The 72,089-nt window shown below is 38.6% G+C and overlaps 3 protein-coding genes across 3 annotated transcripts; 1 reads left to right on the forward strand and 2 right to left on the reverse strand.

The window, feature by feature from the left end:
* Positions 1-14,166: 14,166 nt before the first annotated feature.
* Positions 14,167-15,069, forward strand: LOC140233929 (uncharacterized). The gene has a single exon (XM_072314018.1). The coding sequence runs from the start codon at positions 14,167-14,169 to the stop codon at positions 15,067-15,069; it is 903 nt and encodes a 300-aa protein (XP_072170119.1).
* Positions 15,070-20,383: 5,314 nt separating this feature from the next.
* On the reverse strand, positions 20,384-23,593 carry LOC140233930 (uncharacterized). The gene is made up of 3 exons (XM_072314019.1): positions 22,270-23,593; positions 20,995-21,786; positions 20,384-20,523 (listed from the first exon to the last, which is right to left on the reverse strand). The coding sequence occupies exons 1-3, from the start codon at positions 23,591-23,593 to the stop codon at positions 20,384-20,386; spliced, it is 2,256 nt and encodes a 751-aa protein (XP_072170120.1).
* Positions 23,594-44,254: 20,661 nt separating this feature from the next.
* LOC140233931 (uncharacterized) lies at positions 44,255-51,250 on the reverse strand. Its single transcript, XM_072314020.1, has 3 exons — positions 50,119-51,250; positions 46,612-46,719; positions 44,255-44,283 (listed from the first exon to the last, which is right to left on the reverse strand). The coding sequence occupies exons 1-3, from the start codon at positions 51,248-51,250 to the stop codon at positions 44,255-44,257; spliced, it is 1,269 nt and encodes a 422-aa protein (XP_072170121.1).
* Between the last annotated feature and the right edge of the window lie 20,839 nt (positions 51,251-72,089).

The raw sequence follows: 72,089 nt of genomic DNA on the forward strand, positions 1-72,089 counted from the left end.
GGAGTAACCCCACCGACCAAATTGACTTCAGAGTTTCCGTACACACATTATTCCCGAGCAGGTGCACCTCCTCCAGACTTTAAGCAAACGAACATGATGCCCTGGATGCCCTTCCCATCAATGCTTGTGCCACCTGTGAACCAGTCTGCCCAGCAGCCTAACCAGTGGCCTTGGACCCAGATGACCAACCGAACGCATCAAACGAATTTGGCCCCTCCTGTGCTGTAACCCCATGAGGTAGCAGACGACGATGACGACGACGACCTACTCGGACTCCGAGGTCAACCACCGCAGGGAGATGGACAAGAACTGTGAGCAGCACCCGGAGAACGAATTGAGCATAAGTATTACTAATGACTAATGAGCTCGTACCGATACACCAGTCAGAGGATTTAGAAAGTTTATGTCTGGTACCGAACATTAGAATATTTTATTGAAAATACAAGGTTCCTGATACGAACGTCGCAGGGAGATGCGCGCCTCCCTGGGAACGTGACCCGCCCGACCTAGAGGATGGACGAAAAAGAGATAATCTAGGCAGTTATGAAGAAATTGTTGCGGTTAGGTATCAAAATAACCTTACAATGTTCTGTACTCCGAAAAGATGAAGTAATGATTGGTGGAAATATGATTGACATAACTAACAAATTTGGTGCTGCCAAAATAGGTGCTCAGAAGGTTAAGTCTTGCGCTTGTCGTTTGTCAAAAAAAAAAAAAATAAATAAAGAAGAAAACGTTGATTAAAATAATGAATTTCAGAAGCAGAATGCCAAATAACCAAGAGTGAAGCTGGAATTTTTGTACATGTCGAGGACGACATCTTTTTTGGTGGGGAAGGATGTGAGACCCACAAGAGTACAGAAAACAGGCCCCCCTAATTTTTTGGAAGTTTCTAGATATATGCATTGGTGAAATTTACCCTCACAAGCTTATTTCACCCACCCCTGAAATCAGATTGGAGTTTACCCAATCTCTTCAAATTCTAAGAAAAATGCCTTCATCACGATGGTTGTGGTTTTGAGCTCCACACTTTCATCCCTGCATCCATCGTGACTAGATGTGTCATTTTTCCCTTCCTTCAGGTAAGAAATCTTATTTCTACTTCCATTCAGTTATTCTAAATCATTCTTTCTGATGGGTAAATTTGGTGAATTCTATGACATTTCTTGTTTTGTAGTTAAACTACACGATTCCTCCTTCAATAAAAGAGGAATTAGGATTAAAGATGATATTCTCAGTGAAGTTATTGAATATATGTATTGTATTGACCTATTATCACTTACCGTTGGACATTACTGGTATGCTAGTGTTGGTGAATGATAGAAATTGTGTTACTGTTATATTTGTGTAGTGATTTAGTAGTTTTCATGATGTAAGAGTTGAAATTACAACTTAAGCTGATTTAATTTCAGATTAAGTGCTACTTGTGCAAATGTGAACGAGCCATAGGCTGTGCCATCCCATGTAGAAAGCAGAGTAGAACGGTCAGTGTAAACACTCTCCGAGACGGTGCGTCGCACCAGAGTCCACTGACCTTATTATTGATACGGCTCTCTTGGGATTGATAGCTAAGTAGCTGATAGTATAATGCTTTTCTGAATGGAAACCCAAACGCCTGAACAAGACATGCAGGTTGTGAAGATATGGATACTTTGTATAATGCTTACAGAGTTGCATTGTAGTATTGTACAAGATAGAAACAGTGAGAAGTAATTTAGTGTACATATTTAGAGTGTAGATGTAGAGATGGAGGTCCAATGTGAACACAGTTTGGATGACTCAGAGCAACCTCCACACCTTATCGGCCAGAGCGCTGACCACTAGCTCTCTGGACGGTGTGTTTATAGTTGTGGTCAGTACCTCTCTCACTTTCCCAGCTCCTCAGCTCCTCACTTTTGGCCAGTTCCTCACTTTTTGATAAAGAAACTAAAAAGGAATAATTCAGGGATCGTCTCCAAAGTTTGGTGTTCAGAGCGACTGTCGTGGAATTCTTGAAATACTTTCGCTTTTGCCTGACGGCAGGGATTATCTCAAAAGTTGTAAAAGTTTGTATTGTAAAAGATTTTACTGAAGCGTTTGTGTAATATATACGAGGAGCAAAAATACAGAAACGAGCAGGAAAGAGAGAGAAACCTGGCTTTTTGAGAAACAAAGGAAAACCAAAGAAGTTAGATTTGTTTTGCAGTGTATTAAGATGGCTAGTTTTCCCTTTTGCTTTTAAAACAATTCTTGCCTAAGAGGTGAATGTGAATGCATTCCAGTTTTAGATTTAAAAATATTTTATTAATTGCGTTTTGATTTATGAATATAAACAGAGATTAATCAAATGACATTTAAGTGCGTTTATTTGATTAAATCATTAATATTTTAAATGACTGATTAAGGTAAAGCTAGATTGCTTTATGAAAGGAGAAGGTTACAGATAATCATGCTTACTATAAAGGAATGCTAAGAATGACTGTTATGAGTAAGTTTTATAATTAACCTTTGATTTTAGAGATTCTTTGAGGTACAAATAAGGCATCATATTGAGCAAGGTAAATTATCAATTACACTGATGAAGAGTTAGATATTCGTATCAGCAATTTGTATGTGTCATTCACATTGTGCTAATGAGAAGAAGTGTTTGATAATTATTTTGATTGCGATTGATATGATCATCATTGAGACTCGGTATGATTTATACCGGAATAAAGATACACACTTTCATCCCTGCATCCATCGTGACTAGATGTGTCATTTTTCCCTTCCTTCAGTGCTATACGAGAGTGATCACAACCACCCCTCGATCCCCCTTGGGGTGGGGCTTTAACAAATATATACATATATATATATATATATATATATATATATACGTATATATATATATATACATATATATATATATGTGTGTGTGTGTATGTGTGTATGTGTAACATAATTATGTATGGTCTATCGTGAGCCCCCAATCCAAAACTGCTTCCGGCGCGCCTGGATGTGAATGAATATAATAAGGGATTAAGCCAGGGTATACTTGTGTAAGGTACCATAGTTGTACGTCTGACGTATCATATCACATACTCACATTATAATTTTCATGATACCAGTACATTGCAGTTCGGTTTTTAGCATGGGAGGATTATGAAAGATGAGAAGATTCAGTAGTAATGTTGGGACGTATTTCAATACTGTGCCTCCTTTATGGTAGGCCTAATGTATGGATATGTTTGATCAGTTTGTGTGAATCGTTGATATTGAGTTATGTAAAACAGTTGCTACAGTTGCTATAGTTGGTACACTTTGATAAAGTGACCTCTGTAAGAAAGTACAGCACAGGCAAATTCAGCGATGGTGTTCTGCATCAAGAACCCCACAATATCCACTCCGCAGGAAGTTGTGGCTCTATTGCTGCCTTCTTCAAAAAGGGCCAATCACCAAAAATGTCAGGCATCATTTGCAAGAACACAAAGTAGGCCTACTCCCAAAAAAGGTGGCGGCTACTCTCGGCCACTGTCTCTTGTATCTCTTTGAAACACTTCAGGAGAGAGATACTCAATATTCAGCTCTGTTATTAAAGATACATAGGCCTACTTCATTTTTGAGAAAAAAAAAGGTGGGAACACATTTACACCATAGTAACACCAGCAATATCAAGTCAACACCATGCGATGTCATTGTTGAATTAACACCAGCGCAGCGTCAAAAATATCACCAGCTACAGTGTCAAATTAACACCACGAAGTGCCAGGTGAACACTTTTCAACACCATCACAACATACGTTCTACACCTGTGGGTGTGGTCCTCTATCGACAATTGATCGACCGATGTTCTTGCAGTGCATTAGTCTTAGTACATCTCACCAAGGGTCAAGTGATTATTATCCCATAACCAGCTTTTATTCTGAAGTAAAATCCACACATCATCACACGTAAGATCTACCCAGAATTCCTCTTCCGGATGACACTTCATAGTGACGTTATGAGAGGACGGGTGGAGAATTTTTGAGGGGATATTGTGTTACACTTTGATATTATACATCTCACTCCCCTATGGTCATGTACATACTAATCGCCTACTGATAACAACAGGGTTTAAACAGTCCATATATCTTCAAAAGAGGTGTGGATTACTACCATTCAGGCAGTATGTTCTGCTGTGAATCCATTCAAAGGAGGAAGAAACGTACCCCCTCCACTTATATCCAAGAACGTGAGTGTGGGACATTAAAACGTAAGGAGCATATGGGTCTATTTTGTATGTTGTTGTTGTATATTAAAAGTGTATGTTTTTATTTGTGTGTGTGTTCCAACGAAGTATTGTTCATTGCATCGACTCTCTTTTCTTTTTCTTGTGTGGTGGCGAAACAAATACGGACACTCATCATCTATCTATCTATCTATCTATCCACCTATCCATCTGTATTCTCTGTCTACAGGTTTTGGAGAAAGCAGTGATCATCATTTTTCTTTTGACATTATTACCGCTGTCGTTGTTGTTGTTGTTTTTTGACTGGTACCGTCAATTAGTGAAAGTGGGAAAGAAACTTCTGTCTATCTTTTCTCACCTATAACCCGGTGAATCAGAGAAAGCGTGTTGGGAAGTGTCTTGATACAAGTACTATATATGTTTGTATTTGTGAGTGTGTGTTGCGTGTTCTAGAGTGTTTGTTCAAACTTATACGTTCATACCTGTTCACGGTTGTCTTTCTCTTTCTTTGAACATAGCCATCTAGTTTGCTTTATTTTTCTGTCTATCTGTATGCCCACTTATCTATCTTTGTAATATTGTATCCCCTTATCAATCCACCTTTCGACCTGCTTTTATTATCTTATATTTATGTATTGCTGCATTTTCTAAAAATTAACGTTCCTGATTTGCCCTCATCACATGACACCAAAAGTAACCCCAAGATTTATTTGTCCATCAGAAAGATTTTAATGTAGTTTAATCGCAATGTTCAAAGGTTTACGAGCTGATAACTTTTTCATGGGTTGATCCTGTCAAGATTTGACATCGTACCCTATTTGATGGCATCACAATCATATTTTATTTATTGTATAAACCCTTTCCTATTAGCTTTATACAGAATTGATATACCGTTTCCCCTCCCCCATCCCCACCCCCAAACAATTATATATATACAATCGGACTTTCTACTTTGAGAATGGCGAATCAATAAAAATGCAATTGCCACTTATGAAACTATGACTTATTATGTATATCTTACAGAAAACCCAATTCGATTTGCTTCGGCAGTCACGGAGAAATTGGAATCTTGTAGAGCATTTCAATCATCCTTTCCTCCAAGTTTTCTCCATTGTGCTCACACCTTACAAAATGCTGAGAGTATCCAAGTGCTAAATTTTGAAGAATGGAACCACGACATGCTTTACAGCAATCCGCATTTTCTTTGTGACTTCTTAATCAAATTGAATGTGTTTTTTTTTTCCAAGATGTAGGTAACAAGTTATAGTTTCATACCCTGAAATGAGTAACATTGTTTTATAATTTTGAAAGATTTCCATGCGGAAGTCTGATTGTATTTTTTTTTTTTTTCAAATTTGGATATACTGTAAAACAAAAACAAAAACACTCCAATGGAATTAAAATAATATGTAGTAAGATAGTCATCAAAGTCAAGACGACGTCATAAAACATAATATATATTGTTTGAAGCCTAATCTCTTCAAATATGTATGTGTATGTCTGTGTATTTGTGTGTGCGTGTTTGCATGTGTGTTTGTTATGTGTGTGCATGCGTTTTGATGCCTCCTTTAAAGGGTAAAGGCTGCTGGAAAGTTGCTTGACTCACCCGCAACTTGGACCAGAAAAAAGTCCTAGCTACTAAAATAATTAAAATAATGTACGCCTATATAACAAACTGACTGATGCATCATTGTCAGACATAAACTAAAATTGGTTGATATCAGATGGGAATGTCACATAGAAATCGAAAGTATTGATTTCGGTCTGGCTTTTAAATACGGAAATGATCGCAAACATAAATATCCAAAGTGTGGCACATTCAATATTTGGTTTTCGATTTCATTATTATTCATAATAACATTGTGGCGGAACTACACGGATATCATACTGAACTCAAGCATCCTTGCTTTTCTACTTCGGCAAATTCAGACCAGCAGGGCAGAGGGGAGGATGACTTAAAGGAGACCTCCAGATGATTTTCAGATTTTTACATTTGAACAACAATAAATTAGTTATACTTACTACAGAGTTGCAGAATCTTTAGTGATTAGGATAAGGAATAGTAGGGTATTCAAAATTTATAATAAATTGCAATAAACAAGGATGATGACATGGCAGCCCCACCATAAGAATGCATGACTTGGAGCTCAAGGAAGCAGAACAAAAGAAGAAGGCATGCATACAGATTCTACCGTGGTGAACTTAGCAAGCGGTAGTGTAATGGAATTACACTGCTGCATTTCTGAAACATGTAAGGCTTCTATGTCATCAACACTGTTCAGTGTAATTTGTTTTAGATCTTTTAGAGTATTGGTTTCTCTGCTCAATGACGACAATGAATTCCACAAATCTATACATGGAGCTGTCGATTTATCAAAGATTGACTCTTTTAAATTGATCCGTCACCATGATTACAATGTCGAACATTTTTTTTTTTTTTTTTTTTTTTTTTACTAGTACAGCATATGAAACGCATGTTCTGAAATCATTGTGTATGGTTATTCCATATGTATATCCAAACATCTCGGTATAATCTTATTCGTAGTGATATAACGAATTAAGTTTGTACATATTATATAAAACTTTACACGCTATGCCATGATAATGGCTCCCTTTGCCTGGTCCACGCTGTTGCGACACGGATTGTCGCCCCTACACGGATTGTCGCCTCCTGCTCGGGGCGACAATCCGTGACGGGCGCTGGCGGCACGGATTGTCGCCCCCTACACGGATTGTCGCCTGGCGACAATCCGTGACGCTTGTGCAGTTCCCAGTTTTTGACCTCGAAGGCGACAATCCGTGTTGGCAAAAAAATTGTTGCGACACGGATTGTCGCCCCGTCACAGATTGTCGCCCCGGGCTCGGGGTGGTTCCTCCGGTGTTAAGCTTTGGTGGGATGGGTATGACTGGTAAGTTATGCGTATGTGTGTGTGTGTGTGTGTGTGGGTGTGTGTGTGTGTGTGTGTGTGTGTGTGTATTGTGAGCTGCATGATATGTGATGTGTATGATTTGTTGTGTGTGTGTGTGTCTGTGTGTCTGTGTCTGTGTGAGTGTGTGTGTGTGTGTGCCTGTATGCTTACGTGTGTATGTGGAATATAGCGGCGCTACTGTGGCAATACAAACGCCTTCAGAGTGTATGAGCACGTGTTTAAAAAATTCACACCAGCGTTGATCTAAAAATAGTATGGCTGTATGAACCAATATCAGCGGTGAGGCAGGCTAGGCGAGAGAGAGACCGAGAGAAAATACATACGAGGGAGGTACCCTCCCCAAATGTTATTTGTCTTTGTTCATTTTTCACTGCAGTCATTTTCTTCCATCAGTCTTATAAACTAGAACGTCCATACCACTATTCTTTGTCCCAGAATAGGTTTGACATGCTTTATGCATGAGCGAATAATTTCCACACGCCGTAAAAAATTTGTCAATCGTTAGTTGATTTTAGCACAAACGAACTGCCATTGCACACCGCTAATACATACGTAATACAAACAAACACCAACAAACACTCAAACAAATCCTCATAATGCAAATAAACCAACTCAACACTTTTTTCCTTGATATTCATTGATTTCATTCAAATCATTCATAAATCGACTCATTCTGGGTGTAACATGAATAAAAAAGTTACAAATGGCAATTTGAAACAGAAACAAATCCATTTGTCAATTTATACCACAAATAATCTCACTTCAACATAGATACAGCTGTACATAATAATGTCTCTCTTTTTGTTTTTGCATTTTTTGTTGTTTTTTGCTTCATATAGCTCTTTGGATACCTTCTTTAACCAATTAAGAAAAGGCTCCATGGCAGATTACAAGATTACACAGTATAATAAAGAAGAAGAAGAAGAAGAGGAAGAAGAAGAAGAAGAAGAAGAAGGAGAATAGGAAACGAGATCTGCTGTCAATGATGCAGAGCCAATACCAATCAGTTCCATGGCAGATCTTAGTCGGCACTGCAAAGGTTTGGATGTCTCTCTCTGTTGACAAAGGATATTCTGAAGCTCTAAGTAAGTCCATGGGGTGGTTTACATTGTCTGGGCATAGAGGGTTGGGTTGGGTATATGAGGATATGATGCTTTGTTATAACAATTAGGTCTGAGATATCTGTTTTTTATGTTTGTTTTGACCATCCCGCATGAATCTCCAACGAAAAGGAATGATAATGTGTTAGACCCAGCCGCCACCGTGTTTTTTCAATAGATTTTGATATTACAGTGTAGTTGAGAAAAAAATAACCGCTCATTGTCCTAGATGGAAGTCAAATTGAACTGTGTGTGGAATACTCTGCATACAATTTTGGACACACACACACACACAAAAAAAAAAAATGCATTTTTTTTTATATAATTATTATTTCATAAGCAGCTGGCCATTACAAACCAATGAGACCAGACATCAATATTCTTACATTTTGATGCATATCTTTCAATATCCTCCAGAGGTCAGAGGATCATCGCTAATGTTCATGTGAAATGAGTACACGCCTTTTGAATTGCTCACATTTATTTCTATAGAAATACACAATTATGTGCATCATGTCAATCATTAAATATTGTATCAGTTTCATTTTCAGTCTTGGATTATTTTTTCTATGTACAAATAAAATCGTGGCAAAGTAAACAACTTTCACATCAAAAGGGCTTTTTACACTTGTGTTTCTTAACCCCGGACTTTCTCTGACCCAGGACTATCGTTAGTCCCGTACCAATTTTTTCAGCTTTTTACACTCGCCAATTAGTCCCGTACTATCTCTTGTCCGGGGCTAAGGAGAAAACTGACCTTTTTACACTCGTCTTTCTTAGCCCCGGACTTTCCAAACCACATGAATATTCATAATTACGCTGTGTACTGTACACGTACACTCACGCACCGGCAGCACTTGATTACCTCGTTTCTGATTGGTCAGTGAGGGTCGCACTTCGTCTCCGTCGCTTAGCCCAGGATTATTTTTTCGTTCTGTTTACACTCACTTGCTTGGCACCGCAATTGCGGTGCTAGCACCGCAATTGCGGTGCTAACCCCTGCTATTTTGCAGGGCCAGATAGTACCGTACTATCGGTGGGGCTAGCCCACTTTGGCAAAAACGAGTGTAAACAGAAAGTGGGCTAAGGATAGTCCCGTACTATCGGTGGGGCTAAGGCCCCCCCTTAGCCCCACCGATAGTCCGGGGCTAAGCAAAAATTTACAAGTGTAAAAAGCCCTTTTAAAATATAAACTAGAATACTAAAAAAGAAATAGATGTAATAACGTGCAAGGCAAATACCAGGCCTACATCATTCATCTTAAGGTATACAGGTGAAGGAAATCACCTTATTGATAAACAATTTACTTGACTGGGATAGCGACCACTGAACAATATTGTTTCTTAAAACTCTCTCTTCTTTTCAACAAGTGGAATAAAACACATGCACATACCGGGGCATCAGTTTGGAGGAGGGGTGGGGTGGTGGCAGGGATAGTTGACCCCCACCCGATTAAATTCTGAGATGTGGACTATGTTTTGTTGTTGTTAGTTTTGTTGTTTTTTGCTTTTTGCTTTTAAGACAGAAAACTGCCCAAGTTTTTCACTTTAAGTGTGCATCGGATTGTTAAAATTTAATTCTGAAATGCAAAATCTCCCTTCTGTGAGAGGGGATATCTCCTTTCAATAGACTCCTCCCCCCTGCTTGGTTCCTTCCACAGATATAACATACTTTGGGGAATGATAATTTCCCTTATTCTATGAAAAATGTTTTTAAGAGATATTTTTATTTGAATTCCAAAGATGAAAAGGCTTTCCTAATTATGCACGATTGTTCATTTTGGAGGGCAAGAGGCATTTGCTCCGCCTCCCGAGAAAATATGGGAGGGGGAATGGTGGGGACATAGAACTTTGCCTCCAAGTATTCCTGAGATGGAGTTTTTTTTTTCTTCACTTTTTTGACAGAAAATGAATTGTCACTGAACATTTCAGCTATAGTATGCACCAGATTAAAAGGCAGAATCTCCTTTGCATACCCCCTCCCCCACAATATCTTTCGTTATGTCCCCTTCCATATATCCGCTCAGTGCTTTTGTCCCATTTTTGTTCTATATCATCACAAAGTATGTACTAGATCTTTAATTTCAGTTCCGATATATTAAAGAAAATCCCTCTTGTTGGAGGGGGTAGTGTATCTTTCAATTAACAATCACTCCTCGATTTCTACCCTTAGATTTGGTACACTCCTTTTATTATTATTATTATCATTAGAATGGTTTATTAGGTAAAAATTTGCAAAATCGTAGCCCGAAGGCTAAAATACATTGCAATGACAACCAAATACATCAAACTGTCGTACATTACATCCATATTACAAAATCACAATTAAACATAAGATATATTGCACAAGACAATTACCACACCTTACTACACAAAAAAACGAACATATTTGTATATATAGACATAAAAATCTATTCATATATCACAAATGTGTCAAATTATATAAATCTATTTCAGTCAATAATTCATTACCATGAATATTTATAGCTACATACTACTAAAAAACAAACATAATTTCTTTAATCCAACAAACCATTTCAAATTTACGCAGGCATAATCACGCATCAACACTTGCATTCACACACTTGCTCTAACTCATGTCAAGACACTTGCACGCATACACACAAACATACTCACATACACCCACGGGTGCGCGCAACTGCAGGCAAGATCCAGCACATGGAGAGATCCAGAGACACATACCCGCATATACTCTCACACACTCACAAGTACATACCTACTTATACCTATAATACTAAAATTATTCTTATACATGTACATAACTTTCATACAGATTACAAACTCATAATGATTTTTAATTAACCCATTAATACTATACAGTAATCACCGTATTCAATCAATATTATGTTTCTGAATAGGATAAAATACTGTTTCTTCATATTTCGGTGCTGCATCTCAATATATATAAAAAATACAAAATTATTCATTCATATATCACATTAAAGAAAGAAAAAAAATATATATATAATATTCCAAATTGCAATTATACATTTCTGATCTCAAGAGGGCATAAAACTGTCCGTGGTCAACCGGGTAATAACAGCATATTATACAAACAGATTTTAGAGGTATCTCATCACCATAATGTCTCCTTTGATAACAGTAGAAAGAGAGAGAGAGAGAGAAAAAAGTAATCATACAACCATTATACAGATACATCACAAAAAGAAAGATATGAATGGGGAGAAGGTTCAGGTGCGAGCCTACCCACTCTGCGCCCCTCCACAAACCAAACCTGCCATGATCGCCACCGCCGACCCGCAAACCAACAGATATGTCGGAAAAAAGGAACCAGTGGTTCCTCTCTCCGACACGCCGGCCAATCCACATATCAGCAGCCGCGACCCCAACAAATCCAATTCATAGAGGGAGACAAACCGCAGACACCCGCACCTGAAAGATCCTTTTGTATGTCACGACTTAAAAATATGTTCTAAATTATAGTTATATAATCGTGTGTGCAATTACAACGTGATTGATATTGCGAAAAAAAAAGTTAACGCTGACCATGGTCAAACGGTATGGCAGCGTACTATGCAGATTGGTTTCGGGGGGTCTCAACACAATATCACATCTAGGACATAATATAAAACAAAAAAAATCATGTTTCCATTGATCATCTACAGAAAAAAAGGAAAACAGCATGGCAACGTGCTATGCAAATTGATTTGGGGGGGGGGGTCTCGACACAATATCACATCTAGGACATAATATAAAACACAGAATCATGTTCCCATTGATCATCTATTGAAAAAAAAAAAGGGGGGGGGGGAGTCATATAACTGTTTATATAAATACAACAGAGCTTCCCGACCGTTAATTCATTGTTTATTGTTCAATAATCTTGTCATGAACGGGATTGGGCTATTCCTACGACGTTCTGTTCGGCATCTCAGCTCTGTGAATTCATGGTTGTTTCGCAAATTGCGTCTGTAGCAGCGCTGTACTGCGTTACCATGGTGACCACAGTGCACTGCTCTGTCCTGAAAGTGAAAAAAAAATGTGCAAAACCCTCTTGCATCTTGTATTTACATTGATTTAGGGGAAGAGAAGGAATGGCTGTTTAAAACTAGGACGGGTGCCTGATATTGTATTTGTACAGTTTTTTATTATGATATAGGCAGTAGAAGTGGGCACTGCAAAATGTCACACTGCAGCACAGCACCACAGCTGACAGTTGACCGCTCTGCCTGACCTTTTGATAAAGTACCCCTTGGCCCAAAGCCTCATTATCACTGACCATAACAAATCACCACCTCTTAGGGAAGAACACCGCCACTGACCCCTCACTCTTTAGTGTTTCCGGGGTCGTTTTTCTTCCAAGTTCAGGGCAAATAGATCTCATTGTGTGCATAAATAAGATGACAGGGAAATATACCAGTTGCTGTCTGATTGACGCGTCCTAATGCCAGGCAGCTAAAAACAAAATCTGACCTCAGACTGGACGGAGACTTGTGTGCATCTTTGACCCCTGAGTGCCTGATGAGGAAGTGAGTTTGACCACGACCTCCACTTCGCTGTCATGATCGAGCCATATAAAAACCATGAAAACTCGGAATTAGCAGGGACTTTGAAATTGCCATTGACTGCTGATTATGCTGCCCGAGATCAGTTCGTCTAGCTGATTTTTCTCCTCAACTTCATGACTTTTGGCTGAAATCTGTGAGAGGACTTTGTTTCGTCAGGCAGTCCTTGTTTCTCCACAATATTTGGCTGAAAATTTTGAGAGGACTTTGCTTCGCCTGGCAGCCCTGGCTTTTTCTGCCTATGCCTCGACAGCCTGGAAATAAGCATCCTTCCCCGGGAGGAGAACAGCATCACAGCCCACAATCAGTCTATTACAACCGGCAATTAGAAACTGTTGACTCTGTATACACGTGTATAAGAGGATAATGTCCGCTCAATCTCTGCCGATGACTGTCACAATGCGGCATCTACATCATTTCAGGCAAATCTGACTCGTTGCTCCTTGCCACATTCATGCCGAGCATCCAGTCGACCGTCATCCCGTTCCCGTTTCATCTCGTTTTGGACCCGTCGTGTTCGAGCTTTTCGCCCCGATCTCGTCCGTCGCGCTCATCTTCGACGACGCCCTCCTCGCGAAGTGACGCACGCCATTCAAGGGATTTTCGCGGAACATTCCTGGATTTAACATAAACTGGAGATTTCGCGCCCTGATACACCGTGTTAGATTATTGGTGGTGAATGTTTATATCAATATTTGGAATTTCCTAATTCGGATAATATCTGTGGATCCACATTATTGAGCTTGATGTTGAACAAGGCAAGAGGGGTAATGTACGTTTGTTCAATTTATACTTAGTTGTAAGCATTATTCTGAACGCCAGAATAATATAAGATTTTTGTCTGTCACTACAACGCTATAAATGACAGCGTGTCGATACAGGTATGATCCTGATCGATTTTAAATAAAGTCCGTTCAATTAAGAAGGCCATTGCAAATGTAAACTGAACTGTCTCACATGTGTTTGCTTTAACCTCGTTGTCTCGTAAACAATAACAAAAAAAAAAATAGGGGAATTGGTTATTGACCCTTGCGCGTGCAATTTAAGCAAAACAATAACAAGCACTCACACTATTACAACAATACAAGTTCTTCCTAAAGTGGTGACCCCGACGTGATCGAAATCGACGTGATTTGAAGTGATCCGAGACAGCGATGTTCGAGTATACACATCTTGCTTAAGTTGATAACTGTTGACGCCAAATTGTGGCAAATGTTGATATGTTTCTCAAAGTGTAATGTCTTCTGATGAGTTGTAAATCGATCAGTTTTTCAGTTATCTTATGGTTAACTTGTCGGATGAGTGGAGTGTATGCATAGACGCATTAATTAGACAACTGAGTCAAGGTTTTAGTGTTCACTTTTGTGAGTCTTATATCCTAGTTCTGTAACTTCTCAGATTATTATGGCTGAGCCTAACGTTGAGACTCAGCCTAATGTTGAGACTACTCGTGGTTCACCTAGTTCAGATTCAGGTGCTAGCTCTAGCCCGGCAGTCAATGCCGCGGGATCCATTAAATTACCTCCCTTTTGGAGGGCTGACCCACAGGTTTGGTTTGCGCAGGCGGAGGCGCAGTTCACGACCAAGGGTATCACGAGGGAGGAAACCAAGTACTCCCACGTGATAGCCACAATAACGCCGGACGTTGCTATGGAGGTGCGCGACATTATCATTAACACTCCAAAAGACACCCCATATACCGTCTTTAAGCGGCAATTGACAGAGCGCATGTCAGAGTCTGAACAACGAAGAGTACAGAAATTATTGACGGAGGAGGAGCTCGGCGACCGCAAGCCCTCCCAGCTGCTTCGTCGAATGAATCAGCTGGTCGGCGAGCAGCAGCTAGAGAAAGGCATAATGCGACAGTTGTTTTTACAACGACTGCCGAATAGCGTGCGTCAAATCTTGGCATCCACTAAAGAAACCCTGCCACTGACCGAGATCGCCGAACTCGCAGACAGAATCCTCGACGCGCATATTCCGACCGTGAACATGGTAGACCCTCCCGTCATCGCGAGCGCAGCGGCGGCACCCTCTACCGCACAGCTTGACGAGCTCGTAAGTCTGCTCCAAGGCATCGAAACCCGACTCAAGCGGCTAGAAATAGGCGCGAAGGCAGCCGAAAATCGAAGTCGTAGTCGCAGCCGTAGCCGTGGTCGCGCCCGAAAGAAAGAGGAGGCCAACGCAGGCAATGCACCAGCTGAAACGGAGCAACAGCCAGCCGACTTGTGTTGGTACCATCACAAATATGGTGACAAAGCAGAGCGATGCAAGGCGGGATGCAAGCATTTCCCAGCGGGAAACTAGCGAGCCGGAGGGTAGCCGCGACACACCACTCTGGCAATCAAACCAACCCCAGTCGCTTATTTTACGTCACGGATCGAAACTCTAATAGACAGTTTCTCATCGACACTGGCGCCGCTGTGTCAGTTTTTCCTAGGACGAAACAAGATTGCTGTAAGCCAAGTGCAATGTTTTTGCGTGCAGCGAATGAAACTAGGATTAAAACATTTGGCCAGCGCTCGCTCACCCTTGATTTCGGTTTACGCCGTGTATGCCGTTGGGTCTTCGTCATTGCCGATGTGTCAATGCCTATTATAGGTGCCAATTTTTTGTATCATTTCAATTTGTTGGTTGACGTAAATAAGCACCGCCTCATCGACCCGCTAACCAGCATTACCATTACCGGCCAACCTGCTAGTTGTCAGGCTATCAGCCCAGTGATTGACAATATCGCAGCTGACAATCGGTATACTAGGATGCTTTGCGAAGAATTTGTCGAAATAACCAAACCGGTGTATCGGCCGCAAGATATCAAGCACGATGTTTTGCACCACATCGAGACCCGTGGTCAACCGGTGCATGCAAGACCAGACCACGTCGACTAGCTCCTGACCGGCTTAAGATCGCCCGCGCCGAATTTGAGCACATGATGGATCTCGGCATTATCCAGCCCTCCAACAGTCAATGGTCGTCACCATTACACATGGTGCCAAAGAAGACTGAGGGGGACTGGCGTCCGTGCGGAGACTATCGTGGGCTCAACAGATCCACCATACCAGATAGGTACCCAATACCTCACATTCAGGATTTTGCATCGAATTTGCATGGTAAGCAGGTCTTTTCTAAGATAGACCTGGTACGTGCTTACCATCAAATTCCGGTGGCACCTGAAGACGTGTGTAAGACGGCGATATGCACGCCCTTTGGTTTGTTTGAATTTTTGCGTATGCCCTTCGGCTTGCGTAACGCCGCGCAAACTTTTCAGCGTTTTATCGATCGCGTGCTTCGTGGGTAGCCATTTGTGTACGCTTACATTGACGACTTGCTTGTAGCCAGTGACAACGAAGAAGAGCACGAACACCATCTTCGATTGTTGTTCACTAGGCTACAAGAATTCGGCGTTGTCGTCAATCCTAACAAGTGCGAATTTGGACGAGACACGATCGACTTCTTGGGTCATCGCATTAACTGCGAAGGCGTGTGCCCCTTGCCCGACAAAGTTGATGCGATACGCCAGTGCGCCACGCCCACCTCAGCCAAACAACTTCGCGCTTTCCTCGGCCTTGTCAACTTCTACCGGCGATTTCTGCCGAATTGTGCCGAGACTCTGCTACCTCTGACAGACCTACTCCGCAATCGTCCACCTCGCTCACGCAAACCACTGCCGTGGTCACCAGCGTGCGAAGCGGCATTCAGCGAGATTAAAGAGAAAATCTCCCAAGTCACGCTGCTGTCTTACCCTAATACCCAGTTCCCCCTTAGCGTCGCCGTTGATGCATCCGACAGGGCGGTAGGAGGCGTAGTGCAGCAACTTACTGACGGACAGTGGCAGCCTATTGCTTTCTTTTCGCGTAAGCTCAACCAAGCAGAGACACGCTATAGCACATTTGGGCGGGAGCTCCTAGCTATATATCTCGCGATCAAACACTTCAGATACATGCTAGATGGTCGAGACTTTTGCGTTTTCACCGATCACAAGCCCATCATCCATGCTTTCAATGCAAAGCCAGATCGCCACAGCCCGCGCGAGATTAGACATTTGGATTACATCTCCCAATTCACAACAGACATACGACACATTCGAGGGACGGACAACGTCGTGGCTGACCTACTTTCGCGTCCCCAGGTCAGCCTGATTCAGGCAGGCGAGACTGTCAATTATGAGGTCATGGCGCAAGCCCAGGCACTAGATGCCGAGCTACAAGCAGAATTGCGTAACCCCCAAACTAGCCTGCAGTTAGAGCGCGTGTCCCTTATCGACACCAACAGTGCTCTAGTCTGTGACATGTCCACCGGCAAACCACGCCCATTTGTCCCCCAGTTGCACAGAAAAGCGATATTTGATGCTATACATGGCCTATCACATCCAGGCATTAAAGCCAGTCAGATAGCGGTCTCATCTAGATTTGTGTGGCCCTCAGTAAATAAAGATGTTCGAACATGGGCACGCCAATGCATCGCATGTCAAAAAGCCAAAGTGCATCGGCATGTCAAATCACCCCTTGGGACATTCGCAATCCCAGATGCGCGATTCGCACATGTTCACATAGATATAGTAGGTCCTCTCCCTCCATCCCGAGGATATACATATTTGTTGACATGCATTGATCGTTACACTCGCTGGCCAGAGGCTATTCCTCGGCCTGATATAACAGCGGAAACGGTTGCTAGAGCATTCATTGAACGTTGGGTTGCTGTTTACGGAGCGCCCGAAACAGTAACTACTGACCGAGGAACTCAGTTCGAGTCCCAGCTGTTTACCAACTTAATACGCATGCTCGGCACCACGCGAATTCGCACTACAGCCTACCATCCGGCGGCAAATGGCATGATAGAGCGTTTTCATCGCCAGATGAAAGCGGCGATGAAAACTAAACCAGACCCTACACGCTGGTGTGAACACCTCCCCGTCATCTTGTTGGGCATTCGCTCAACTGTCAAAGATGACCTTTCATGTTCCCCAGCGGAGTTAGTCTTCGGGACTACGCTGCGATTACCGGCACAGTTCGTTGACCCCAAGCGTGCTGATGTTGACCCTAGCGACTATGTCTCCCGATTGCGCGACCACATGAGTCAAATCCATCCCACATCTCCCCGTGCTCAGAGCACAACCACCCACCTGCCGAAGGATTTATGTACATGTTCACATGTGTTCGTGCGCGTAGATAGGGTACGTAAACCGCTAGAACAGCCTTACTCCGGCCCTTACAAAGTGCTAAAACGCACTGACAAATATTACACTCTCGACATCAACGGCAAACGAGAACAAGTTAGTATCGATCGACTTAAAGTTGCTTATATCGAACCGAGCAGTGTGCAGGACGACCTGCAGCACGGTCATGACGACGAATCACAACTTTCCCCACCTAATGCAGCCAAGGCGAACGAAGTTAACTCTCCCACCACTCCGACGCAACTCGCAACTAGGCAAACCAAATCTGGGCGTCACGTCAAATGGCCAAAACATTTGCTGGATTATGAAGTTTAAGCTCTTCTTCAAAGATTCCAATACCCTTTACCATTTATCATTTACTGTGAAGACATTGTAATTATGTTTCAAAATGATTTTTCTGACAGCAGAAATCCAGTCGTTTGAATTTGTGCTGTCCGAGCGTGCGTTTACACGTCGCTTCACTATATGGATAAGATGAACCACGAAAGTCGAGGTTATGTAAGAGTGAATGCTCCCGCATGGGAGCCTTTTTATACATTGTAACTAATGTTGTGTACAGTTTACGTTTAAGATTCTGACTGTTGAGCATTTGTGCATGCTTTTATGTTATGTATCTCTCTCTTTCTCTCTCTTCTCTGTATCTTTCTATATCTTTCTTGGCAAGGTTTATTCCATGAACTGGATTTAATGTCGATAGTGGAGTGAATACTCTGTCGAACACGTTGATAAAGTCTGCAGTGGCTTTATTCTTATTGGTAGAATCAAAAGTCAATTGACTCATGGTTGTTGTAATTCACCTCTAATCCTATACAGTCATTTGAGTTTTTTTGGGGGGGATTTTTACCACACGTCTCAGTAGAGCGTATTGTTGTGTCTGTTCCACCAATTCGACTATAGTACTTACTATAGGATAGGACAAAATGTCTGTTGGCCAAATCAAATTTTGTTAGAATAAGACAAGATTTTCCGGGACGTCTAACTAATAATATGAACATTGTATTTTTTTTTTGTTCAATTGTGGAAATTTGCCACATTCCATACAGCTCTCCTGATTGGAATACATGCTCCATTGTCTTGAGCGTATTATTGAGGCTGAAAATATGTAAATATAATATTTTGCACTTTCAGTGTTGTGGCCTTAGTCCTGGAAAGCTTAGTTTTATTCCAGTCGCTCTGATAGAGCATTTCATGTAAATAGTGCATGTATCATAACTCTCGGCAAACGATATTGTATTCAACTTTATATTGGCAAACCATCTATGTTTAACCTACATTTCTGTACTTGCATTGTTTGCTAGAGATCTGTACATAGTATACGGTGCGTTTCTTGTTTGTCGTAAGCAAGTGCTTTGGCAAGGACTTCCTTACTAGGGGGGGGGGGATTGAATGTAGCAGCGCTGTACTGCGTTACCATGGTGACCACAGTGCACTGCTCTGTCCTGAAAGTGAAAAAGGTGCAAAACCCTCTTGCATCTTGTATTTACATTGATTTAGGGAAAGAGAAGGAAAGGCTGTTTAAAACTAGGACGGGTGCCTGATATTGTATTTGTACAGTTTTTTATTATGATATAGGCAGTAGAAGTGGGCACTGCAAAATGTCACACTGCAGCACAGCACCACAGCTGACAGTTGACCGCTCTGCCTGACCTTTTGATAAAGTACCCCTTGGCCCAAAGCCTCATTATCACTGACCATAACAAATCACCACCTCTTAGGGAAGAACACCGCCACTGACCCCTCACTCTTTAGTGTTTCCGGGGTCGTTTTTCTTCCAAGTTCAGGGCAAATAGATCTCATTGTGTGCATAAATAAGATGACAGGGAAATATACCAGTTGCTGTCTGATTGACGCGTCCTAATGCCAGGCAGCTAAAAACAAAATCTGACCTCAGACTGGACGGAGACTTGTGTGCATCTTTGACCCCTGATGAGGAAGTGAGTTTGACCACGACCTCCACTTCGCTGTCATGATCGAGCCATATAAAAACCATGAAAACTCGGAATTAGCAGGGACTTTGAAATTGCCATTGACTGCTGATTATGCTGCCCGAGATCAGTTCGTCTAGCTGATTTTTCTCCTCAACTTCATGACTTTTGGCTGAAAACTGTGAGAGGACTTTGTGTCGTCAGGCAGTCCTTGTTTCTCCACAATATTTGGCTGAAAATTTTGAGAGGACTTTGCTTCGCCTGGCAGCCCTTGCTTTTCAGCCTATGCCTCGACAGCCTGGAAATAAGCATCTTTCCCCGGGAGGAGAACAGCATCACAGCCCACAATCAGTCTATTACAACCGGCAATTAGAAACTGTTGACTCTGTATACACGTGTATAAGAGGATAATGTCCGCTCAATCTCTGCCGGTGACTGTCACAATGCGGCATCTACATCATTTCAGGCAAATCTGACTCGTTGCTCCTTGCCACATTCATGCCGAGCATCCAGTCGACCGTCATCCCGTTCCCGTTTCATCTCGTTTTGGACCCGTCGTGTTCGAGCTTTTCGCCCCGATCTCGTCCGTCGCGCTCATCTTCGACGACGCCCTCCTCGCGAAGTGACGCACGCCATTCAAGGGATTTTCGCGGAACATTCCTGGATTTAACATAAAATGGAGATTTCGCGCCCTGATACACCGTGTTAGATTATTGGTGGTGAATGTTTATATCAATATTTGGAATTTCCTAATTCGGATAATATCTGTGGATCCACATTATTGAGCTTGATGTTGAACAAGTCAAGAGGGGTAATGTACGTTTGTTCAATTTATACTTAGTTGTAAGCATTATTCTGAACGCCAGAATAATATAAGATTTTTGTCCGTCACTACAACGCTATAAATGACAGCGTGTTGATACAGGTATGATCCTGATCGATTGTAAATAAAGTCCGTTCAATTAAGAAGGCCATTGCAAATGTAAACTGAACTGTCTCACATGTGTTTGCTTTAACCTCGTTGTCTCGTAAACAATAACAAAAAAAAAAAAATAGAGGAATTGGTTATTGACCCTTGCGCGTGCAATTTAAGCAAAACAATAACAAGCACTCACACTATTACAACAATACCAGTTCTTTCTAAACGTCCATGATAACTCATTCTCCTGGCTGGGATTAAGTCATGAAGGCGAGAGTCTGTCTTTGCGATGCTCTGAGCAAATTTCACACATAGGGAGATGCGACGGTCACTTAACTTCGCCAGGTTACATCTCACCAGGGCGTCATCATGACACTCATACTGTGACCCAAGCATAATGCGGCACGCGCGTTTCTGCACTCTCTCGATGTCATTTACTTGGGAAACTGATAGGCCTGAGCACCACACCACCTCGCAATACTCCACGACAGGGCGAACGAAGGTACAGTAGATGACAATCATGTCAGCAAGGCACATACGCAAACCCTTCAGGACTCGCAGAAAGTGGAGTCTCGTATTGGCTTTCTTCAGCATATCATTCACGTGACTATAACATCTCAGATCCTGTTGCACTGTTACACCAAGAAGTTTGATCTCATTCACTTGGGCTACAACTGTATCTCCGATCACGATATCTGATGGTTGCGGCACTTGGCGAGCAAAGTAAATTTGCATTGACGAGCATTTTTTCGGGTTAAGTTTCATGAAGTTTTGCTCTGACCAGATGTGCAAACGTGTCACGGCTTCCTGTATGGTGGACACTGCACCGAGGTTTCTGCACTCCAGAAGGGTGAGGTCGTCCACGTATTTCAAGCAAGGGATCACTTCATTGCTGCATGCTTCATTAATCATCGCCAGAAAGATGATGGGGCCAAGACGGGTGCCCTGCGGGGCTCCTGAGCGGAGCTTCTGCCAATCTGAATATGTATTCTGATATTCACACACTGAGTACGATTCGACAAGAAATCACGAATCCAGTCAACCACACACTCACGAACATTCATAAGCAGTACATGTAGCTTTTGTAATGCGAGATTGTGATTTATGCGATCGAAGGCCTTGCTATAATCGGTAGAGATTACATTGGAGATTGACCTCTGTTTGTCAGCATTCATGTGAATCGCGTGAAGCAGGCTGACCAAGTAGTGGGATGTGGAGACTTTTTTTTTGGTTTCCAAATTGCGATTTATCTATTAGTGGTTGCATATCGCGAAGCGTTAATCCTGCAATGAACTTCTCCGCTACTTTCGCAAAGTGATCAGTGAGAGACACTGGTCTGAGATTGTCGATAAATGGCGGTGTGGTCTTGGGGATGGGCACTACACATGCGCGCTTCCATCGTTCTGGGACTTTCGCTTGTTGAAAGGAGGTGCTGAATATGTGTGCGAGAGGCGAACTTAGCTCCAGTGCGAATTCCCTAACCAAACGGGCGGGAATGCCATCAGGTCCTGGGGCTGTACGGGGTTTGATGCGCTTGAGCTCTCGGTAGACTTCCCATGGTTGTACAAGGGGGCAGGGCTCTCGAGAGGGAAGAAATGCCGGGAGGTGAAGTGCATCAAGCGGCGGGATGTCGGAAGTGACATTGACGAACTGTGTGTTAATCATGTTTGCAGTTGACTTATAATCTGTTGGTTCAATGTTGTCAATTCGGATCAAGGGGGACTTCCTTGGCCCAGACGTAAGTTTTCCGATATGTTGAAACCAGGCTGATGGATTAGAGTGTTTGAGCTGTTGCACCCTTTTCGAGTAATAATTGGCTTTGGCAGATATGATTTCTCGCTGGATTTTGTTCCGAAGGCCGCGCCATTTTTTGTCCTCTTTTCTCTCAAATGCTTTTTGTCTCTTCATTATCATTGATTTAATGGCTGGTGTCATCCATGGTCTATCATTTATGTGCAACTTCACAACTAGCGTTGGAAAGTACGTGTCGATCATCGGAACCAGTTCTGCGTAAAAAAGTTCACACTTTTCGTTGGCATCACTTATGGAGAAAAGTTCAGACCAGTCATGATTCGCCAGTCTGGCTCCAAACTCCCGGATGTCACTGTCTCTCATTGGGCGGGAGATCTTCGTTCGCGTGACATTTGGAGTGGGGCGTGGTCGATGATTTGGTGACCATGTTATCACGCTATGGTCACTGGCTCCTAGGGGCGAACACGAGATGGGGGCCTCATAATGCTCTTGAAAGTTAGTGACGATTTGGTCCAAGGTACGGCTGCCTCTGGTTGGTACATGTACAATCTGTTTGAAGTCATTGTCCAACAGAAGTGATGATATATCTAGGTCATTTAGATCACCCAGAATCGCAAATCCGACATTTTGGTGCTTGGTTCTTATTGAATCCATTGTGGAGTGAAGGTGCTCAATGAGTATATCCGGCTTGTCGCTCCTTGGTGGGTGATATATCGCGGCCACCACCATGAACGAAATCGATCGTGGCGCTCTTGTCGGGCGGAGTTTAACCCATACGATCTCTAGCTCAGGCGGAACGGTGACATCCAGAGGTTGAGAGCGTAGTAGATCTCTAGCATACACGGCAACCCCACCTCCTCTTGATTTCTGACGTGATTTGTAGAAAACATCATAGTCAGCGATAGACATCGTCTGGATCGGTTGATCGTGACTAAACCATGTTTCAGTCACAACGGCGACTTCAACGTTTTGATCGAGAACGACGGCATGGAACTCGTCAAATTTGTTGTTCAAAGATCTGGCGTTGGTAAGAAGAAAAGATGGCAGTGCGTACGCCATTCTGTTGATTTGAGTAGGAACTTGAATTAGGTTGCACACGTTGACTTTCCCTTGACCCGATTTTTGGCGTTTGTCGTGAGGATTGCTTTATATCGTGACATGACTAGGGATCTTTCGGATTTTGTGTGAACCTGCTCGACATCCACGAGTTCTCCAGACACCGCATCCCTTGGCAACGCGTATTGTGTCCAGGGGTAACTGCGAGGCTCCGGTGTTACGTAATCGGTGGAGTTCTTTGACAGAATATGTGATGCGAGACGCACTCATTGTTAGGGTAATTGAAGGTCTGGGGCACTGAACTAGACATCTGGGAGGGGTAGACGGCCTTTTGACGGTGAACTCACCGGCGATATGCAGAGGACCTTCTACGGGCTTCCTCTTGGTGGCGATTTCACCAAACAGAGGGGGACCTCGCCTGCCTAGTTCCTTCCTGGTGGGACTACACGATAGCGCGTAATGTACACAAAACGCAGACGTGAAAACCGATAGCAATAACAGTTTCATTTTTGGTACATGCTGAGCTGGAACACAAACAGTTTCTCAACTAAAAGCTGGTAGAAACACAATATCAACAAACTTACATACGACGTATCACTGATGATCCCAAAATAGGAAGAAATCAAGGCGAACTTTACTGATAATTTCCCAAATATTCCATCATAATGTGTATACTAGATTTTTTTTTTACATTTCTATTCTTACTGCAAAGGTTCCCTCGCATGGGAAGGATTGGGGGACAGCCCCTTTCATACCCTCCTCTCGCTGTATCAACCTCTCCTCCATGCATTGATTATGGCTACACATTTGGGTATGGACTTTTTTTTTCTCAAAATGGTAGTTCAACCAAGAGCTCCATAATGTTGGAGGGGGATACCTCCACCCACATCCTTCTGTCGATTGGTCTCCGTCCATAGATGGCTGACTTACTACACCTTTTTTATACAAATTTCGAGGTATTCCTTCAAAAGTGCCTGTGTGCCAGGTCGTTGAATCTCATTTCTCAAAATACAAGAGCTCTCTCGAATGGGAGTGGAATACCCTACCCTCGCCAACGCTGCGCTTGCTGGGTTCTCATCCATATAGACTTGGTACACCTTGGTGATCCATAATTTTCCAAATATTCCCCAAAACGTATGCATCAGATTCTTAAAAAAAAAAAAAAAAAAAACAACCTTCGGAACGTCTTTGGGAGGAGGGTAGGTGAGATGCGCCCACACCCCATCAACTTCCGTATAAGTGACGACGCACACATTAAACAAGAGCTACACTGAATCAGTGATTTCAGGTCTAAACCTGCAAAAATCCAATCCCCCACCCACATCCTCCCCCTCCCCCTCCGCTTCATTCCTTTGCACCATGAACTTATGCTTTTACATATTTTCCAAGTCCCCCCCCCACGTGAAAACAGATCGACACCCCTTGCTCTGTGCACATACCCGACTTAGATAATTACCTGAAAAGTTCTGCGGAATGAGTAGCCACTTTTTTGGTAACAGAAATGCATGGTTTGTAATCCCTACATTATAAACAATTATTAAGTATTAACTATCGCAATATCAATATTAACATCCTCACATTTCATTCGAGGTATCTGACCTTGTGTGATTTTCATAGGTGAACGGTAATGGCTCGTTAATAGGCAGGGCCTACGAGTGCTCTTAAGAACATCATCATGTTTACCATTGATGATGCCAAACTATTTTGATACTTTGAGGTCATTGACCTCTCGAGATCATCAGAGGTCAAAGGCAGAAACTCGTCTGTGTGCCTTGGATTATGAAGACGATGTCATTGTACACAGATATGCCTGTTTTGTACATCTTTACCATGTTTGACCTTTCACCAATGATGTCATACTTCAATATTCTGATATTCTGAGGTCATTGACCTCTCAAGGTCATCAGAGGTCAAAGGTAGAAGCCTGTCTACTCTTTAGAATATGAAGACAATTTCATTGTAAGACAGATATGCTTGTTTTGTACATCTTAACAATGGTTACCATTAACCAATGACATCACAGATCAATATAATATTTTGAGGTCATTGACCTCCAAAGGTCATCAGAGGTCAAAGGTTAAAACCTGTCAATGCTCTGTGGAATCAGAAAATGCTTTCCCTGAAGTATAGATGCATGTTTAGTGAATCATAACCACATATATCATTCACAAATGTGTAAAAACATCGATATTTTGATATTTAAAGTTCATTGACCTCTGGAGGTCATCAGAGGTCAAAGGTAAAAACCTGTCAGTGCTCTGTTGAATCTGGAAATGATTTCTCTGTGGTACAAATGCATGTTTAGTGCAACATAACCACATATATCATTCGCAAATGTTTAAAAACATCGATTTTCTGATATCTAAAGTACATTGACCTCTGGAGGTCATCAGAGGTCAAATCAGATTTACCTCCCGATCTTAAAATAAATCTTATGGTATGTACTAACACTGGTGAAAGTTTCATGCTTTAGGCAAATTTTGCACAATTCACGTGATTTTGAGGGCTTAACTGCTCTACTATATGGGGCTGCACGCTGCTGGTCGCAGTTATCATGCAATAATGGTTTCGTACAATACGTGTACCTCGCCGCCGTACGGCGGCGGCTCTGGTACGAAACCATTATTGCATGATTACTAAGACATGAGAGCACTTTGGGGCGAGTAAGTCTCACAGTGTTAGTTATATGAAAGGTACTTTAACCTGAAACACAAACTAAGACAAGGAAATTCAGGGAAACTTTTGAGGTAATACCAAAACTTTATATTATCTTTAAAACAACAATATATGTTTGCCCGTCGGGCAGTTCGTAGCTTTGGTCGTCGACAAGATTAAGGTCATTTAAATAACATGCTTCACCTGATGAAAGGATAGTTGATGCGGTGAAATAACCGGCATGTACTTTTGGCCCATGGTGACTAATTATTCCGACTTGTCGGAACTTTTCCTGACCAACTTCAACAATTTGTGACACCGTGACATTGTGCATTATTTTCTCATTACCTTTCGTAACCCGCTCGATTTTGCAGATCAGCACTCTCGGTAATGACAGAAACTTTTCAAATTTTTTTCGCACTCTCCCATGGCAGTTTGGTTGGCAACAAATTTCTTCAGACATAATGTGTTCTCTTCTTTCAAATTCCTTTATTAACGAGCTTAATTCACATGCTTCATCTCCCTGGTGGCTTGGTAAATTCAAAAACAGATGACTTTTTTCTTCCACATGTGTTCTCGACAGGAGACATTTTTCACAAATTTTGACGTAATTGATTGGTATATTTGTGTCAATTCCACATTTTTTTGTAACAATATCCATCCACTCCCACGCATCTCCGACTTGACCTGGTGCTATCCTTATAGCCGTCTCTGCTTTTTGGAGAGTTTGTACTAAATGTTTTTTATCTACATTACTCAGTTTCTTTCCAGTTTGAACGATTGTGAGGGAATTGTAAATGCACTCTTCGAGTGATGTCTCATCATTAAGCATTAACACACCCCCATCTCTGTTAATTCTTTTACATATAACTTGCACCTTGGGTATTTGTAGTATAAGATTTATCACTGCTTCAAACCAGCAACAGTTTTTACACCTTATCCTGTAAAGTATTTCTAAAGTTGCTTGTCGAATTTGTTCGTCAGATAAGGTGTCTGTGTGCTCTAAATATATTTCGTTTGGTTTCTTTGGCGTATTGTAATTGATTTTAACGAATGGTTTTAAATGCTCTGCCAAGTCCGAAAGCGGAGATGTTTTTAGGAGCGCTTGGATTTCCTGCGAAAATTGAAGTCTATAAATATTGTTTTTAAAATTGGCATCATACAGCCGCATGTTTTCCAGCACATGTTTAGTAATGTGATAAATAAATGTTGCGAAGCCAGTTTCCATTTTTGGTACACATAATTTGTCTTTACTCAAATTTTTCTTGAAAATGTATTCTCTATTCTTCCTTGGTAGAGCATATATTTCTTTTGCTTGCTCAATTTTCTGTAGAAGGATAGAATATGCGTTGTCAGGAAGGAGTGTCCATTTAGTGGACATTGTCAATATAATAATATGTCTCAGTAATTCTGTGAACTCTAAAAGAGTGCCTGGGTGAACAAGAAGGTTACTAAAAGAAATCCATTCTTGTTCCTCCCCTGAATAATATTCTTTACATAATATATTTGTGATAGTTTCATAAAAATGTGTATGTCCTCCTTCGTCCACGCCCTCCTTTTGGAGAACCTGAAGAAGTCGAGAACCCGGATCTTGTCTCTCGGCCAAAGTGGGGACGAGGCTGACGTCCTGTCTCGTCTTGCGTGTCTTGTCGTTCACCGTCTTACGCTTCCTAACGGTGACCCTGAGTGATAACGAGAAAACGGTTTAAGATTAAAACAGGAAAGCAAATGAGGCAATGAAGGTTACAACTGCAAGAAAACCCGATCTCTTCCCACCTCCCTGACTTGACTTGAAAATAATTATATGGCACGAAAATTAATATGTATGACCTTATTCTACAGACACCTTCAGCATTGGTGCGTTCAATCCCCATGGTCAAAGACATATCCCGAGCGCATTCCAGAAATGAATGCGGCTTGTGGCTCTGGTCGAGTCTGGCGTATCTCAATGTCACCACCAGGGGCAGATCCAGGAATTCCGTAAAGGGAAGACGCCTTTACAAAATTAAAGGGGGCGCAAACACCCCCGTTTTTTCCTTTTTTTAAACAACAAAATAAAGAGGGGCGCTGTTATAAAGAATCTATCTAAATTAATAAAACAAAATGCGTAATCTCTTGTGATATATAGCATACTGAGTATGTATGGTTGTATGCACAAATCATAAACCTCAGTATATTGATTCCATCAGCATGAACATGGTTTGACTTTGCTAACGAAATCGTGGGAATGATATTCCGTTTTTGCCTCGTGTGAAAAAGAATTACGGCAGTACTGTGAATATGCAGCATGCGGGTAAAGTGTTTGTTTTGGGGTCATGTAACATTCACTATCCATTGATATAGAAACGACAATAGCATAAAGAGAGGATCATGACAGAATTGGGTAATTCATCCATAATATTATTTTACACGTATTTACACAAAGATTGTACATAGTTTTGTTTGAGATGAGGCTTCAGATTTTCTACGTGTTCGATGATTATTTTTTTTTTAAGATAATGAGAATCTTCTCATGAAATATGAAAGAACATGTTATTCTAAAAGGTATAGAGTTTATTCGATGATAATTGGTTTTGAAAGGGCCGACATATCCAAAACCAAACGATCTAAATAGAAGGTGAGACCTACCTTTTATTTGGATTGCTGTGTTTTACTTTGCTTTTGGATATAATTATGGCTTTTTTTTTCCAATTCAAATAACAAACGCTGGGGAAGGGTGATTATGAGAAGTGTGATTGTTTGGGGCTTAATTTTAAAGGTCCTGTTGACCTTTGGGAGCAGTGATTTCAAAAATGTTCAAGATATCACATTTGATGCATATGTGTAGGTCTGTTGTGTCACAAAACATCCTACTATACAATTTTTTGTTTTGTTTCAGTTAGTAAAGCCTAAAATATAAGGAGATATCAGTGTTTTTCTCAATAAACCGTAACTGTAGACGGTTTAGTCTGGAAACATTCTTATTATAACTATTCTTCACATTTTGAGTATTTAACAACTGATTATACAGATTCAAATTTTTACAGTGGTTGTTTCAATCCCTGGCTCACATTTTAGAACTATTTTAAAGCACTAATGCTGGGTTTTTGTTTCATCTGCAAATGGTAAATCATGCCTTTAACAAGGGGTAATTGTCAAGGGAGGTAATGCTCTGTGGTAACTATACTGAAAATGCCCAGGGAAATTTTGAAATAAGTGTTGACGGTATAAACAATTAAATACGTCGAAGAAAAGCCTATGGGCCTATAAACACGACTGGTGGCAGTGATGGGAATTGTCGAACTAGACACAGTATTCAGTCAATGATTTATCCAAAATATATATATATATATATTTAGGTAGACATAATTATTGGCGATATTACGGTTACTCCTAATTGACTTTTATTTTAATAGCAGAACTTAACCTGAATAGTGGAAGGGGGGGGGGGGGGGTGGGGGTAGGGGATTGCCCTTGTATGTGGGGAATTGTCCAAAGGGGAATTGGCGTTGATGATAGCCCTAAGGCCCCAGTCACATAATGCTCTGCGTCCGGAGTTACGTCCTGCGGACTCTCGCGGATCCCTTGCCGTCACAATTTTTTTTTTTTACAAAAAAATACGGAAAAAATGCAGGCGATACGGACAAATACGATCAGACGCAGACACCTGCATCCACTTGCGGATAATCTTACGAATTGGCATCTTATTTGTTTTTTCGACTTGCGTAAACTTTCGAATACTTCTGAATACTTGCGGAGAGTTACGCTTAGTCACAGAGTGTTGTGAATAATCATGGACAATGTGGTTTTCTCTGACGATCTCTGCTCAGTTACGATATTATGACAAGAAGGTTATCACATATCGGACTGTCTTATATTGTACATTAGGGAAAAGCTGAAGTTATGTCATGTACGACTTGTGAAGACTTTTCGCATTCCTTTAATTTGTTTCACAGCAATAGGGAAAAAATGAAATTTTTAACTGTAAGTTTGAATTGATTTTGTGCAACTCAAAACTTGAATATATACATCATCAATGTCCAGTGTATACATAGCATAATTATTCCATAAATAGAATGTAATATAGATCGATAAGTTAAACAATAGAGTTTAAACAATAAGTTAAACAAATACATTACAGTCATGGAATAGACAATCTTGCAGCACCCCTGACCTTTTGGAGCAGGGGGGCGTAGCATCCCTATGAAAAATAAAAGTTGGGGGTGCTTCTGCACCCCAAACTTTTATCTTTTTTACAGGGAAAATTGTTTGTTTCTTTTTTACAGAAAATTGTCCAAATATCCCACCCAAAGTGTGCATCAAATCACTGAATTTCATTTCTGAAAATGCAAAATCTCCATAGCGTGGGAGGCGTGTCCCCCTCCCACACAGAACAAGCTTATATAAGCACAGACAGCACTATTTAAGCATTCCCATTGTCCCTGGATATTTACTTTTCTTACTTTTTTGTTGAAATTTTTTTTTTCAAATATGCTACCTGAAGGGCTCACTAGATTGCTGAATTTCAATTCTAAAAATGCAGAAGTTTCTTTATTTAGGGGGAGGGTACCCCCTTCAGGGGAGCGTCGATGGAGGGGGCGGGGAGCAAACATTTCCAAGATGTGGATTTTTTTTTTTTTTTGGAAACTGTCCCAATCTTTTACCCAAAGTGAGCACCAGTCAATTCTGAAAATGCGAATACCCCTTCCCACGATATTTTCCTGTCTATTCTAGAGTATTCAAAGGCTCCCTCGTATGCAGGGGTGCGGGGCAGTTGCCATAATATTGCCCCCCCCCCCCCCATAATTTTCAGGATGTCAGAGATTTTCTTGCTTTTTTGATGGAAAACTGTCCAAATATTTTACCGAAACTATGCAAGGAATTGTTGCAGTTCAATTCTGAAAATACAATATCTCTCTCGCGTGAGATGGGGATAGCCCTCCCCCTTTTAATCCTTTCCCATGGATTTAGTATATATCTTCCGAATGATTATTTCATCAAAGTCATAAAAAGATCTGTCATTTCAGTTCAAAAAATGCAAAAGTTCCCTCGTGTGGAAATAATATCCTCCTTTCATTTAGGCCTTAACCATTTCCCCGCTTAGTTCTCCTCCATAGACTTTGTAGCAGTACACTTCGGGTATTGATAATTTCCCAAATTCCATCAAAAATTTGTTTACGAGATAATGACACATGAATTCCAAAAATACCACAGTTTCCTCGTATTAAATGGCATCAATCCTGGAATAAAGATATTGGGTGGGGGCTGTGCAAAAAAATCACTTTACCCCCACCTTAATTTCGGAAGGAGGATGTCCTCTTTCAGTTTACTTTTATTCCCCCACTACATTTAGTAGCTTTATTCTTCTTTATTTGACGTTTTTTCAAACATTCCATCATAAATTACTATAATTGAGTATAAACAATATATTTTTATTTCAATCCTCAAAATACGAAGGCTCTCTCGAATGGGAGGGTAAGGGACACCCCCTTCCAAAACCCTCCCCCATATGCTACTGTATTAGCCTCCACCCCATGCATTGATTATGGCTATGTAGATATTTACATATTCCACCAGAAGTGTGCGCCAGAAATTCCAGATCTTTGAATTGCAATCATAAAGATGCAAAAGCTCTCTCATGTAGAAGGGGGATACATCCTGCCATCACATCCTTCCATCGCTTGGTCTCCCTCCATAGATGACTTACTATCGTCTGATACGAATTTCAGGATATTCCACCAAGAGTGTGCATCAGATCGTTGTACATTGTATTTCAATTGTAAAAATGCAAAAGCTCCGTTTTGTGGGAGGGGGCTACCCCTCCCATCCCTGCCTCATCAACTGCCATATTATATATTACACAGTGATGACGCACACGCGGAACAATAGCTGATTATATACCCCGATTTAATGGTCATTCACATTTCTGTGATTATTCATTTTTCATACTTCTTTAAAAATTTCACCAAAAGGGTGCACCAGGACGCTGAATTTCAGGTCTGAAAATTTAAAATCTCCCTCGAGTGGGAGGGGGATACTCTCCCCTCCCCCTTTAGGTCCCCTTCTATGCACTTATACAAAGTGAAAAGACCCACACACGCTTCTCTGATAAAAATTTTGGGATATTTCTCCAAGAGTTTGCATCAGATCTTTGTACATTGTATTTCAATTCTAAAAATGCAAAAGCTCCATCGTGTTGGAGGGGGCTACCCATCCCATCCCCGCCTCATCAAGTTTTATTATCAAACAGTGATGACCCTCACGCGGAACAATAGCTGATTATATACCCTGATTTAATGGTCATTCACATTTCTGTGATTATTTATTTTTCATACTTCTTAAAAAATTTCACCAAAAGTGTGCACCAGAACACCAGGGGGATACCCCCTCCCACTCCCACACCCTCCCCCTTTAGGTCCCCTTCTATGGACTTATGCAAAGTGAAGACTCACACACGGATCAAGAGATAACAGATACCATGTTCAAGAACATTTCATCCATGAATAGAATTTCAAAATTTACCACATGAAGTGTTTACAAGATTGTTGAATTCCACTAAAAATGCAAAAGTTTCCTTGTGTGGCAGAGGGCTTTCTCACCCTCACTTCAATGTCTCTATCCCTCCCTTCACCTCCCACTGTCCCCCCCCCCCCAAAAAAAAAAAAAAAAATGTCGACAGTGCTTGTATGGCCTATGCATCCCCCACCACCACCCCCCCCCCCCCCCCCTCATACTGAAATGCTGCTAATATGGTCCAGCAACCGAACGGGTGGGCCAGGGGTGCAGCATCCCTGTGAAAATGTTGCTCCCAGGGCCTGATCGATAGTCATGACCTACTGCGTTATGTTAAGGAGACTGATATAATAACGTTACCGTAATGCTTGATAAGTTTGCAGATATGAAAAATAAATATCTGGACTTTAGAACACCCCTCCATTTCCACAATATAAAATAAAAAATGTAACACACACTCCATGGAGTGTAAAGTGGTTAAAGGGGATGGCTAGTACCTGATCAGTGGGAGTCAGTGGGAATGTTGGGGGATGATTGTTCCAATCCTTGTGGGATTCATTTTATGCCCCAGTCACACAGTGCTTTACGATGGGTTACGTCGGCCGCGGATAGATACGAATGAGTGAACGCAGGGGTCGCAGCGTGGACGCAGGCATCCGCAGGGACGTATGTAGACGTAACTGTCCGTAACTCATCCGTAAAGAAACGCAAAATGACGGCGCCAAGCCTGCGAAATTTTGAAATGTTCAAAATTTTGCAGAGGGACTCCACGGATGCAAACTTACGCAAGTAACCGTCCAAACGAAACTATCCGTAACTGAACGTAACTACCCGTAGCTTGGACGCAGACCATCCGCAAAAAAGTTTTACCTCCCGTCCGTTTGCGTTCGTTAACGTCCACCGTAAGTATTCGAAAATAACCGCAAGTTAAAACGTATCACGACACTTTCGTCCGATATTTGCGGACAGTTACGGATGCTGCGGACGATTACGTCATTCGACGTTTTCCGTTTTCCACTCGCATGGGAACACAGAGACTCGTGGGAAGCCACACAACTCATGTTGCCAAGCTGCAGCGGATTTACCTGAAAGAATGCTACAACACAGTCGGAGCGGTGGAGAGGCAGAACCGCATGGTCAAATTATGAAATGGTCATTTCAGGTGGCACCCAAATAGGTCTACTAATGACATTGGTTGTCCCTGCTGAACTTTTTTTCTTGCACTCTTTGAATATACATATTTTTTTTTTTCGAAAAAGGCAATATTTTGGGTAGGGGACGGGGTGACAGCATTTTATTCACTTTTCTGGCCGGGGAAGGTGTGGGACAACGATAACTATATAAAATGAGAACGAATCTAATATTTAGTCTTACCCACTTTAAGCTCCATACACACACACACACACACACACATATATATATATGTCTATATATATATATATATATATGTATTTATATATATATATATATATATATATATATACACACACTCTTCATAGAAGGTGTATATGTATATATATGTATATATTATATATATATATATATTATATATATATATACATATATATATATACACACACACTTGGTGATTCTATCCTTCTATGAAGAGTGCTCGATATCCTCAAAGGAAGAGCTTTAGACAGAAGCTTCGGAACAAGTTCACGCAGTTGACTGCAGGTTCATCCGTATTTTTTGCAACTCGGAGTTTCATGCAACCTCCATGAGGCGCAATCATCAGGCAATTCCCTCATGGAGGTTGCATGAAAATCCGAGTTGCAAAAAATACGAATGAACCTGCAGTCAACCGCGTGAACTTGTTCCAATACTTCTGTATATATATATATATATATATATATATATATATATATAAATAGATAAATATATATATATATATATATATATATATATATACATATATATATTGTACTTGTGTGTCGGAGGGGTGTTTGAAAGATTCAGTAGTAATGTTGGGACGTATTTCAATACTGTGCCTCCTTTATGGTAGGCCTACTGTATGGATATGTTTGATCAATTTGTGTGAATCGTTGATATTGAGTTATGTAAAACAGTTGCTACAGTTGCTATAGTTGGTACACTTTGATAAAGTGACCTCTGCTTGCTTTTGACGGTACGGTGTTGATCAGTGTTATTATGTAGCGCTGTGTAACAGTAGGCCTATAGGGCGTTTAGCGTGATCTGTGTACTCTGGTATTACATGGTGCTGTGTAGTATGGGGCGCCTATAGTGTGATAGGATGCTGAGTTGATGGTTTTTAATGGAAGCAATTTACCTATATATGCTACATTGGTAATGCCTTTATGGTGATAGAGTTGAGAAGGATTGAAGTTTAACCAGAGAGATGTGTAGCGTAGGCACATTATAGGCACGATGTTGTAACGTTTGTAATGCATTTATGGTGAAAGAGATGACAAGGATCAAAGTTGATCAAAAGAAATGTGCAATGTAGTAAATTAAGGCACAATGTTGCACAATAAGGGTTGTACAGTAATTCAGCCGAGGTTCTAATTAATAGAGAGAACCCTTGTATTGCATTACTTGATGACTCGTAATGTTTGTGTATAGGTTATGGTTATAGTGGTACAGCATAACTTACGTTGTATAAGGGTCTCGGTGTAAGAAGTGACGTGAGTTATTTCGGTTAACTGTAGGCTATATAGAACGAGTGGGTTAGAGGTGTGTGTATCTAGTGTCGATGGTGACATTTGTGTTTAGAGGCCATGGTAAAGAAGAAGTTTGATACAGGAGCCTATGGAAGTGTATCAGTTGAGGCATTCTTTCCTTTAAAGAATTTCAATTGTAGATGTGAACATAGGCGCCGGAAGTGTGTGGGGGGGGGGGGGGCAAAACGCATTTTTGCCCCCCCCCCCCAAAAAAAAAAAAAAAATAAATAAATAAATAAATAAATTAAAAAATAAATAAATAAAAAAAAATAAATAAAAATAAATAGTCACAAATAAAAAAAAAATAAAATAAAAAAACAAAATACAAATAGGGAAATTTATTAGCTAAGACTAGTAATTCTAACTCTCATAAATGTTTAGACATTCATTTTTCATTACGTGTGAGCAGATTATCTCAACCACATTCAACGGTAACCGTTGCAGTTTTTAGAGGCCTTTGGCTATGGAAAATCGTGTAAATATCAAAATGTTAGCTTTAAGCACTGGCGGATTTAGAGGCGGGCACAACTGGCCCATGCCAACCCTCCTTGTGAAGCAACTTTTTAATAATTCTTCTTTGTTTTGTAATGTTTATACGTGTCCCCCCCCCTCCCTTTGAGAGACAGAAAAAAAAAAATCTTCCATACGTCCCTCTTCCACCGCTAGTTGTTACTAACGTGACACCTGACGTAGGTAGCGCTCCCGGAAAATAGTTTTAACCCCCTCCCGCACCGCCCCCCCCCTCTTAATTTCCAAAGCGAAAAAATATAGCTACAAACGGCAGTTTTTGGACTGTAAAATGTCAAAATTTTCAAGCTCGCTCGGTCCGCTCGCTCGCATTCAATCGCTATGCTATTCTCCTGATGTTGCTGCCAGTAATTGCCAGCAGTTGCGCCCGGTGCATTCCCCCCCCCCTTAATTTCCAAAGCGAAAAAAGAAGTATAGCTACAAACGGCAGTTTTTATACTGTAAAATGTCAAAATTTTCAAGCTCACTCGCCTTTAATCGTTATGCCATTGTAAAAGAGAATTTACTGCCAGTAATTGCCAGCAGTTGCGCCTGGGCCGCCCCTCTCCCCTTAATTTCCAAAGCGAAAAAAAAAAAAAAAAATAGCTACAAACGGCAGTTTGGGGACTGTAAAATGTCAAAATTTTGTAGCTCGCTCGCTTTGCTCGCTCGCATTTAATCATTATGCCATCCTCCTAACGTTGCTGCCAGTAATTGCCAGCAGTTGAGCCCGGTGCGCCTCCCCCTTAATTTCCAAAGCGAAAACATAGCCATAAACGGCAGTTTTTGGACTGTAGAATGTCAAATTTTTTAAGCTCGCTCGGTTCGCTCGCTCGCATTGAATCGTTACGCCGTTCTCCTAATGTTGCTGCCAGTAATTGCCAGCAGTTGCGCCCGGTGCGCCCCCTTAATTTCCAAAGCGAAAGATATACAGCTACAAACGGCAGTTTGGGGACTGTAAAATGTCAAAATTTTCAAGCTCGCTCGCTTCGCTCGCTCGCTCGCATTGAATCGTTATGCCATTCTCCTAATGTTGCTGCCAGTAATTGCCAGCAGTTGCGCCCGGTGCGCCCCCTTAATTTCCCAAGCGAAAGATATACAGCTACAAACGGCAGTTTGGGGATTGTAAAATGTCAAAATTTTCAAGCTCGCTCGCTCCGCTCGCTCGCATTTTATTGTTATGGAATTCTCCTGATGTAGTCCAAGAGCATTAGGTGAAAATAGGCCTTAACCTGGACATTTTTAGTAACAAGCTGATTTTTTCAGGATAGGTCCAGGAATATGTCTAGAATAACATACTAAAAGTCCTCATAAATCCTCCTTGAGCGTTTTCTGCAATCCAAGATGGCGTCCAAAATGGCCGCCTCTTCTGTTTTTCTCATAACTTTGCAAGTAGGTTTCCCCAAAACACACTTTAGATGTCTAAATATATGTTTTGAAGTACAAGGAACTCAATAGAATACATTATAAGAGATGTAGAAGCACGCAAGTACCAATAAGATCGCTTGAGTTCTTCCAAAAGTCAAAAATGGCGTCCAAAATGGCCGTCATATCATGTTTTTCTCATAACTTTGTAAGTAGGTTTCCTAAAAACACACTTTGAATGTCTACACATATGTTTTGAAGTATGAGGAACTCATTAGAATACATCTTAAGAGATGCTGAAGCACGCAAGTACCAATAAGACCGCTTGAGTTCTTCCAAAAGACCAAAATGGCGTCCAAAATGGCCGCCATTTCATGTTTTTCTCATATATTTGCAAGTAGGTTTCCCCAAAACACGCTTTAAATGTCTACACATATGTTTTGAAGTATGAGGAACTCATAAGAATACATCTTAAGAGATGTTAAAGCATGCAAGTACCAATAAGACCGCTTGAGCTCTTCCAGAAATCCAAAATGGCGTCCAAAATGGCCGCCATTTCCTGTTTTTTTTTCTTATAACTTTGCAAGTAGGTTTCCCCAAAACACACATTAAATGTCTAAATATATATATGTTTTGAAGTATAAGAAACTCGATAGAATACATTTTAAGAGATGTTGAAGCACGCAAGTACCAATAAAACTGCTTGAGCTCTTCCAAAAAGCCAAAATGGTGTCCAAAATGGCCGTCATTAACAATTTTATCTCAAAATTGTTTAAATATATATCATTCATTAATAAACCGTGATATTTCATCCTGAAAATATTCAACAAACATTTCAATTAAAAATGTGGTTGCTGTCCATACAGTACTCAAATCAATTTGAATGTTAAAGGGATCGTACAGTTTTGGTTGAGACCTAATTTCAGGTTTCTAACATTTTTGGTGAGATAATGAGAAACCTCATGAAATATGAAAGAGCATGTAATTCTATGAGGAATTCAACGTTTATTTGATGAAAATTGGTTTTGAAATGGCTGAAATATCCAAAAAGGAGCGATTCTAATAAAGTGTGGGACCCACACTTTATCAGGATCGCTTTGTTTTACTTTGCTTTTGGATGTTTCAATCATTCCAAACCCGATTTTCATCAAATAAACTTTGAATTCCTGTTAAAATGGTACGCCCTGAACTATATCATAAGTGTTTTCTTGGTATCTCGCAAAAAGTTAAAAGCCCAATTCTCATCTCCACCAATACTGTACTATCCCTTTAAAGTCTAAAAGTGTGTCCTTAATCGCTTATGACATTACGAGGGAAACATTTTACCATCAGTTTGATGCGAAACAGACAGGGCGACATATTTTGCCATATGGTCCATTTTCGTCACCTAAAGCTCGGAAATTGAAAAATTTGTGCTAGCCTTTTTTACCAACAGGATGCAGTTGATGTCTACCATGAGGTGAGTTCTATTTGAAACATTCAGTTATTTAAGGAAGTAAAACTATTATTTTTGGTACACATACTAAATACATGATCAAAATTTGTGTCTTCCTGCATGTACTACACAGTACTGTGTAATATCACTTGACAAGGAATTATTGTGGAGTAGTCTATCTTTACACCTAAAACATTGTATTGCATTATTTTATTTGTTTCATGTAGATGAAATGAATTATAGTATAATAGAAATCAGAGAGTGTATGACACTCGTACCTATTGGTACATGTATGCTGTATTTGTATAAAAGATGCATTTATTGTGTATCATGTCATTCCTATGTTGTCATATGCTAGTATACATTCATTATTAATAATGGTGGACATTTCATAGTGCTTTTTCCATTGGATACAAAGTGCTATGAGATGTCGTCCCTGGTTGTCATAGGAGATAAAATATATTACCAGGCTGCGACAGTACAAGTGCAGTGCACTTCTAGGGATAACAAAATAAGTAAGTCTTCAAGTCACATATTACATGACAGTGAATTTCTGTGGAGTAGCCGCTATCATCATCATTTTCCTCTCGGGTTTCCTTGCGAGATTTTCTCTGCCCAATACAATTCCTACCAGACATTCTGGCACCCCACAATGAGTTGATTCATCCGTAATTTAACTTCACAGGTATCAATATGTAAACATGCTACAGTACTGTGATTGTGATGTGTTATTGAAATTGCTGAATCATGTGATGGCATATCCTTCCCTCAAAGCATCTTTAATGTCAACACATTACTTTTTAAATCTCTTTTGATTAAAACGTAGCAACCTGATTTATTATTTCCAAGCAGCTTTGTGAAGTACGTTTCACATTCAAAAAGAAAACAATGTCCATGACATATTTCTGTTATTACAGATAATGGATATGGTTTGCATCTTTTGCAAAGAAACATCACCTGCTACAGTTGAAATTGGGGAGAAGGGGCGGAGGACACTTGTGATGTCAAGTTTAGAACGTGGTGATGGCTTCCATGAGATGTTTCAGAATGCAACACCACTACGAATCCACGCTGTTTGTCGCAAGAATTACACAAGGAAATGTTCCATAGTGTCTTTCTCAAGACATAATATATTTAGAGATTTAAAGTGCATATTGAGGTAACTTAGTCGCAGGGTCATGAGAAAAACAGGAAATTGCAACCATCTTTGGCGCCATTTGGGATTTTGGGACGAGTTCAAGTGGTTCTATTGGTATAGATATGCATGTCTCAAATTTGCGAATAAGAATCTATCTAGATTCCTTGACTCCCATAACATAAAGACATTTTAGTGTGCATAATCGGGTTACTTAGTTGCAGGGTTATGAGAAAACAACAATAGGGAAAGGGGCATTTCGGGCGCCATTTTGAATCTCAGGATTACCTCAAGTGGTTTTATTGGTAAATGCGTGTTTTAGAAAAATTCCCAATAAGTATATGATTCATTTCATTGAGTCGCAAAACATATATTAAGACATTTAAAGTGCGTGTTGAAGTACCTTGGTGTAAAAACAGAAACGGCAGCAATTTCAGACGCCATTTTAAAGAGCTTAAGCAGTTTTATTTGTTTTTGTGTGTTTCAAAATCTTCCGATATATACTGTATTGTATTTAGTTCCTTATGCTTCAAAACATATGTTTAGACATTTAAAATGTGTTATAGGTAAACCTACTTGCAAAGTTATGAGAAAAAGAGGAAATGTCGGCCATTTTGGACGCCATTTTGGATTTTTGGGAGAGCTCAAGCGGTCTTATTGGTACTTGCGTGCTTCAACGTCTCTGAACATGTATTCTAATGAGTTCCTCATACTTCAAAACATATGTTTAGACATTTAAAGTGTGTTTTTAGGAAACCTACTTACAAAGTTATGAGAAAAACATGATATGACGGCCATTTTGGACGCCATCTTGGACTTTTGGAAGAACTCAAGCGATCTTATTGGTACTTGCGTGCTTCTACATCTCTTATAATGTATTCTATTGAGTTCCTTGTACTTCAAAACATATATTTAGACATCTAAAGTGTGTTTTGGGGAAACCTACTTGCAAAGTTATGAGAAAAACAGAAGAGGCGGCCATTTTGGACGCCATCTTGGACTGCGGAAAACGCTCAAGGAGGATTTATGAGGACTTTTAGTATGTTATGTTACACACATTCCTGGACCTTTCCTGAAAAAAATCAGCTTGTTACCAAAAATGTCCAGGTTAAACCCTAATGCTCTTGGACTAATGTTGCTGACAGTGCTTGTCGTTTCACACCGTCTTTCCATAATCCATGTAAGGAAAACTTACAATGTTGCTCAATGACTGCGCTGTGGAATATATTACATTCTGTTATGTATTGTAGTCCCATTAAGGTTGAAGACTGACAGCGCACGCACACACGCACAAGCATACACACCCTCAAAATTACTTTTCCACAAGGTGCCCCCCCCCCCCATGTCTCGGCCCACGGTACGCCATTGTGTACATATATATATATATATATATATATATATATATATATATATGTATATATATATATATATATATATATATATATATGTGTGTGTGTGTGTGTGTGTGTGTGTATGTGTGTGTATGTGTAACATAATTATGTATGGTCTATCGTGAGCCCCCTCCAATATTTGCCCCCAATCCAAAACTGCTTCCGGCGCGCCTGGATGTGAATGAATATAATAATGGATTAAGCCAGGGTATACTTGTGTAAGGTACCACAGTTGTACGTCTGACGTATCATATCACATACTCACATTATAATTTTCATGATACCAGTACATTGCAGTTCGGTCTTTAACATGGGAGGATTATGAAAGATGAGAAGATTCAGTAGTAATGTTGGGACGTATTTCAATACTGTGCCTCCTTTATGGTATAGGCCTACTGTATGGATATGTTTGATCAGTTTGTGTGAATCGTTGATATTGAGTTATGTAAAACAGTTGCTACAGTTGCTATAGTTGGTACACTTTGATAAAGTGACCTCTGCTTGCTGTTGACAGAGGCATGATGTCGAGCGGAAGCTGGTGTGTCCTGACGCATTGCGTGCTCTAGTCTAGTGCGAGACATGTGGGGACCCACGTGCCTTACCACATATCATCATCCAACAACAACACATCACACCACACCACAACAACGAACACCATGCCAACCCCCTTACATTGTCATACATAAGAAATGAGAAAGTCACTCATTTGTGTCATGCGATACAGTATATTGTCATACATAAGAAATGAGAAAGTCTCACATTTGTGTCATGCGATACAATATGTTGTCATACATAAGAAATGAGAAAACCACTAATTTGTCTCATGCGATACAATGTGTTTTCATACATAAGGTAAAAAGTCTCACATTTGTGTCATGCGATACAATAAGTTGTCATACATAAGAAATGAGAAAGTCTCACATTTGTGTCATGCGATACAATATGTTGTCATACATAAGAAATGAGAAAACCACTAATTTGTCTCATGCGATACAATGTGTTGTCATACATAAGGTAAAATGTCTCACATTTGTGTCATGCGATACAATAAGTTGTCATACATAAGAAATGAGAAAGTCTCACATTTGTGTCATGCGATACAATATGTTGTCATACATAAGAAATGAGAAAACCACTAATTTGTCTCATGCGATACAATGTGTTGTCATACATAAGGTAAAAAGTCTCACATTTGTGTCATGCGATACAATAAGTTGTCATACATAAGAAATGAGAAAGTCACTCATTTGTGTCATGCGATACAATAAGTTGTCATACATAAGAAATGAGAAAGTCTCACATTTGTGTCATGCGATACAATAAGTTGTCATACATAAGAAATGAGAAAACCACTCATTTGAGTCATGCGATACAATATGTTGTCATACATAAGAGTTTGGATTTCTTTTTATTGACATTAATCTTCTTTTCTTAAAACAACAAAATATGCTTGCCCGTCGGGAAGCTCGTAGCTTTGGTCGTCGACAAGATTAAGGTCATTTAGATAACATGCTTCACCAGATGAAAGGATCTTTGATGCGGTGAAATGGCCGTCATGTACAAAAAACCCATGGTGACTAATTATTGCGACTTGTCGGAACTTTTCGTGGCCAACTTCAACAATTTGTGACACCATGACAGTGTGCATTATTTTCTCAATACCTTTTATGCCTTTCGTGACCCTCTCAATTTTGCAGATCAACACTCTCGGTAATGACAGAAACTTGTCAAATTTTTTTCGCACTCTCCCATGGCAGTTTGGTTGGCAACAATTTTCTTCAGACATATGTTCTCTTCTTTCAAATTCCTCTATTAGCGAACTTAAGTTACATGTTTTATCTCTCCAGTGGCTTCGCAAATCCAAAAACAGATGACTTTCTTCTTCCACTGTATATGTTCTTGACAGCAAACAGTTTTCGCAAGTTTTTAGGTAACTAATTCGAATATTTGTGTCAATTCTACATTCTTTTATAACAATATCCATCCACTCCCACGCCTTTCCGACTTGACCTGGTGTTATCCCTATAGCCGTCTCTGCTTTTTGGAGAGTTTGTACAATATATTTTCTATCCGCATTACTCAGTGTCATTCCAGTTTGAACGATTGCGAGGGAATTGTAAATGCACTCTTCGAGTGATGTCTCATCATTTAGCATTAACACATCCCCATCTCTGTTAATTCTATTACATTTAGCTCGAACCTGGCGTATTTGTAGCAAAGGATTCATCACTGCTTCAAACCAGCAACAGTTTTTACACCTTATCCTGTGAACGATTTCAAAAGTTGCTTGTAGGATTGTTTCGTCAGATAATATGTCTGTGTGCTGTAAATTTATTTCGTTTGGTTTCTTTGGCTTATTGTAATTGATTTTAACGTATGGCTTCAAATGGTCTGCCAAGTCCCAAAATAATAGTCCTGACCAAAGCGGAGATGTTTTTAGGAGCACTTGAATTGCCTGCAAAAACTGAGGTCTATAAAGATCGTTATCAGACTTGCCATCATACAACCTCATGTCTTCCAGCACGCATTCAAATATACTATCTATAAATGTTATGAAGCTTTCTATTTTTATTACACATTTGTCTCTACTCATTTTTTTCTTTAAAATGTCTTCTCTATTCTTTCTTAATAGAACACATGTTTTCCTTGCTCGCACAATTTTCAGTTGAAGCATAGAATACGCGCTGTCAGCAAGGGGAGTCCATTTACTGGACATTGTCAATACAATTATGCATCGTAGAGTGTCCGTAAACTCATAAACCGTGTCTGAATGAACAAGAAGGCTACCAAAAGAACTCCATTCCTGTACTTTTCCTGAATAATATTCTCTACATATTTTTGTGATATATTGCTTTGTGCATACAAGCACCATTTTATCATAAAAATCTACATGTCTTCCTTCGTCCACGCCTTCTTTTGGGAGAATCCGAAGAAGCCGAGAACCCGGATCTTGCCTCACGGCCAAAGTGGTCTCGAAGCTGACGTCCTGTCTCGTCTTGTCGGTCACCCTCTTACGCTTCCTAGCGGTGACCCTGAGTGATAACGAGAAAACGGTTTAAGATTAAAACAGGTAGGCAAATAAGGCAATAAAGCTTACAACTGCAAGAAAACCCGATCTCTTCCCAACTCCCTGACCTTATATGGCACGAAAATTATGACCTTATTCTACAGACACCTTCAGCATTGGTGCGTTCGATTCCCATGGTCAAAGACATATCCCGAGCGCATTCTAGAAATGAATGCGACTTGTGGATCTGGTCGAGTCTGGCGTATCTCAATGTCACCACCAGGGGCTGTAGATCCAGGAATTCCGTAAAGGGAAGGCGCCTTTACAAAATTAAAGGGGGCGCAAACGTCCCCATTTTTTCTTGTATTTCTTTTTTCTTTTTAACAAACAATGGTCAGTGGCGGATCCAGAGGGCGCGCGCCCGGTGCGCCCCCTCTGGATCCGCCACTGACCACTAATACTGTCAATATTACTTGCTTTATTGTTTGCATTTATTCTGACTCTCCAGTGAAAATAAAGCAGAGTTGCATTATCATAAAGAATCTATCTAGATTGATAAAACAAAATGCGTAATCTCTTGTGATACTTCAGCATACTGAGTATGTATGTGTGTATGCACAAATCCTAAACCTTATTATATTGATTCCGTCAGCATGAACAGCGCTTGACTTTGCTAACGAAATCGTGGAAATGATATTCAGTTTTTGCCTCGTGTGAAGAAGAATTACGGCAGTACTGTGAACATTCAGCGTGCGGGTAAAGTGTTTGTTTTGGGGTCATGTAACATTCCCTATCCATTCATATCGGAAACAACAATAGCATGTAGATGAGACAAAAAACAAAACAAAAACGGACAGAATTGGGTAATTCATCCATAATATTATGTTACTTACTTAAAAAGGATATTACAGTTTCGGTTGAGATGAGGCTTCAGATTTCCTACGTGTTCGATGATTAATTTTTTTATTTTTTTTTTTTAGATAATGAGAAGCATCTCATGAAATATGAAAGAACATGTAATTCCAAAAGATATAGAGTTTATTGGATGAAAGTTAGTTTTGAAAGGGCCGACATATCAAAAATCAAACGATCCAAATAGAAGGTGGGACCTACCTTTTATTAGGATCGCTGTGTTCTACAATGCTTTTGGATATATGGCTTTTTTTTTTCAATGCAAATAACAAACGCTGGGGAAGGGTGATTATGAGAAGTGTGATTGTTTGGGGCCTAATTTTAACACTTAGGGGTTATTGTCAAGGGAGGTAACTATACTGGAAATGCCCAGAATTCTGAAATAAGGTAGTGTTGACGGTATAAACAATAAAATACCGTACGTCGAAGAAACGCCTAAACACAACTGGTGGCAGTGATAGGCATTGTCGAACTATAATTCGACAATGTCTATTGACATAGTATTCCGTCAATGATTTATCAAAAAAATATCTAAGTGGACATCATTATTGGCAATATCACGGTTACTCCTTGACTTTTTTTTTAAATAGCAGAACTTAACCTGAGTAGTGGCGGGGGGGGGGTGGGTTGGGTGGGAGATTGCCCTATGTGGGGAATTGTCCAAAGGGGAATTGGCGTTGATGATAATGGCCCTAAGAGGTTTGTTGTCCTGATAGTATCTTTCTGGGCTTAGTTATCCGGGAGTACTTATCCAGGGGGAACTGTTCTAGGGGAATTTCCCAGGGGATAATTGCTCTGAAGGGTAGGGTAATTGCATTTGGAGGGTGGTGGTGGTGGTGGGGGGGGGGGTGGTAATTGCCCTAGGGGAGAATAGTCGGGGGAGGGATATCCTGGTGGTAGTCAACTGGAGGGTAGTTTTCCGGGGGGGGGGGGGGAGTTGTCCTAGACCCCCAAATATGGTATAAGGTTCATACTTTTGCCAATAATATATCCCTTGTGCATCAGAGATTTTCATCATTATATAGCTTAATCCATTGAAAATAAGTTCTGAGAGACAACCTGTTTCTTTACAAGAGTATAACCATCAACTAGTCATAAGCACAACAATTCATGATTACTTGAAGAATTTTTGATACAGCTAGTAAAGCCGTTACTTTTCGAGAGTTTGTTTTCTGATGGGTCATCGTTTGTGTGCTATACTTTGACTATCTTAAGGGAATTTGGGCAAGTATCCGAAAGGAGAGCTATATTAAAGTCTTACACTTATGTTATCATGTCCAGTAGATTTGCTATTAATACCTTATGGTGCAATGTTCATAAATCCAAACGTCCTAGTTTGCCTCACCATAAAGTTACAGAATGAAAAAAAAAATAGGAAACATCTGAAAAAAAATATATATTGCAATGTAGAGGAATGGAGAGTAGGTTTGAATTAATTTACCGAGTGTGGAGAGACGAAATCTCACGCTGGAAGGTATAGGGAAGGGTAACATGTAGGTGCAGACGCTGCCTCCACCCAAACCTCTCTCTGAGAGCACCTGCGAGACATCTGTCAAAGTGAATGTAAGCAAGAAAAGCAAAGTATTTAATAAATATCATATTATTTAGACGAAAAGTGTTGACTAGTCTGACAACTGGGCAAAACGTTTTTCAATTCAACTCAATTCAATCTGTTTTATTCACAATACTGCCATGGCAGCCAAGTGGCTGAATTGCGGAGTGACATACAGCTGTGTGTACAATGAAATACAAAATATCATTATTGCTGTAATACAATACATAATAATATACACACACGCATACAGTATATTCATAATTATTTGATAAAACTATGACGAAATAATAAGTTATCTCCACGGTATAAAGAATACAAACTAAGACGGCAAAATCACCATGAATAAAAGATATCAATTGCTAATTTATTATTCACCAGATCAGAGGAGCTACAACATCGATCACATCTATGACGAATGCATGTTGAACATCGAGAAACATGCATTACATGTGACAAAAACAAGAGCAGAAATGTAAGTACATCAACACCCATTGCGCTCAGTAAGCGTCCAAAGGCTGTGTAGATAGACAGCCAATTGGCAAGTAGAAGGTAGCCAGCGAAATGGAGGAAATAAGATGAAAAGAAAGAAATGACTGGTAGTAACTACATTGTATTTTAACATTACAGAAAGGATTTGAAACATGCTAAAGCATGATTGGAGTCGGCATGTGACACTTGCTGTAGACTACAAGCATGCGAAAATTCAAACGTGATTTCCTTTTTAAACAGCCATATTAGGTGTGGATAAATTGGAATATGACTGAAAATTAATATAATTTGAAATACTGGTACTCTTGCTGGCTTTTATTTCCTGAAAGTAAATGTTTCATTCTGTTATTTCATGGAATGCATATCATTTCGAAATACAAGTAGTAATCAAAGCTCTGGTGTATTCTAGTACCCCATTCTATAATCGGTACTACTTTCTTATTGTGCATTAGGCTAGTGTACATGGGGGATTTTTTACTTTAATTATCACAGGATAAATCATATCAAAATAAGTGTAGCATAACTTTTCAACAAGCAATAGCCTGAGCAACAGAACATAAAGAGTAACTATTCATGTTTACAACTTCTCAAGTGCTGCAAGTGTTTGTGGAAATACGGCACAATTCTCAACAGTTGGAATTTAAAAAGGACCTTTTGTTTGTTTGTTTGCTTTTATTTCTGCATTCAATCAAATGCAATTTGAATGCAAACTTCAAAAAGTACAAAGACAAAGAATAACAAGTGCAATGAAATGAATCGATAACAGTACATAAATAGATTCACATAGGTGATTGCATTGAGCAATGTTGATACACAGAAACATGAAATAAAATATACAGTATTTTTCAGTAAACAACAGAGATAATTGAATGCAGGAGACCACCATCATAAGCGATTAAACTTGAAATGGATGGAGGCCTCATAAAATGACTATCCAACGACATAACTCTCTTGGAGGAAGGTGATCAGGTGAGTGCAGTGCAGTTGCAGGTGAGAGTGCAAGATGCAGTTGAAGGAAGAAAATAGAGATTGACAATAAGATGACAATCTATACTATAAATATTTGTTAGCTCAGTTGGTTTGGAGAATATAATTGTATCAAATATCGTTTAAGTGAAGCTTTCAAAGAATAAATACTTGAACAAGACTTTATATTATCCGGGAGATTATTCCAAATATCCGGACCCGAATATCTTATAGATTTATGTGTCACTAATAATTTGGGATTCAAAAGGTGGAAATTTCTACATATACGAGTAGGGTACGAATGGACAGAAGTATTGAACCTAAACATGTTATCAAACGATGATGGAAGTTGATGATGTATATATTTGAACATAATTACTGCTACTTGAATAATATTCAAATCAAAAACCTTCAATGTTTTAAGCTCATGAAATAAAGAATCAGTATGAGCCAGAAAATGCGATCCTGTACAAATACGTATAACTTTCTTTTGTAATTTAAATATAGAATTTATTTTGGTAGAGCCGCAAGTACCCCATACAACATTGCAATAACTTATATATGGGAGAATTAAGGAATTATATAATAGAAATAAAGTTGAACGAGGAAGAAAGAACTTCAGCTTGGAAATTATCCCTATATTTCTAGAAATACACGTTGTAACATGATGTAAATGCTCATTCCAAGTCAAACTTTCATCTATATATACTCCTAGAAATTTTGAATTCATTTTCTTTTCTAATGGGATATCATCAATGTTAATATGTATCAACGTATCTTCATTATGAGAATGAAGTTTGAAATGAATAAAATGAGTCTTTTTTATATTCAAAGAAAGTTTATTAGACTTAAACCAATTTGATACTTTACTAATTTCAATATTTAGAGTGTCATTTAAAATCTTAAGATCTTTATGAGAATAAAATATATTCGTATCGTCAGCAAATAGAACAAAAGAGAGAAGAGAGGATGTATTTATAATATCATTAACATAAAGAAGAAATAATAATGGGCCTAGAATTGAGCCTTGAGGAACACCACATTTAATTAAAAGGGGGTCAGATTCACAACCATTAAAAATAACATATTGTCTTCTATTAGTTAGATAATCTTTAAGCCATAAATGTGCTTGTCCTCGAATACCATAATGACTAAGTTTCGTGAGTAAAATAGAATGATCAAGAGTATCAAATGCTTTACTCAAATCACAAAATATACCTGCAACATGTTCTTTGTTTGCAAAAGCACTCGTAATTTTGTCATAAATTTGTGTTAGTGCTAAATCAGTTGAATAATTTTTTCTGAAACCATATTGATTGGGAATAAGTAAATCATACTTATTAATAAATTTAAGAAGTCTATTATAAACAATTTTTTCTAAGATTTTGGATATACTAGGCAATAAAGAAATAGGACGATAATTGCTAATTTCATGAGGATCATCTTTTTTATGTACAGGATTTACTTTCGCTATTTTCAGCAGATCAGGGAAAATACCTTGTGATAAAGAAAGATTAAATATATAACTTAACGGTTCTGCGAGTGGATAAACTATTTCTTTCAATAACATCATACTTATCTTATCAGAGCCACAAGATTTAGAGCTATTTAAAGATTTAGTGATACTAATGATTTCACTGGGACTTGTTGGATTAAGATAAATAGACTCTTGATTTTGGTCAAAAAGATAATCTGTAAAATGAGCAGAAGTATTGCTAATTTTAGTAGCAAGTTCCGGACCGATATTAACGAAAAATGAGTTAAATGAATTAGCATACATATTGGGATCATTTATTTTAATACCGTTTAATGTGATATCATCCGCTGGCGGAGAATCAGGCTTTTTACCTAGGACCTCTTTAATAATTTTCCATGTTGCATTAATATTCGAAGAAACCTTTTTCATTCTGTCAGAAAAATATAATCTGCGGGATAAACGAATCAATTTTGTCAATTTATTTCGATAAACTTTATACATATTCAAATTATATTCAGTTGGGTTACGAATGTGTAACTTATACAAAAAATTACGAGTTTTTATGGATTTCAAAATACCTTTTGTAATCCAAGGATTTCTTGGTTTATTTCGGTTAATTCTTATTCTGCATAAAGGAATATTATTTTCATAATAATATAATAATTTATCATTAAAACATTTATATGCCAAATTAACATTGTTAATACTATAAATATCTGTCCATTCCTCTAAAAATAAATTCTGTTTCAATAATTCCACATTACGTTTTGACTCTTTATAATACCATATTTTATCATGTAATTTATTACGACCCACTTTACATTCACAAATTGAAAATATTGGTAAATGATCAGAAACTTCAGAACATAATATACCCCCCATAATTGTATTATTATACACATTCGAAAATATATTATCAATCTGAGTTGACGAGTGTGGATTTATCCTGGTGGGTTTATTGATAATTGACATAAACCCATATGAATACATTAAATGCATAAAATTAAGGGAATTATTGTTATCGGATGTGGGCGAAAAGTTAATGTTGAAATCACCAAAAATAAAAACATGTTTACTTTCATTACCTATCTTATGGAGATATAAATCCAATTCATCACAAAATAATTCACAATTCAGATCAGGAGGTCGATAGATTAAACCTATAATAACATTTTTAGAGAGTGGGTTCTCAATTTCAATAAATAACGTTTCTGCATATCTTAACGTGATTTCAGAACGGATTTTGAACTGTAAATTTTGCGCAATATAAAACGCAACACCGCCACCCCTTTTTCCTTGACGATCAGCCCTAACTAATTTATGATTGGGTAAATTAAAGATATCTGGGGAGTTTTGATGTAACCAAGTTTCACTTATTCCAATAACAGAAAATTCAAAATTGTTTAAAGAGTGCAAAAGATTTTCCAAATATTCAAAATTTTTATTCAAACTCCTAGAGTTTATATGAAGAAGTGAAATATTATCTGAACTATACGATACAATATCATTGAATTCAAGGGGTGTGTAATATTTACTGTCGCGCACAGGCATAACGTCATCAGGAATATCAGGGGTATTCATATGTGACGCCATTCTGTAATACAGAAATGTAAATTACCGGAGATTTGAGAGACAACAACTGCATAGGTGCTAATGTGCATTTTGCAAGTGCATACTACTGTGCAGGTGTGTGTACAAAGTGCAAATGTGTGTGGGGTTTCAATATACAATACAAAATTTGGTACAATTAGACCCATCTTGGTCACACTTACAATAATTACTAGTACGCAATTACAACAGATCACCAGGGGATAGCCGGACCACTCAGTATAAAGGTGTTGTGCTTTAAAACACGTACAGACAGAGAATTGAAGGACCGTGACAATTGCTCAGTTAAAGTTCAGGGAGACTTTCCCGTATACAGGGGGGGGGGGGGGGAGGGGGAGGGGAGTAAAGGGGAGTAAACAGTAAAGGTTCATTTCTTGCAACATCTGTATTGGCTATTGAATGTGGGACTTTTAACCATGCACCCATTAATACACGTATCAGAGGAAAAAAAAACAGTACAAATACTGAATGGAAATCAGGGTGTTGATAGCAACCCGTTTAACATGCGTCAAACGCAGGTGCTACTTGCAGTGGCTTAATTACCATTGGAGATCAGTCGGTCGTGGCGCGAAAAAGCAGCCACGCCTCGTGTCGACACACAACATGTGAACGATTATACATTCATGGAAACTGCTTACTGTACATGTATAATACGGACGTCTTATCAATGGGTTCGGAGTTTCAACAGGTGATTCGTAGAACAAAGGGATTTTTTTTTTCGGACAGTTCACAGTAGGATAAATATCTGCCAAAGCGGTGAGGGATGTGCTGTACTAAAAATAATAATAATAATAAAAAAAATCGGAGTTCAATACCAAAAAGTGTGGGAGGTTTAAAAGAACCATTTACCAGTTATAAATTAAAAGAGATTAGTGACTTTCTTTAAAAATTTAAAGTTGTGGGTTCAAAAACATTTTGAAACTATGAAGTGAAATATGTGGGTAGAAATGTCTGGCTTCAATCAATACGTGAAAAAATGAGGTACTATAAACTGTCACCATACTTAAAGTCATAAGAGCTACAACGTAGTGAAGCGCCTGCCTTCAGTGAACAGAGATACAACAACACGATAGATTGCAGGTAGAAGTACACGCACAGAACTGTATACTTCGGGTTTCACTCTGTGCAGGTTATCAAATCAATTCAAAAGCGTACCCAACATTCCGTATTCGGTGCATGGTTCGTGAACGTACCGGTACATGATCTGTCTAGAATAAGAGTACCGACACCATGTTATGAAGAGGCACATGATGTGATATCTTCTCGTGAACATAAACTATTCTTTTGTATTGTAAGGGATTTGTTTTGTTTTGGTTTTTAGGGAAAAGGAAAAGAGAACAAATATCATTATGCATTGTAATCGTCAATAAAATGCTGAATTTTTTACTATCATATAAAAAATGGCTGAAAGCGAAATTAGTTAATGAGGAAAAATGATCTCAATCCATGAGAAAAACTTTCACGTTAGAATGTATGCTTAGATAATATTTTGCTGGATGATTCGAGGATATCGTCATTATCATATAGAGCTTTGGTTTGCTTTGGTGAAAAATATGACAATGCTGACACGATGACATCAACGAAAATGTATTAGTGACCATAACATCTTAAAGAAAGGGAATAGATTATGAGTATGTCTATTTATGATCCTTATAGCCATTTGTGTACAAGTAAATGTCATGAGTCTTTAAAGTTTTGAATTGATGATACATAGAGCATCAACGTTTATATTTATATTCTTATAATGACTAATGTAGGGTGTATCTACCATAGGCCTACTATCTGTGTAGTTCTAAATAGAAAGTTATTGCACATTATCAGCAAAGTGAAGAAAATACACAGTAACGAGATAGTAAACATTGTAGGTTAAGTATTTCATTGCTTTCATGTGCATGGTGGGAAAAAAGAAGTGATGATTCTTTGATTGTATTCCATTTCGGTATATCATGGTAATGAAAGAAAAAAAAATTCAAGTGTTATAAACACCAGCTGGTTTCACACTGAGTGGGTACCAATCCACATAATACATATACGTACACAAGTGACATTTTAGTGCATACGTCCAACGGACATCGAAACCCATCGATACATTTCTAAAGACTGTATGTTGGACCAAAATGGCTCAAGAGCTACATGTTTAGATTATTCAAAGAGCTGTCAGCTTTCTATGGAGGCCCAAAAGAATAATGATTCTACAGGTGCATGAAGTTCGATGACGCCATCTTTCTGAGCAATCTGAAGATACGTTTAATATGTTTTGCTCGCTTATTCATGAAACAAAATGAAATTTCACCTAACGATAAGACATATGAAACACGAGTCAATATCATAAATATTTTGACAAGTCTGAATCAGAGCTGTATCATGTGAAAGTATTTGAAACTGTACTCTCCTGGAAGGCCCATATGTATTTTATCATTTTCTGCCTAACCGAGACATATGATCCTGATCCCATAATATTATGGTATAATCTTCAAGTACAGTTTGTGATTATATCATAAATATAACGGATTTGCGTCCCCAGTCGAATGATTTCGATTGATATTTCACCTTGTTTACGCAATTTCTATTCGTGCATCCCCGTGTCAAATACAGCCCTTTTCTATAAGTAGGGATGGCGAAAAGTAATTACCATCATAAATACTTATCTTCCTTAGAAAGTGGTTGGTCATTATTCAATGAGACTCGAATCAATTACTTTCCTATTCAGTTTATAGTATACACTTCAAATAGTTTTGAGTGGAACGAGCATGGTATCAAATGAAATAAGACTGTCAATCTGTAACTCCATTCTCTTGTATCTCCATGGCAGAACTGACGCATCGGTACAATTTTTTTTTTAGTCTAGTTGGAATTTATGTAAAGAAGTAAGAGTATATACACGTGGGTAATATATCAGTACGGATTTTTGGAAATTGCCAGGTATTTTAGTGACATTTATGCAACATAACTAGAAGTCATGTAACACGCTTGGTATGCGAGAGTAATATCTCGCTCGGAAGGGAAGTGTTATTAGAAGTGAAATAAATACTCATGAAACAAATGAGAACATTTTTACTTCTCAATTCATATTCTCATTTCGATTGATTACTTTAATTGCACCTAAATTTGTCTTTTGATTTGTTCTTTTGTTGTCTTTTTTTCTCTTTCAGTTCTTTTCTATTCAGGTGTACTCCCGATGTATTGTGCACAAGATTTATGTTTTCTAGGGGTCAGCGATTTACAAGGCTTCTTTCTCTGCTTATACTCCCCCCTTTTTGTTGTTGTTTTGTGCATGTGTGTGTATTTCTTTTGATATTCTTATGTTCTATATTTGCATCTATTTGTTTTCAATTGTTTGATGATTCTTTATCGAATGGAGATAAACTTGAATTGAAATGAATTTAATACCCTTACTAAAATATTACGTAATAAATCGAAAATATATTATCATAAGCAATATTACAGAGGTATAAATGTGATACAGAAAGGACGTGGAATGTTTTAAAACAAGCAATGAATATAACTACCGAAAATAATGTCTGGTATTTCGAAAATTTGATATGATGACAAGTTTTTTGATAATTCTCTTGATATCTTTTAATAGACATTTAACCACAATTGGAGAAGATATTGCTCAAGAAATTCCCAATACTGATAAATATTTTACTGTTTTGTTTTTTTAAATCAGTATAATACACACTCAATATTTTTCACTCCTACCACTAGGTATGAGGTTAAAGATAATCCGTATTGTATCTGGTTTGAAAAATACAAAAAGTGCAGGTTATGATGATATTAGTAATACATATCATTTTAAAAGGAGTTACATGTTCTATTGTGGATCCTTTGGTGTATACACCTTCAATTTGTCATTGTTAAATGGTCTGTTTCCGGAACAAATGAAAAAAAAAAGCCAACGTAATTCCTATATCTAAGAATGGAGACAAGATAGAGATAAGTCATTATAGACCTATTTCTTTATTATCTTGTTCATCAAAGATCGTATATAGAGAAATTTATATACAGGTATAAAAGAACAACGTATTGTGTTCTTACAAACTCTCAGTTTGGTTTCCGAGAAAAGCATAGCACCTCTCACGTATTGTTGAATTTTGTACATACTTTAGATAACCACTCTCACTTGATCGGTATCTTCCTGGACTTCTCCAAGGTCTCCGACACTATAAATCATAATATATTGCTCTGTAAGTTGTCCCACTATGGTAAAGGTGGGAAGGTGTTGGAGTGGTTCACAGTTATCTAACTGATCGTAAACAATATGTTTTTATAAACAATCATAACTCTGATATGAGAGAATTATTGTGGCGTGCCACAAGGTAGTTTATTGGTCCCGCTGTTGTTTATGCCTCCTCCCATGTGTTATCATTCATGCGGTAAATTGGCACCTCGTCTACACCTACCCTGTCCACTGTCCACCTAGTCTAATGCCATCTCGTCTAAACCCACTTCGTCTACTACCAACTCGTCTACCAACCATTTTGTCTATATGCCAATTAGTCTAATTGTCATTTCGTCTACTAGCCATTTTATCTAATGTCCAATTTGTCTAAGTCACATTTCGTCTAACACCCATTATGTCTATTGACCATTTCGTCTAGTAATCATAAGGTCTATGAATAGAATAGTCTACAGCTCACTTTGTCTAATACCCAATTGGTCTACAACTCATTGTCTAATAGTCAATTAGTCTAATAACCAGTCAGTCTACTGCCAACTAGTCTACTGCCAACTGGTCTACTCGCAACTCGTCTACTCCCAATTGGTCTACACCCAATTGGTCTACTCCCAACTCGTCTACTCCCAATTGGTCTACTCCCAACTCGTCTACACCCAAGTGGTCTACTCCCAACTCGTCTACTCCCAACTAGTCTACACCCAACTTGTCTTCTGCCAACTCGTCTACTCCCAACTCGTCTACTCCCAATTGGTCTACACCCAACTCGTCTACTGCCAACCCATATCTACTGCCAACTCGTCTACTGCCAACTAGTCTACTCCCAACTGGTCTACTACTAGTTATATATATATATATATATATATATATATATATATATATTTGTTCCTTAAGTTTACTTCATCCATTTTCTTTTTTCCCAGTTAAATAGGTTGAAAAACTTGCTGTGTTATTTTTGTGTTGGATGTGTAATTTATATCAGAAGCAATCATGCAGCATTTATATGTCCAAACTTCAACACTCCATCCATTCAACTTTGATAAACAATCATAAGTATGGTAAAAATGAAAAGGAACACATTAGAAGTACATTATCAGTATTCTTTATTCTGTGTGCCACGTACTGATGTATGTAAACGGTTAAATGCACAAAAAAGGTTGAAACAATACACAAAAATATGATTCATGTACAATTTATAGCTACTACTAAGATAAATAATTTACTTGCCTGCAATGTACTCAATACACGTTTCGCGAGGAACCCTAAATAAGCATTTATATGTCCAAACTTCAACACTCCATCCATTCAACTTTGATACACAATCATAAGAATGGTAAAAATAAAAAGGAACACTTTATAAGTACATTATCAGTATTTTTTATTCTGTCTGCCACGTACTGATGTATGTAAACGGTTAAATGCACCAAAAAAGGTTGAAACATATACACAAAAATATGATTCATGCCAATATATAGCTACTACTAAGATAAATAATTTACTTGCCTGCAATGTACTCAATACACGTTTCGCGAGGAACCCTAAAATTTAATAAGCATTTTGTTTATATGTCCAAACTTCAACACTCCATCCATTCAACTTTGATACACAATCATAAGAATGGTAAAAATGAAAAGGAACACTTTATAAGTACATTATCAATATTTTTTATTCTGTCTGGCACGTACTGATGTATGTAAACGGTTAAATGCACCAAAAAAGGTTGAAACATATACAAAAAAATATGATTCATGCCAATATACATTTGTATAGCTACTACTAAGATGAATAATTTACTTGCCTGCAATGTACTCAATACACGTTTCGCGAGGAACCCTAAATAAGCATTTATATGTCCAAACTTCAACACTCCATCCATTCAACTTTGATACACAATCATAAGAATAATAATCCATCCAACTACACGCCCACATCGTAACAACTAGAATAGTCTAATATTGATTTTTGTGCTAATCAAGGGCAGGGTTTGATATGAATAGTTCATGACAGTGAGACGGATTGGACACTAGACAAAGTGGTATATTCATTATTAGCATGACCAGATGGAAATGATCAGTTTGGGTAAATTGTTGAGAGTAAAACTATATCAGTTGGGAGTACACCAATTGGGTATAGACGAGTATAGACCAATTGGGAGTAGACCAGTTGGGAGTAGACCAGTTGGGATTAGACCAATTGGGAGTAGACCAATTGGGAGTAGACGAGTTGGGAGTACACCAGTTGGGAGTAGACCAGTTGGTAGTAGACCAGTTAGGAGTAGACCAATTGGGAGTAGACCAATTGGGAGTAGACCAATTGGGAATAGACCAATTGGGAGTAGACGAGTTGGGAGTAGACCAGTTGGTAGTAGACCAGTTGGGAGTAGACGAGTTGGGAGTAGACCAGATGGGTATAGACCATACTGGGTATGGACAAACTAAGGGTTGGACGATATGATAACTAGACAAAGTGAATGTAGACTGAATGACTTGTAGACGAGGTGGGAGTAGACTAACTAGTAGTAGACAAAATAGATATTAGACGACATGGCAAATAGACATTGTGAGTGTAGACGATTTGGCTATTAGATCAATTGTTTTGTAGACGAAATGCTCCTTAGACGAGTTGGGTGTTAGACAATACGGGTAGTGGGCAAAGTGACTATTAGACAATATGGGTACTGGACAAAACGAGTTGTAGACCAAATGGGTATTAGACTAATTGGTAATAGACGATATGCCAGTAGACCAATTGGAAAATAGACATAGTGGCTGTAGACGAGGTTACTATAAACCATTCATGCTTTTCGCCGGTGACTCATATGTGTGTGTGTGTGTGTGTGTGTGTGTGTATGTGTGTACATGAAGACCCAAATATTCCTTGCACACAGTAAATTCTGAGTTACACAACAAAATTTATGTGATTGGATACGAGCTAATAAGCTGTCTCTGAATATTGCTACGGAGGTTAACTTGGACTAACGAACCATCACAACCATCAAAGATACCCAGGCTCTCAAAGTTCAAGCTCTTTCAGACGTACTTCTACACTTCCTTGCACATCACCGGGGGACTACCTGATATGCTACGCAATGCCTGGAGGGGAAATACTGTCTTCTGCAACACGCAACAAATCAACCTTTTTCAAGTTTAGCTCCTCAACTGTGGGTGAGTTGCTCTTTCTCCATTATGCACCAGTAATGTACAGTCAATAGTGCGTAACAAGAAAACCTGACTTCTACTTAGTAAACAGCCAGCCAGCTGGAAAAAAAAAAAAAACAAAACAAAAAAAAAAACCTTTTCAACAGAATAAAACCAGTCACACGATAAACAATAACCCGTATGTATGCTATACCACACACGACCACCGTGGAATAACCAGTAGGCCCTATGCTAAACCACACACAAACCACCGTGAAATAACCCGTGTGCTAAACCACTCACGAACCACCGTGGAATAACCCGTATGCTGAACCACATACAAACCGCCGTGGAATAACTCGCATGCTGAACCACACACGAACCACCATGTACGGGACCAACGTTTCCACACGCACAAACGCCAGGCTACACACACGCAGCGCATAACCGGATAAAACCATCCTCAACACTACGCTCGTTGCCTTTCGATCGAATCCCGATTCCCGAACCCTCACGCAGACACAGAAAGACGACCGATTTACATCAAAATGTATAACATATCACTCCGCGTCCATCTGCGTGCACACACTACGCATGCGCCTGCGCCTGACTACAGCAAAGAGATTTTTCTCCTACCCGTCGAGGGTGGGCCGAGTTGTCCCACCCGTTGGTATCGATAGTGATCGTGAGCGCTTGTCTGTGTTTGAGTTTATTTTGTCTTTATGATGTCTTTTCTAACCGTAATTTTTATGGAATTGTGTTCAGTGGTTTCTTTAAAGAATATTTTCCAACTTTTTGGGGATACACGACGTAAAAATGAAATTTCAGACGTTTTTATCGCGGTTCGCGATCCCCATAGGCGCACGTTCATTTCTGCGCGGTGGGCTAACTCGGCCCACTAAGTTTTAGTTGCGATTTGTCAAAAAAAAAATCCGTAAAACTGTCAATTTTATCATGTATGAAGGTGTATTCAGGGTACCTTCAACTAATTTCATCTTCGAGGGGGTTTGATTTTGCGCATGTTTGATGAAATATTTGATATTTGTTCGCATGATTTCATCTTTGCCGTATCCGCACCGCACTGGTCTCGCCACTGCAGCTCGATCGCTCTCGCCCAAACACACAGCGGCAGAGCTGAGCTAGCAGCGCCATGCCCTCTCGGCGAGGTGCGGCGGGGTGCGAGCGGCAGAGAGAGCAGCCGGCCACTCCACTCCGTAAATAGGTTACGGTGGTTGAATTCCGGTTGAAATTTTTTGCTGCACTTCCCACTTTTCCATATTATGTGAAATCAAATTATGTAGCAGATCATTCGATGTGAACTACATGAAGGTCATATGCATTTGATTTTGTAGCTTAATAATTCACAAATCTATTCCTAAGCTCTACCCAGCTCAAGTTAATTGTTAATTTTTTTTTTTTTTTTTTGCTGATTTTATATATAGATTTGCGTTCTAATCAAAAGTTATTTCTGTCAAATAAATGTTACTTTTTTTTCTTAATAAAAACAAGCAAGCAAAAGTCAAAGGGGTGGGTCTGGGCATTGATTAATAAATTTTTTGATATCCAGTGGTCAGTTATTTGACCTGTAGATATGGACGGTTTGGTTGAATGGTTGATTCATATCATGAAACCGGTAATGACTATAGTGCTAGCTATTAGGATTGGCCTTGTTTACATACCTTTTGTGTGTACTTTCAAAAATAAAAAAGAATTGTTTTTGTTTTGATGACATTGCCATTTTTGCCATGGGAATCCTTACCCTAATTCAAGAGAAAATTCCTCTGCTACCTGTAATGATAATGGCCAACCGTCAAGTTATTTTTTTTCGTTTTCTTTTAGTTTTGTAGTTTTCTTTTTACATATATACAGTGTATATATCTCCCTCCATCTAACTATGTTATGTATACTGTGATATCTATTGGACCAAGCCTGGACTTCATATCTTAATATCCATGCCTTTAGCCCTATTCATGTGTTAATCTTTTAAATGTTTATTTATTTGTACAAAATAAGGCTGATTATAAAATTCTCAAATCCTTGCTTGTCCTGCACTCATACTGTTGAATTCATGCACATTTTTTTTTTTTTTTTTTTTTTTTTTTTTTTTTTTTACAAGCAGCAAAAGGTCTCCCTTCTCAAGTACGGTACTCAAAGTGTTAGACATGATTTGCAGTCATGCAGGGTCACAAAAGAAACATTGCAACATGCACTGGTATAGGCATTGGCAAGGTCATGCATATAAGCTCTCATCTTCCTTCACAGAAGAATCTGTTGTTTTGTGGCCATTGCATCCTTTCGACTGTTGCCCTGCCCTTGATTACAATATACTGCTCTTTCCAAGAATGCAAGATCACACTAAATTTTGAATAATATAATGTTAGCATGTAAAGTATGTTTTTTTTTTTTGGTCATTTTAACAGCTATTACTTTTCTTTTCTTTTTTCTTGAATAACAGAACATTCTCATTTGACTTGAAATAATACTTTCATTTTCAATTATCACATTACCAAGTATCGTACCTGTGTACAAAGCTTTCTTTACACAACGGAATTGTAAAGTTCTGTATTTTGTTATGTTTCTTTATCGTATGGCTCTATAGATTGCCTACTGCCAATATTAGTTCTGCTTCCTTTCCCCGTCTCTCTTTCCCTCTTCCATAACCCACTCGTTTCTTATGCGTGATGAATGTGTTTGTCAACAAATGACAAATTGGATTTTATTTGAAATACTGCATACTTCATGTGAATTGCACTCCAGTATGTGTTTTTTTTTTCGAATTCATATTTACATTTTTAGAACAACTAGTGTGTGCATATCTACACAGAATGTACACAAATTTGATACCTTTAATTAAAAAAAATCTCTAGTAGTGCTGTACTATATATGGATTAAAAACATATGTGACAAAAACATCATTTTAGAGCCATCAAACTTCATCTAGAGTGAATAGTGTGCATTCATAGAATGTGAATTTGATTCCAACACATTTTATAGTGTGTTATAACGGTAACACAACATTTGTTCCTGTGACCCCGTAACAATTGCTCCGGTATTATTTTCTCCAAGGACTTGGGATCAAGGTTAGGATTGTAATAGGGTTCAGGGTTAGAGTAATGTTTCTTTGCAGAATTTATGTTTGGCTTAGCATGCAGAATTTTCAAGTACTATGACTACTGCATAGCATTTACCACTCACGCGAGAAAATTGGAAAGTGCATCAAATGACGCCTTTTCCTCCAATTTCAACCATCCGCGCCCGTATCCGTATCTTTTTTTTTTGACGCTTTTTATAGCCTTTATTCAGATCAATCAAATGAAATTGTTACATTGTAATGACACAAAATATAACTATAATACACTGTTTAACGGACAACTAAAGGTTGTGTGCAAAATATAGATAAAACATATATAAATTGCACACATTTGACATGATTCAGTCACCAGTCTGTATAAAGATTTTGTCTAAAACAAATAAAAAAATGTGAGAGGTGATGGACTTACAAAATCTTTAAAATGTATTCTATTCACCAGTTATGAACATCATAACGACTAATATCTCTCTGGGTCTTATGCAAGTGGAGATTCATAGCCAGATATTTGATTAAGTTTTAATGGGTTTATGAGGATCAGAGAAAATAAACAAGTGGAGCGGGCAAAGCTGAAAACACAGGATATTCAAATCATTCTAAATAGATTGGCTGAGGTAAATACAAAAAAATATATCTTAACAAGATGCAATAGTTAAACCCTGTATTTCATGAAGTATAATTTTCCCATTTCGCGTAGTGTAATGTCAATTTATCCTTTATTGTTGCTTTTTCATATTCAGACTGTTTTGAGGTGGCGATTGCCCTACATATTTCTTCACAGGTTGGAACTCTTCCAATTTTACGATTAGTTTAAATCATATACTTAATCAAAATTAACACATGATTCAACAAGGCATTGAGTTTAATATTCTCCCTGAATCCAAGTAAAACATCCAGCCAATTTATATTAATAAACTGAGGAAATTTTAGTTTATTTCCTACCTCGTTCCATATTCGATAAACTAAAGGACAGTCATAAAATATATGACAATATGTTTCGACCTCTTCCCTACAAAAGGAGCACAGATTTGAATGTGTTATTCCAAACTGGTGAAGTTTATCATTACAAAAAATAACATTGTGCAGAAGCTTATACTGGAATTCTCTCAGCTTCCAGTCTAGTGTTGAAATTCTATAGGAATAGAGAAACAAACTGCAGTTGCCGATCTATCCATGTTTAAAGCTAATACTTCTGGGTGTTTGGAAAGGAAAGAATCTTCAATCGTACCAATACAAATATTGTAAATCATTTTCGAAGATACTGACACTAAGGGGTACACTTTTTTGTTAATATTAAGACTAATTTCAAAAACATCAGCAGGGTTATCATTCAAAATATGTATCGACGTCTACGGAGTGGCCGGCTGCTCCCTCTGCCGTTCTTGCCCCGCCGCGCCTTCCCGAGAGTGGGCATTGCGCTGCTTGCTCAGCTCTGCCACAGCTGTGTGTGTGAGCGAGCGCGAGCTGCAGTGGCGAGACCAGTGCGGTGCGGATACGGCAAAGATGAAATCATGCGAACAAATATCAAACATTTCACCAAACATGCGCAAAATTAAACTCCCTCGAAGATGAAATTAGTTGAAGGTACCCTGAATACACCTTCATACATGATAAAATTGACAGTTTTACGGAGATTTTTTTACAAAACGCAACTAAAACTTAGTGGGCCGAGTTAGCAAATTACTTCTGACATGTTTTACTTCTGACATTTTTACCTCTGACATTATTAGGGAACCTACACCGAATCTTTTAATTACGGAGTTTTAGCCTGGGGTATCACGCATCACACAATATTGGATAGGGTTTTACTGTTACAAAAGAAGACATTTCGAATCATTTGTGATGTCGCTCTCCTTGCTCTCATACACCTTCTTTGTTTTTTGATAATTGAGATTTTAAAAATTAATGATTTGTTTTTATTTCACGTAGGACAATTTCCGTACAGTTAAGATAATAAAATTAATGTCTCCCGTTTATATTTAATTCCTCGTAACCAGACATATCCATAGTTAAATAAATATACTGTCAAATGAATTTCATTTGCCCCTGCTTAGAACTGTGATAGCTCAGGAGACATGTATTTATACAGGTCCAATGTTCTGGGACTCCCTTAGTCCAGACATTAAAAATGCTCCTTCATTGCATTCGGTTTTTTTTTTTTTTTTAAGATTGAAATTATTTCTGCTTAAGTCTGATGATGTAACATAAAGAAACTAAGTTGTGTTTTCTGAAGTATTTAGGTTTTATTTTGTAATCACGACGTTATTGATTCTTCTTAGGTGGCGTCTTTCGCGGCATTCCATATCATATCCCATGTTTATTGCATTTCGAACTTGTATACTTTTATACGTGCCTTCATAGAACTGATAAGTTCCGCTATCATCAACTTCCCCATGTCACTTTCTCAGTCGCTTTAAACACTCTATTCTTCTACTATGGCTAATAGTTTCTGTGGGCTTGATCTTTAATGTATCGATTGATCTATAGGCTTTTTATTTTAGTTGTCTCGTCTCTTCCTCCTATTTCTGTTTCTTCTTTCCCCCTTTTTCCTTTCTTCTCTCATTTCCCGCAAACTTGTAGTTTTAAGCTTTTCACCTATTTTTCCTTTTCCCTGTTAGGTGCCCACAGACAAGCACAGTCTTTTGAATCGGTACCTCCATTTTTTTTTTCCAGAGTGTGTAAAAATGTTTGTAAAAAAGAATGCCTCACCTTGTAATGACTACCGACATGAACACCTTATTCCTTGCCCCCTACGCATCATTCCTTAAATGCATGTCGAATTTATACTTTTGTACATTATTTTGAAAGAAGTGAAAATTCAACCTTTGAATCAGTTGAATAGTTATTGTACCACAAAATCGCGAAACCTGAAACTGAGCTACCATGTTCTGTCAAACCAAGCAGAAGACTTATGAGCTCCAGCAAATATGGAAACGATAATATATGGTGTAGGTAATCTGGACATATTTGCAAGCCCCGATAGATATCATCAACAGTAACAGTGTAATAGACAGCGCACCACAAGCTCTGCTTTTTGAGGTTCTGCCTTCCTTGTACAACTTTATGTATGTGATTTACAACATGAGAAAGACGGAAAATAAATGTTTTACAAACTTGAACTTGAACTTGAACAAAGCAACACTACAACACTTTTCCTCCAACTGTGAATGTAGTTCTAGCCTCCTCGCATCAGTCCCCTTCATTATGCGAAAGGCTGCAACAGCTATAGTAGGCCTATACAGGGCGGATCTACTTGCAACTTTGTTAACAATCACTGCATGTACCTTGGTTCTGTAACATACAATGTTCCACGCAAGCTCTGCAATAATTTCAAGTTTGAAGGAAGCTGACTATTTCTACTTCTACTAGTACTACTACTACCACCACTAAAATAATAATAGTAGTGATGATAATAATAATGATGATGAAAATAATGATAATGATAATAATGACGATAATAATGATAATGATAATATCAAGAAGAAGAAGAAAAGACAATGAATCAGCAATCAAATTGAAATAAAAACGAATACTTAGTAATCTTACTCTTTCCAGTCTCTCCAGTATTCTGATGCTGGTTTGATACATATTTGTTGACTCCTTTTTTCATTTCTTCCATTTAGCCGCTTCTTGATGTACCGTTTTTGCTGTTTGCGAAGTTTACGGACGATGGTTTTTAACTCTGTCTTTACCAGTTTCATATATACCAGTGCGTGTCGAAAAGGTTGGATTTCCCATGGTGGCATCGTGTACTTGTTTTATACGAAAGTGAGGATCGTATGATGTACGTTCGCATCAAATATCCCCTGCTGAGCGATTTATGCCGTCTTATTAGAGCACTGCGCATGCGTCAAATATCAGCTGTTACCAAACCTCCCCAGCCCGGTTTAAACTGGGCCTATCCAGCGCACGCTCTATTCATACCTTGCGCCTGACCGATATTGGCATAGAACAATAAAAAATTTTCTTGTTCTATGGCAAAATCATGTACATGTAGTTGATTTGAACGTGGAAGCGAATACACGTACCCCTTGACTGCTTTGCACGTGTAAACTACTAACCCCGTTCTCTGTCGATGGGCCAAAAGAACCTCGTTTTTGGGCTTTGGGGCTCTCAGAGACTTGCGTGAGGAACGGGTTTATAGTGCACATGGACTATTTGGCTAAACGGTACCGCGATCGAGGGTGTCCGATAGGGTTATGTTGTGCAATAATGTATAAAACGGATACAGATTCGCTCGTCGTTATCTTTCCTTGGCCAAATGGTACATCTTATGTGTATAAAGTTTCACCCATTGTCCTCTATAATGATTCCTATTGCAGGCTGAACATAACTTCAATGTTCACATGCTATACTATTATAATAATTCTACAAAAGACACCGAGCAGCAGGGAAATGGTCGGTCTAGGAATAAGTGCATTTTATTGTCTTTTCTTAATCATCTTGTTATTGACAAGTAATAACCATTAATATAATCGTGGTACTGGTAGTTGCTATTTTTTGTGGGCATATCTAATAATCTGGAGTGGGTAGAAGAAAATAAGTTTGGCATTATATTGCACATATCTAGATATTCCATTGGCTGTAAAGGCTATAAAGTCCTCATTAGGTATGACTCAACTCAATTTGCCTTGTATTGCATAGTCCTTTTCACAAGATGCATTCGTTGTGTTCCTTTCTCATCACACCAGGAAATGAATGCAGGGGAAATGCACCCTACAAGCCCATTCCTCCCCATTTCCAACAATTTCGTATACTTACAATTTTTCTGCAAACTTATCCTTTATTTTGTATTATGATGAAATTTATGTACTATAATCTTTTTTTTATAGTAATTGATTATACACTGTCAATTTCTGTAATATATTTATATGTTTTTGTTGGAAATGAAAAATGAATGAATGAATGAATGAATGAATGAATGAATGAATGAAAGATTATTGAAACATATCACCAATGTAATGTGCATATTTTTTTTTCAGTTGCAGTTTCAGTTTGATTGTGATTCCATTTTTTTTTTTTGTGCTTTCCATGCATGTTTGTTGCTGTGCATGGAGCTGGAACGGATTGGTTTACTGACGTATTCAGATTTATTCATTTTTTTTCCCGTCCTGACGTAGTTAAAGGAGACCTCCGGATGAATTTCTGGTTAGTGGTAAGGAGTAAAGATTAGGGTTAGTGTTAGGTTCAGGGTTAGGAGATTGAGTTAGGGTTAGTATTAGGTTCAGGATTAGGATTAAGGTCAGGGGAAGGGTCCGGGGTAATTGCCCAGGGGTAATTGCCATGGGGTAATTGCCTTAGACCCGTCCAGGCGTATGCATGTTAAGATACTTCAAGAACTTATGGTTACTTCTTATGGGACCAGTATTCGGTGTCTCCTTAGAAGTAGCTTGTTGACAAGGATTCTGGATGTAAAGTGCTGAAACAATTCTCACGTCTTTCATGATGGAATTTATAATTGTTTAGAGTTCAATTTTAGTGAGGTTCAAAATGTAATGCTATATACAAGAGAGGACTGGATCTCAATTTGCCTACGTTGGGTGCAATTTCTGATACATGCATGAGAATGTGTGATAGGTGATATGGGAATGTGTGATGTGTATGATAACTTGTGTTGTCATTACATACATGTATGTAATGCTACATGATTCAATATGAGACCAGACTGAGTGCCATACGCCAGACATTTTCCGTCAAGTTGCTTGATATACGCCATGTCTGCCATTGCAAACATTTTCGCATTTTTTCATCTATTGGTTTTCTGTTCGTTGAGATAAACTCGTGTCACGTAACTGATTACACTCTTTAAAGAAGCCTCACTACAAATATATTGTGTTGCTTATTATGTGTCTTGCATTTATGTGCGTAAACCAATACCAGGGCGAGGTTTCCCCTCCACGCCTCTGCTATCCGATCTCCTTGTTGATCCACTGTATCTAAGTCAGTGTGTGACGCCCAACGCTGAGTGTATGGAATGATAGAACCACGGCTTGTCATAATAACAGCCATTTTTACTTCATATTATATTTTTTGATGGCGGTTAATATGAAAAGCTTAGCGAGAAAATAGAAAACCGTTTTCTGTCATCATTTCAGGGATACACGGTTCAAATCAGCAAGGTTATGCTCATCCCCCAAAAAAACCTGTTTGGTGACAGTTAGTAGGCCCCTACCTTACGTTTTTACGTATTGATTGTGAAGCCAGAAATTTTTACCCGCATATTTCACTTTATAGTTTCAAAACGTTTTTGAACCCATATCTCTAAATTGTTATAGAAAGCCACTAATCAGTCTTAATAAATAACTGATAAATGGTTCTTATAAACCTCCCACACTTTCTGTTATTGAACTCCGATTTCCTCAGTACAGCACATATACATCCCGCACTACTTCGGCAGATATCTATCCCTCTACTGCGAATTGCCCAACAAAATCCTTTTGTTTTGTAAATCATCTGTGTGAAACTCGGAACCCACTGACATGACGTGTACAGTAAGAAGTTTGCACGAATGTATAATCGTTCACATGTTAGTGTGGACACTAGGCATGGCTGCTTTTTCGCGCCATGGCCTACTGATCTCCTATGGTAATCAAGCCTCTGCAAGTGGCACCTGCGTTTGACGCAATTTTGCCATGTTGAACGTTTCCATTCAGTATTTGTACTGTATTTTTTTTTCTTCTGATACGTGTGTAAGTGGGTGCATGGTTAAAAGTCTCGCATTCAATAGCCAATACAGAATGTTGCAAGAAATGTACCTTCACTCCCTCTTTACTCCCCCTCCCCCCATACTGGAAAGTCTCACTGAACTTTAACTGGGCAAGTGTCACGGTCCTTTGGTTCTCATAAAGGAACTCTAAAGCTTATAATGAACTTGGTAGGCTTGGAATGATAAACCTCATTGTCACTAAATATTTTTGATGGGAGGGAACTTTCACACCCCCACCAATCATACATATTATTTGTTATTCGTTTTTTTTTTTATTGTCACTGTATGATAATAGTTGAGCAAAAACATCCAAACACGTTCAAGCCTCCGCACATTTGCATTTACATACACACATTTACATACACACGCACGTGCTCACATAATTTCCATCTACATCTATGTTACCATACGTGTAAAATCGACATAGGGCGTGAATTGTTTCTCCTCCGCGCCACGGCTCTACTGCACATCCCACGTCAGTCCATTGTCGCGTGGTGCTCTCAAATTGAACACATGTTGCCTTGGGTTCACTGTGTAAATAGATTACTTGACCAGCCTGATTTAGATTTTAAAATTGCAATTTGATTGTTTGTTTGTTTTTTGGTCAGAATTTAAACTTTATTGAGAAAGTAAGAATTATATTTTTCTTTTATTCTTTGGGAATGCCAATAGTTCTCACAGATTAGGGTTGTATGCTGAAGAGTTATTCGCAAAGATGTACATTTAATCGCTCGCATGATACACATGAACGTCTTCCTGTGGGGATTGCAATGGCGGATACGATATTTATTTTCCACAACTCATTTCCCTTTCTTTGTGTAATGTGTACGTGTTTGAAAACACAACACCCTTACACTGGGTGGTCCGGCTTTCCCCTGGCGATCTGTTGTAGTTGAGTAATTATTGTAACTGTGACCAAGATGGGTCTATTTGTATGATATTTTGTATTTCATATTGAAACTCCACACATATTTGCACTTCGTACACACACCTGCACAGTAGAATGCACTTGCAAAATGCACCTATGCAGTTGTTGTATTTCAAATCTCCGGTAATTTACATTTCTGTATTACAAAATGGCGTCACAGGTGAATACTCCCGATATTCTTGCTAACGTTATGCCTATGCACGACAGTAAATATTACACTCCTATTTAATTCAATGATACCATACCGTATAGTCCAGATAATATTTCAATTCTTCATATACACTCTAGGAGTTTGAATAAAAATTCTAAAATGTGAAAAATCTTGAATTTTCTATTATTGGAATAAGCGAACCTTTGTTACATCAGAACTCCCCAGATATATTCAATTTACCTAATTACAAATTAATTAGGACTGATCGTCAAGGAAAAAGTGGTGGCGGTGTTGTGTTTTACATTGCACAAAATTTACAGTTCAAAATCCGTTCTGAAATCACATTAAGATATGCAGAAACATTATTCACTGAAATTGATAACCCAATCTCTAAAAATGTTATTATAGGTTTAATTTATCGACCCCCGGATCTTAACTGTGAATTATTTTGTGATGAATTGGATTTATATCTCTATAAGATAGGTAATGAAGGTAAACATATCTTCATATTTGGTGATTACAACATTAATTTTTCCCTCACATCCGACAACAGCAATTCCCTTGATTTTATGCATTTAATGTACTCATATGGTTTTGTGTCGATTATCAATAAACACACCAGAATAAATACGCACTCATCAACTTAGATTGATGATATTTTTTCGAATGTGTAATAAAACAACTATGGTGGGTATATTGTGTTCTGAAGTTTCTGATCATATACCAATATTTTCAATTTGTGAATGTAAATTAGGTTGCAAAAATTATTTGATAAAATTTGGTATTATAAAGAATCAAAACGCAATGTAGAATTGCTGAAACAGAAATTTAGTTTAGAGGAATGGACACACATTTATAGTGTTAATAATGTTAATCTGGCATATAAATGTTTTGATTAAAAATTGTTGTATAATTATGAAAATAACATTCCTTCATGTAGAATAAGAGATAACCGAAGTAAACCAAGAAATCCTTGGATTAGAAAAGGTATTTTGAAATCTATAAACACTCGTATTTTTTTTTTGGTATAAGTCACATATTCGTAACCCAACTGAATTTAAGTTGAATATGTATAAAGTTTATCGAAATAAATTGGCAAAATTGATTCGTTTATCTCGCAGACTATATTTTTCTGACAGAATGAAAAAGATCTCTTCGAATATCAATGCAACATGGAAAATCATCAAAGAGGTCCTAGGTAAAAAGCCCGATTCTCCACCAACGGATGATATCACATTAAATATCATCAAAATAAATGATCCCATATGTATGCAAACTCATTTAACTCATTTTCGTTAACATCGGTCGGGAAATTACTACTAAAATTAGCAATACTCCCCATTTTACAGATTATATCTCTGACCAAAATCAAGAGTCTTTTTATTTCAACCCAACAAGTCCCAGTAAAATTATCAGTATCACCAAATCTTTAAATAGCTCTAAATCTTGTGGTTTTGATAAAATAAGTATGACGCGTTTTAAAGAAATAGTTTATCCACTCGCAGAACCGTTAACCCATATATTCAACCTTTCATTATCACAAGGTATATTTCCAAGTTTGCTGAAAATAACCAAAGTTAATCTTATTCTTAAAAAAAGATGATCCTCATGAAATTAGCAATTATCGTCCCATTTCTCTGTTGCCTAGTATATCCAAAAATTTAGGAAAAAATTTTTATAATAGACTTCTTAAATTCACCAATAAGTATGATATACTTTAATATTTCAAATAAATATCGTTTCAGAAAGAATTATTCTACTGACTTAGCATTGATACAAATTTATGATAGAATTACGAGTGATTTTGAAAATAAAGAACATGTTGCAGGTATAATAACATTTTGTGATTTGAGTAAGGCATTCGACACTCTTGACCATTCTATTCTACTCTCCAAACTTAGTCATTATGGTATTCGGGGTCAAGCACTGTTATGGTTTAAAGATAATCTAACTAATAGAAGACAATATGTTACCTTAAATGGTTGTGAATCTCATCCCCCTTTAATCAATGTGGTGTTCCTCAAGGCTCAATTCCGGGCCCACTACTATTCCTTCTTTATGCCAATGATATCATTAATACACCCTCTCTTCTCTCTTTCGTTCTTTTTGCTGATGATACCAGCATATTTTATTCTCATAAAGATCTTAAGATTTTAAATGATACTTTAAAGATATTGAAATTAGTAAAGTATCAAATTGGTTTAAGTCTAATAAACCTTGTGTGAATATAAAAAGAAATGACTCATTTCATCTATTTTAAACTTCATTCTCATAATGCAGATACGTTGATACATATTAACATTGATGATATCCCATTAGGAAAGAAAACAAATTCAAAATTTCTGGGATATTTAGATGAAAGTTTGACTTTAAATGAGCATTTGCATCATGTTACAACGTGTATTTCTAAAAATATAGGGATTATTTCCAAGCTGAAGTTCTTTCTTCCTCGTTCAACCTTATTCTTATTATATAAGACCTCAATTCTCCCAATTATAAGTTACTGTATAGTGTCTGTCAATGTTCTCAGTCATCCAGGTAAAGTATCACTTGAACTATATCGGTAAATCTAGTCAACTGAACTTACTTGTAATTTGGAGTAGCGACGTTTCACGTCACGTCATGAAGCGTCCCGGA

Source organism: Diadema setosum, chromosome 10 (genome assembly GCF_964275005.1).
Source record: "Diadema setosum chromosome 10, eeDiaSeto1, whole genome shotgun sequence".
NCBI lineage: Eukaryota > Metazoa > Echinodermata > Echinoidea > Diadematoida > Diadematidae > Diadema > Diadema setosum.

Bases quoted from the DNA above. Each gene is read 5' to 3' on its own strand.
- LOC140233929 (XM_072314018.1), top strand. From the start codon at position 14,167: ATGGCTGAGCCTAACGTTGAGACTCAGCCTAATGTTGAGACTACTCGT.
- LOC140233930 (XM_072314019.1), bottom strand. From the start codon at position 23,593: ATGGCGTACGCACTGCCATCTTTTCTTCTTACCAACGCCAGATCTTTG. The intron at 21,787-22,269 runs GTTTGGTTAGGG...AATCGTACTCAG, and splicing joins ACCTGATGGCATTCCCGCCC to TGTGTGAATATCAGAATACA. The intron at 20,524-20,994 runs GTATTGTTGTAA...TGTTAAATCCAG, and splicing joins TGGACGTTTAGAAAGAACTG to GAATGTTCCGCGAAAATCCC.
- LOC140233931 (XM_072314020.1), bottom strand. From the start codon at position 51,250: ATGGCGTCACATATGAATACCCCTGATATTCCTGATGACGTTATGCCT. The intron at 46,720-50,118 runs GTTTATCCCGCA...TCACTTTGACAG, and splicing joins TAAATTGACAAAATTGATTC to ATGTCTCGCAGGTGCTCTCA. The intron at 44,284-46,611 runs GTAAATTAATTC...GTTATCACTCAG, and splicing joins ATTTCGTCTCTCCACACTCG to GGTCACCGCTAGGAAGCGTA.